The 72,089-nt window shown below is 38.9% G+C and overlaps 1 long non-coding RNA gene across 1 annotated transcript; it reads right to left on the reverse strand.

Moving 5' to 3' along the window:
• Positions 1–33,941: 33,941 nt before the first annotated feature.
• On the reverse strand, positions 33,942–36,646 carry LOC137149356 (uncharacterized). The gene is made up of 3 exons (XR_010918757.1): positions 36,448–36,646; positions 34,572–34,653; positions 33,942–34,069 (listed from the first exon to the last, which is right to left on the reverse strand). It is a non-coding gene; the product is annotated as an uncharacterized lncRNA (long non-coding RNA).
• Between the last annotated feature and the right edge of the window lie 35,443 nt (positions 36,647–72,089).

A 72,089-nucleotide genomic window follows, 5' to 3' on the forward strand; every position in this document is an offset into this window, starting at 1 on the left:
TGAGCTTTGCATCTGAAGCAATACCAGACTTAGTGAAAGGCAACCCAAGAGAAGAGAATTCCACCCCTCATCCAGCCCTGCCTACAACCTTGTGAAGGTCCTCTCACCCAAGCCCATGCAAGCAGATTCTGTATGATCCCAACCGGACTCTTCAAAACGAGCACATCAACAGCTAGAAAACTTGAGCTTTTACTGTAATGGCATCAGCCACATGGTGTCCATCTGTTCTATCAAGTGGCTGAGTCACACGTCTCCAGGAAAATGACTGTGCCCAGCCTTGTTAAGGGGGTCAAGAATGAGCAACTCCAGTACATTACAGTGAGTGATCCAGGTAAGTATCCTCCCTCCACCCCATGGTGCACCTATAAGTGACACAGGCTTCCAGAGAGGTATTCTGAGAATGGTATATTGTCAATGCTCTGTAAAGTCACTGTTAGGAGTTAGTGAATCCACATGTTATAAATGTTTCAGAAGTTTTCCACAAAAGAGAAAAAGCTGTATATACATAAATAGTGTGACGGGGCCAGCCCTGACAGCTACAGGAGGGTGCTGGAAGGCATATATATCAGCCCTAGGCTTAGCAAATCTTTGTTCCCTGGGTGATCCAGCTGCGGCCACTCCAGGGCAATTAGGCCAATCAGGCCAGCTGGGGCCACTCCAGGACAATTAGGCCAATTAGGCCAATCAGGCCAGCTGGGGCCAATCAAGGAACTTGCCCCAGCAGTTAAAAGCCTCCCAGCCAGGCAGATGGGGGTAGTTGAGAGGGAGTTGAGTAGAGCTGTTACAAGGTGTGGAGTCAGTAGAGGAGCGCAGCGCAACAGAGAGGAGCAGAGCTGCTGCAAGGTGTGGAGACCAGAGGAGAGCCTGAAGGAGAGCCACAAACCGGGGGGGGGCTACAGAAGAGCGACCCAGGGAAGGTAGTAGCCCCTTCGACTAAGCTGTTTGAGGCTACTCCTCGCAGGGTCCCTGGGTCGGGGCCCGGGGTAAAGGCCGGGACTGGGCCCCCCCCCTCCTGCTCCCACCCAGCTGCACCACCGGCATAGCCGTAAGGAGCGCAGACCCACGGGGCAAAACAGGCCCACCTTGCCACAACAGTTAAGAGATATGCTGCCAGTAAATGGTGCTCAAGAATATGTTGTATTACTGGGTTTGTAGGACAAATAGAACTATCTATTGTTGTGCACAAAGCCCCTTCCAGCAACCCATGCAAGGGGGCCTGGCCCAACACCTTGAAGTTCTTCCTGCACCTACAACTCCAGTTTCAGGAGTTGGGACAGATACTTCCCTTCCAGAATGCCCTGATTGATTCTCAGGCAGTCAATAAATTCATGGATGGTACTGTGGCTCAAGTACTTGGCCTACCCAAGTAACCCAAGGCAGCCCTGATTTAGTCAAGACAGCTGATAAATAGCTACTTGCCTCTGGTCCTGTCAATCAACAAACTATAGTTTGGGAGGAGATGGCTGGGGACCATGATGAGCTCCTCCAATTCAGTCTGATCCGATCCTCCTATTTAACTTTGATATTTGGAATTGCCTGATTGGTATGAAAGAGGTAAGGTAACAGCTAAGGTAATAGAGGAGGCTTCTCTGCTGCTAGGGTCAGCCATCACTCTCCCTCTGAGCTACCAAGAATTTTCAAAGGCATTCAGAAAAGAAAATGCAGACACTTCCCACTCACCGGGAATATAATTGCCCAATCGACTTACAACCTAGAGTTCAGATTCCATTCAGGCAAATATATATTCTATGTCAGAGCCCAAATTATCTGCTCTTAAGGATTACATCCATGAGAATTCTGGAAAAAGGTTTTATCCGGAATTCTGGGGCCTTCATCCTTTTTGTGAAAAAGAAAGATGGCTCCCTAAGGCTATGTGTGGACTACCATGAACTAAATAAAATCTGTGTGGAATCAATACCTGATGCCCCTGATCCCAGAGCTCCTGGATTGGAGAAGAATAGCCTGGATATTCACTGAGTTAGATCGCAGAGGGGCATACAGCATAGTCAAAATCTGGTCAGGGGATTCTGACCTTTCAAACTCTGTATGGGTATCTAGTGATGCCTTTTAAGACATACTAATATGCCCACAATCTTTAAGCATCTAATAAGTGATGCCTTACAGGATATGATGCACCACTAAGTGGTCGCCTAATAGATGACATCTAATTTATTCTGAAGACCAGACTATGGACGACCAGCATATGCACAACATTCTAGAAAGACTCTGACAACACTGGCTCTATACTAAGCTGGAGAAAAGTATCTTTGATCACCCACCATGGAACTGTTAGACTACATGCTGTTTCCCAATGGAATCTACAAGGATCCCCAGAAGGTGGAAGCAGTTGGGCAACATCATGAAGCATCTGAAAAATTCAGTGCTTCATTGTGTTTGCAAATTTCTATAGACACTTTATATGGGACTACTTCTAGATCCTGACCCCTAGAACATATGTACTGTGGAAACCTGCCAAGTTCGCTTGGATGCCAGAAGCTCAAGAAATTTTGGCTATCTCAAGACAGCATTCACCACCATTGCCTCCTTGCACACACTAAACCAAGCTATCTGTTCATCCAGGAAACTGATGCCTCCAGTGTTGGGGAAGTGCTGTCCCAGAAATAGGGCCTTGAGCAACAAGTTCAACCTGGTGCATTAGATACCTGCAAACTCTCTCCCACCGAGTGCAATTATGAGATTTTAGACGAGGAGCTACTTGCCATCAAAGCAGGCTTCGAGATCTGAAGGCATTATCTAAAAGAAGCCAGACATCCAATTCTGGTGTTCACTGATACAAAAATCTAGAGTACCTATGTGCTGCTAAATCCCTAACCCAATGACAGCTATGCTAATTTCCAATGCCAAACCTCAGGGTAAGCATAAAAAAAAAAATGGATTCCTCCGTGTTCATGGGCATGTCTACATCTTTGAGGGATACTTCCATTTAGAGGCCCTATGCATTTGTCAAGACATCCTTTGGGTCAGACACTTTGGCCAGGCAAAGATCACTATCATGGCACCGCAGTCGTTCTAGTGAGCAAAACTGTGATCCAATGTTCAGGTCTTGCAACACCTGCTGCCATACCAGAAAGCCCTGAACTAAACCATTTGGGATGTTAATACCTGCTAAGAACCACTCAAGGTCTTGGACCAATATTACAATGAACTTCATCATTGAGGTACCAGAATCTGAGGGATGCCATACCATACTGAAAGTAGTGGATCAGATGATGAAGATTGAGCATTTCACTCCCAACATTCATCTTCTCACCGCTGAGGATACAGTTTATCCTCTCATCACATCTGTTCCACCATCACAGCCTCCCAGACCGCATCATCACAGTCCAAGGTTCCCAGTTCATATCTCAGTTTTGGCAGGAGGTGTTCCACCTACTAGAGGTGTGTCTCCACACATCAACCACCTACAATCCACAAACTGATGGTCAATCAGGTATTGGAAAAGTATGTAATTTTTCACAAGCTACCATTAAAATGACTGGGACTTACTGCTTCCATACGTGGAATTTGAATACAAAAATACAGATTATTCCTCAACCAAGATGAGTCTGTTTTTTGTCATTTATGACTTCCACCCCATTTCCACACAAAACAAAAGAGAATACCTTTTCCTACCCCCTTCTCTGGGGGTGTGTGGGGCCTTGATCCTGGGATGCCAGTCCTCCTAAACAGGCAGTCAGCTAGGTAGCTTCTCTTGTAGGAAGGAGAGCAGCCATCTACACTGAAGGAGCCTTTCACTTTGCTTCCACTAGCCCTGCAACAGCTTGTCTCTCCTGCCACTGTCTCAGTAGAGGAGGGGGATTTAAAGGCCACAGGCAGCCCTAAATTGAACTCATGTGTAACCTGAGGTAACCACTTTTCAGCTTATAGAGAAAAGGGCCTTTATCATTCTAGGACTAATATACTTGCCATACACCACTCTCTTACAACTGTCCAGCCTGACTTTGTCACATGACCTTCAAAGCCCTTCACAACTTATTTCTCTTCTATCTATAAGTCCTATTATGTTATCACAAAGTTAACTCACATCTTCACTCTGACAATTGTCACCTCAGTAGCTTGCTAGTCCTCTTGGCTCACAAGCACCTTTCCACTTTCTCCCTTGCTACCCACATGTTGAAAAAGTTCCCAGTCAAAATCTGTAACTCACACCAGTTTATCCTTCAATTTCTTCCTTAAAACTCACCTTTGCCCAGGGCTGGATTTACACCTTACATGCCCTTAGGCACAGAATCTTCAGCGCACCCCCTGCCTTCCTACAGCTGACCTCTGTGTTTTCTGTGCGGGGGGGGGGGGGGGGACAGTAATGGGGGAGAGGGGCTGGCTGAGCCAGCTCCACATGGGTTGGACTGGTGGGGTGGGGGGTGCTGTGGCAACTGGGTTGGCCAGCTCCAGGTTGTGGGAAGAAGTTCACACCTGGGCTTCAGCTTCTGGCCTGGCTAGGAGATGGGGCCTCAGGAGGAGCTGGGTGGTGGGGTTCCATAAGGAGGAGGAGGAGCAGGGGTAGGGCCAGAGTTCTGACACTCATGCGGGGCCCCCAGGCATGGACCCGTTGGCCCGTGAAGTAATCTACCACTATTTAGATGCCCTTAGAACACCGGTTCCCCTAGGCACATGTCTACTGTGCCTAATTGGAAATCCAGCTCTGCCTCTGCCCTAATGAATACAGTAAACTAACATCTGATAATTATTAGGCAGGTGTCGAATTGTGATTACTGCTACCAATCATACACAAAGCTAATCTGTTAAAACATCTTTTTCTTTTTTGCCCTCTTTACTTCTAACCCTGCCCACTCGTTTATTCCATTCACCTGTTATTTATTGTCTTTTTAATTGTAATTCTTTTCAGAAGAACTGCAACTTACTATATGTAGGTACAATAGCACAACAGGGCTCAATCTGTTTGAGACCTCTACATATTAATGGAATATAAATGTTAATCCACAATATAATAATATTAAAATGGGGCATGCAATATTTCTAGTGTAATGCAGAATTTAATAATTTCCCTTTTGCTGAATTCTATAGAAGAAAAAACAACAGTCTCAGTACCCGGAGTTTTATAAATAAAATGATGCAATAAAATGAAAAAACAAAAAAAAAGGCTATTGCCTTTAAAATATTGCCAGCAAAATCATGTAGTGTGGGAGTTAAGTAAGCTGAACAAATAACATACAATTATTCTGTCTTTCCAATATTCCTGAGTTATCAAATTGCCAAACTCAGAATCTTGAAATTCTAGAGGAACATGTTGGGTAATAACTCTTTAAAATGATAGCTTTTAATGGTGTATTAAAAAAAAAAAATTCACATGTATAAAACTGGAGGATTTCCACTGAAATCAATTGCTCTGTGCCTTTAAGGAGATAATGTTAATTTTCTATTATACTCTGCGCTGAGGTACAGCATTTATTACCTCTGAAAAATTAACTTAAAAGACAGACCACAGTCTGTACAGAAGAAATCTCATATACCAACAATTAATCAAATGTAATGCTCAGTCAAAGTTCTACACTGTCAATGGAATGAGAATTTTATATTGAAAAGTACATAGTAATAGTAGAGAAGTGTTTCTGAAACAAAGAAAATAAAGTGACTTTATTTTACTTATTAGAGGCTTTAGCTATTGTTTTTTAGATAATTTCAAAGTCTAAAATTTATCATTACATTTATAACCTAATTTGACTATCTTAAAATGAATTATATACAGACACTGGTGAGGCAATTACACTTGTCACTCTCTAAACCTTGTCAATTTTGCCTTAGATAAATACATACAACTACATCAATATCACCTGAGTGTTCTAGGCAATACCTAGAATATTGCACATGAGGTAAGAAAGGCATTTAGCTAGATAAAAGACCATTTTTAAAGGTTGTAGACATAGGGCAAGATTGTATTCCTACCTTTTCTGGAAATTGATTAAATGGATCCCATTTCCTATTTGTTACAATCTCAGTCACAAGAACAGATTCAGGCTGTGCAATTTTCTTGTACCTTTCTGTGAAGAGAATGATAGATCAGAACAGTAGTCTTTCATACAGAGCAGCAAGCTGTGTTACTTTAGGGACACAATCGTCGTACCTGGCCCATAGCCTGGTGAGGAAGGGGTTGCCAGGAAGTAAGGACCCTTTCTTCCTGATGACCCCTGTCCAAGTTACCATCATCTGATGAAGGACCAGGCATAATTCTAAGCCTTTTGTTCACTCGCTATTCTGTGGGTGTACAATGTCCAGGACAAAAGGAGGAATTTGACCCAAGGCTTGATTTTTCCTCTTCACTGGCCTGCAGACCAGGGCCGAGAGAGCAAGCAAGTAGAGTAAATTATATTCCCTGAAGGCCTGTATCACCATGCACAGTGAGCTCACAGAGACATTCTGCCTAGAACTGCAATCTCTCAGAATTGGCTGAATTGAAAAATTAAGGGGGAGAAATGGGTTTGGGTCAGTTTTCATTTTTGGAGTTTACCTTTTTAAAGAAAAGATGAGAAAAGAGAAAATTTGAAGTAAAATTCAAAATGTAAAGCCATTTTGAATCAAAGTCAGATGGTTTCATTACAAAAATGTCAAAACAAATAGATTTTTTGGGAATATTGTTGTTGTTTATCTTCCCCACCAAAACAATTTGGTAAATTCCTCCTGAATCCATGTTTCAGTTGACCCAATTTGTATTTTTTTCAGTGGAAAAAAAACGTGAAAAATTTAACACTGCTTTAATTATTCCTCCTTAGGGCAGGACTTCAGTTTCACTGAATTCGCCTAAGGCCAGTGAAACTGCCCTGCCTCTCATGCTGAGCTGTGCTTAAATGGCTCTAGGAAGCCCTTCTTTAATTTAATTTATTTATTTATTTCAAATATTGTCTATTTCTGGCCATTCCTACCTCTTTCTCGGATGTGTCACCAGTGGCTAAAGTTGTAAAATGGAAAAACTAGCTAAACAAATTACAGAACCTTGAAAAAGTCAAATAGGACAATTTACTCATGTTAAATAGGGCAAATGAGTTATTTACATTCGAATATCTCCATGCTTGACAAAGGCCCCAGTCCTGCAAGCTTATATGGGCAGGTAGAACCTTGCAACTGCACAGAGACAGAAATTAATGGGGCTCCATTCAGGTGCAGGTATCTGCCCAGGCATTCAATGTTGCAGGACTGAGGACAAAGACTGTAAAATGAACAAAAATGTCACATCATAAGCATCCATCCATTCTTCTCGACATTTATTTTGTACAAAAGAGGACTGTGGACGTGCCCCTGTGAGTGAGGGCAGCGTCCAGGGTTCTCCCTCTGGGTCCTTCTCCGAGAGAGACCACCCCTCCCAGCTATCTCCTGCCGGGAAGCAGTCTCAAGCCCTTTAACCAGGCGAGCAAGTAGTCTTTCGTCCCGGCCCTTAGGTAGGGCAGGCGAGCAAGCAGGTCTGCTCCCTGGAGCGGTAAGGCTCTCTCTCTCTCTCTCTCTCAGGGTGGCTAGGGAAAGGGGGAGGGGGACACAGGCCCACCCATCTCCACTGCATCCCAGCCCAGGGCCCTATCAGTGGCAAAGGAGTTGGCCACTGAGTCAGCGGGGCCCCCGCCACAACACACTGACAGGGTTGCCCCAGACTCAGCCACTGTCTATGGCTGTCCCTGGGCTACTTCCTCCCCATATCCCAAGGTATCTGACTCCTCTGGGTCACTGGGGTGTAGTAGTCCCACGAGACCCTCTTCATCAACCAGTGGCAGCTCTGGCAACTCCATGGGTTCCTCCACAGAGGGCAGTTCCTCCAGGTCCTCCGGCCCCCAGGCCACAGGTAGGGCCAGTAGGTTCTCCAGGTCCCAGGCTCAGTACTGCACAGATCAGTCTTCCTCCGGCTCCCAGGCAGCGGGCAGCTAGGATAGGCTCCCCTCCAGCTCCCAGGCAGCAGGTAACTCGGGTGGGCCCTCCTTTGGCTCCCAGGCCAGGGGTAAGACTGACCACTCCCCATAAGCACGGGCCTCTGGACTGATTCCAGCCAGACACCTCAGGGAAGCAGCATCCTTCTCCCTCAGCCATCCCCACCTGACTGAGCTCACAGGCCGAGGGTTTTAAAAGCCTGGCTCCGCCCCTCCCCGCTTCCAGTCAGGTGGTGTCCATGGGGTTTCTGATGGCCTGAGCCCGCCCACCTGCTTCCGGTCAGGTGGTGTTCCTTGGGCTTCTAAAGGCCTGGGCCCGCCCTCCTGCTTCTGGTTAGGGGTTTTCCAGCCAAGGTGGGTTTGGCTCCCCTCCTGGGTCTTTCTCCGAGGGGGGACCACACCTCCCAGATACAAGGACACTTGAGAATCCTGAATCCAGTCAAAGCTTTTGTCATCCAGCTGTGGCCTTTGTGTGTGAAGCAAATATTTGAAGATGAATGTTCTGCATGTTTAATATCTTTCATGTATAAATTCTAAAATAGAAAAGAATATAAACAAAGAACGTGTCATCCCCACTGGAAAATATTTTAAAGAGTCAAAATATAAAACTCTTTGAAACTTGAATGGATTTCATCAGACTTCTCATAATACCCCTTATTATACAACAGGTATTGAAAACATTGGTCTGCAATTTTGTAAGCTCTCCTTACTGAAGCAAAACTCCCCTTGAAACTCCTGAGAAAAGACTCTAGGCTGAGGCTCCATTTTTATATAATAGGTTAGTGTGTTTCAAGCTGGAGTGGGAGAAACACTGCAGAATGTTCAGATGGTTCATGAGGAGTTCTAAAAAGACATAACTTACTGTGTTCAATAATATAGTAATAGCCTTAATTCAGTAAAGCATTCCTCTTCAGGAAAGCAATTAAGTATATGCATAACTTTAATCATGTGCTTAAATCCCATTGAAGTCAATGGGATCAGTTGTGCCCTTCAGGTTAGGCAGGTCCTTAAGTGCCTTGCTAAACTAAAGCCACAGTGTTTTTATTTAAACCAACCATACAGTAGAAGTTTGCATCTAGAACTGGTATTGGGTACAGCTAAATAATAATTTCACATGTGGCATCCTGTAGACTACGGGGTTTGCTTGGCAGACATGTATTGAAGCTGAGCTTAACAAGAATGAAATGTGTCCTTTCTCCTGGCATTTTTTGTTTTAATAAAAGGAAGATGGAAGAGCAGAGTGAAGAAAGTGGAGCTCACTAGGTTCATCGAGGGCCGGGTTCTGTACTCAAATCAAGTAGGAGTAACTCCAATGAAGTCCTGGGACTCGTAAGGTTGCCAACAGTCCCATATTATAAGGTTTGTTCCCTATTGAAATAAAAAACTGCCTGCTCTTTACTGAAGAGTTAAATTAATTCCTGCATAATAAAGGATATGCTAAATTGACTTCTTTAACTCCAGTATGCTACAGATAACAGAGTCTTTCATATTTTGACTGACCTCAATTTCAGTCACAAAATGAAAAAAAAATATATTTATATTTCATTGTTTCTGCTTCTAACTCTGTGGGAGTGAAAGTATTTAAAGAAAAAGAAAAATAAATTTGAGATTCAAATCAATGTTTGTGTTTATGCTGGGATGTAAGTAACAGTGTTCAGTACATTATACTCCTGTCTAATGAGGAATTGCAAAGCCCGTAAGAGCATAGGTAACTAGATCTATTGTGATATAATGATCAAGGCAAAATTTAGTATTCATTAGCAAAATACTATACATTATAGCATTGTCATTTCATGCTAATTGATTATGAATTTACTGTTTATATTATAGCAAAAGCAAGAGGCCCCCAATAAAACCAGGCCCCATTGTGCTAAGTGCTGTATAAACACACAGAAAATACTAGTCTCTGCCCTGAAGAGCTTACATTTGAAATGGACAAGTCAGACAAAGGATTCTATTTTATAGCTGGGGAACTAGTGCACAGAGAGATTAAGTGACTTGCCCAAAGTCACAGAGGAACTCATGTCCCCGGCATCCCAGTGAGGAGCCTTAACCAGAAGACCAACCTTCCTCATTCTGTTCACTGTTTCAAAAATATCTTAATCTCTGTCTCAGTTTTAACAACAGTGGTGTCTTTATTAACAATGAATAATTTTAAAGTAGTTTGTTCACGATGAAGTTTTTAATAAGCTCATGGATGCTAAAATAGATGTTATAGTATAGGTTTCTTCTCTCGGTCTCTTGAAAGTGCTTGCAATTAAAAGTACTTTTGCAATCTCAGTTTAATACTTGTTTTTAACGGAAGAGAATTTACTTGTTAATTTGTTTCTAGTATCACGAACTATTAAAGCATTTACTGTACTTTTATGCAAAGATAAAACAAAGTTGCCAAAGATTCAAATATTTAAATAATGTGCTCTTAGAATTAGAGAGGAGCTGAAAATATAAAAACAACAAGTCAGTCTTCAATACATTATGCCAAGACCAGTTGAAAACAATCTGCCTTTATAAAAACAAGAGGTTTGCGACTATCATTTTTAGGAATAAAAAACAATTACTTTTTAACAGGCCAGAGAGATTTGGGTTGGATGTTTACTGTTCAATCTCTGGCTGCTAATGAGCGGTTTGGTTCAGTCACACTGTGTAGACTGACACAACACTATATGACACATTCCACTGCACAAAGTTATCCAGAAAATGTTTATAAATGTATTTTATGGAAGACGAGCTTTTTATTATAAACAACAGAAGCTGGGTGAGAAATGTAGAGGCCTCCTCTGCAGAGTGAAGTAACAGTGTTTTCTTTCTGCTGAGAACATGAAAGCCTCTCTGCTGAACACGACTCTCTGCTGAACACAATGTAGTTGGAATCTGGATTTGGGAGGGGGCAAGCTATTCAACGGCCTCTAAACATGGCTTGCCCCTCTGAAAGAGGCAGAAATACCACCCAAATAAATAAATAATAGAGATCAATGTTACCAAAAGCTAAAATCAGCATTCATTACCACATTGTGTATGCTCTCCTTTTTTAACTCCCACCCCATAGAAGAAATATTAAGACACAGGCATAGACCATGCATATCAATGCCCTCACCCAATTTTGAGGCTTTAGGTTAAAAAGTGTACTGTAGCTTGGATTCCTAGGAGCAGCAGTCACTGGAGACATGACGTTCCCAAGTGTGGAGCTCCATGGATCCCTTTTACAGGAAACCAAGGTAGTAGTGGGCCTGCCAGGATTCCAGCATGGAAATATTGTGCTTCTATTCAAGTCCTAGGTTTTAGATTGGGGTAAGTCAAGAGCACTTTCACTTGCATCAGAACGTGACTCCACAGCTTTGTGCTGAATGTGGAGGTACACATACTGTAGTTATTGAAGATTTCTAAATGCAAATGGCCTCAGGCACTTTGCTTGCACTTCTCTATACTAAACTGGGCCCTTACTTTATTTTTCCATGGTGTCATACATAGCATTTTGGCTTTTCTCAGATGCCACACACATTTATTTATTTAGTCCACTCCCATCCCCCATTTTTGGATTCTACCTATATTTTGTGGTTTTTCTGAGAGGAACTGTTTTTGTAGTTGTTTGTTTGGTAAGTCATTATGACAGCATATCAAGTAGGAAGTTCAAGCATAAAAGTCATGAGAGCAGATGGTTCTGTATATTTAGCATATCACAAGAGATCCTCTACTATATATACAGTTCAACACAGCCAAAAATTTTTACAAAGTTATGTATTTGTTTCTTTTAAAATAATAATAAAATACATCATTAATGATACAGTGTAATTTTTAAATGTTTTACAAACAAAAATATTACCTTCAATTAGGTAAAGACTTCCAAGTATAATTAAAAGGAAAATTCACTATGGCTTTATTATTATACAGTATGGGTATTTTTATATTACCTGGATGTCTGTCTTAAAGAACACAATACCATCATGCATTTTTAACAGTTATTCTATATTTTTGCAAATGAAAGGACAGGAGCAGATACATTATTAGTTCTGATAGGTACAATAAAAGTGATACAATATTAGTGAAGTCCCAATGCTGCTTTGTGGTCCACAGCAGTCAGTCCTACAGGATGAAAATGAAAGATCGGCACCTAAGATTGTCTTTCTAATATTTATGTAACTACTAGTAGCTGAAAGCCTTTGCTCTTGCATAGATGGGACATTTGGGTGCATGCAAATTAGCTATAGAGTAACGGTGGAGATTGGTTGAGTTACCTCTGATATCACAATGGTCTAGAACTCTTGGCATGGCATAAATACATATTACTGTCATGCTGGTGTAATTTATAAAGTCAAACTGGCTGAGAACTTAAAAACTGGACAGTAACTGATCGCAAATCCCAGTAATGACTGAACCTGGTGATATTCTAAACAAAGAGTCATGCTTTTAGCTGTTTCCATCTGATTTACAGAAGAGGTTTCTCTGTCAATGTGGTTAATCCACATCTCCAAGAGGCAGTAGGTAGGTCGATGGAAGAATTCTTCTGTTGACTTAATCCCTAATGTACATGAGGTTAAGTCGACCTAATGATGATGGTCAGTGTGCAAAATTTTCAACAGCCTTGGGCAACAAAGTTAGGATTCTAATTTTTAAGTGTAAACTGGGCCTTATTATATAGATTAGAACAGTGTTTCTCAATATTTTTTATACCAGGGACTGGCTTGCTGCCTTATTTGCCTGGGACCAATGTCAGGGAGATCTCAGGGACTGGCACTGGTCCATGAACTGGTCATTGAGAAACACTGGCTTAGAGGCTTCCTGGCAACTAGTTTAAGTCTTGAGAGACAACTAAAATAATTATTCCTTTTTATATTCATTTTAATCTGAAATTTTAAATGTTAAGTAAAAGTTTCATATTAAATTTAAAACTTTCTTATGTCCTAATGCTTAAGTAAGTTAGATACATTCCCACATAGACAAAGGTTCAGAGTAAACTTTTTATAAAAACACTGCATTCATTTTTAATAGTTTTTGTTCATTTAGCAAATTTTCCACTTCTCTGATAGCAGATGATATCTTGAGCCAACAGAAAAGAATGTAAACTCTCAAGATCCAAGAATAAAAAATCTTTTGGGACAATGCATAATATAACTTTCCTCTTTCAAGTCCCACCCTCTCCTCCGTCCCTCCTCGTCTTTGACAGAAGGTGTTCAATATTTCCACAAAATCCCTTTCAGAATATTCAGTGCAGTAAGTGTGTGATATATCCATAAGGCCACATAATAGTCACTACATCACAGAATATGATCAGATGTCTAATAGCCGTAGACCTCTCAAGGAGTTAACAAAATCACTCTGACTACCAATTTGTGCATTCAGCATAGGTTTTAATAGATCTTTATGTGGAGTCTTACTTACAGGCTCCTCTCTATTTCCTGATGCTCAGCTTCTCCCTTTATATGCCAGCACAAATATACTCCCTGAAAAGAATGTCAGTCTCACCTAAATGTCATCACCCTGGCAATGGTCCCTTGGTATCAAACCACACCATTCTAACTTTCCCTTTGTATGATATGTGTTACAAATAAAACAAAAGTAAAAACGCATTTCTATTGTTTTTTTTTTTTTTTTCATCTCCTGTAACTCTCTTATCAAGGACTCTATATAGGGAATTCTGTTCTTTTATAGACAAAAAATAAATATAGGCCAGATTCCGCAACCTATTATTTGCATTGAATAGTACCTTATTTTCCAAATAGTAGTATCTAAATGAGTGAGATTATTCACTGAATATGAGTGAGTGGAAGAATCTGGCCCTAAAAATGAAAAGCCATGCTCAGAAATGACCAGTGTTATTTACACTGAATTAACCAAACATTTATATTATGCTTAATTGCTTTAATAAAAAATATGACTTAGAGCTACAGTTGCTCTCCTAAGCCTGCTGCTTTTTTGGTGCCTTTGGTAATTTTCCCCCCAAGGATATAAAGAATTTAAATAAAAGGCAAGGCGGCAATTAAAAATAAATACTTGAAAACATATTATCTACTCTGTTTTCATCCCAGAGGGCTATTAGTGCTCTTGAAATGTTAACTCCTAGAAAGTTTCATCTATCTAGCATTTGCAAACCAAGAATAAGAAAATATGACTATGAAATCTAGCAACAAAATAAAGGGCAAAGGAAACTTTTAATTACAGTTACAACTCAATAAGTATTGTAAATTATAAATGGTGGTAGACTGATTTTGTACCACTTGCATATGCATTTCTGCCTCATGAAATCCTAACAAAAGGGACGAAAAAACAAACTGAAGACATGTTTTTCAATTGTGCCACTCCTATAGCCAGCTGCACAGCTGATTGTCTGTCAAGTTAGTTCGAACTTTACAGCAATGAAACCACAATTATTGCCTTGTGCTGTCTGTGCACATTAGGAATTCTCATAGCAAGGAACAAGTCCCCAGCCCAATTTATGTGATGAACAGGGGCACACAAGTGTCTGACAGCCATATAAACAGGCTTTGCATCAGGTTGACTGATACTAGTATGGCTGGGGATGGTGTGAAAGCAGGACAAAGATCCTCAGTTGAACCAAAGGAGTGAGATGTGGATTTCCTCTGGGAGATGGGTGTTTATGTCTGGGAAAGGAGATCATACAAACCTCCTACCTTCCCAAATAGCTCTCTATGCAACCTAGTCCTCTCTCTCATCATCTCTCCTGAGCATCACACTGGGGCCACAGAGGCTACCTCAACTATTAAGCTACAGAATCCCGTAAATTCCAATGTTAAAAAGAAGAACAAAATTAATGGTCTGAGATAGGGTAGCATGGAGCAGGGCTGTGTCCCTCACTTGGTTACTATGGATGAGGACATCCTTGGTCCCTGTCATTCTAAAGGTCTAGATGGTTTGGAATCATGGATTATGCTATTGTTCAGGAAAGAGGCAAGGTGGCTATGTAGATGTTATACAACTATTCTTGCAAAGGATGTCTTCCCAAAGGGTACACATAGACCTCAGAAACTGTGGCCTTGTCTAAACACACAAGTCCCCCTAGCATGGATGTCGCTATAGCAGTCAAAGAGCTTATAATGGTGTAGCTAATTCCTGTACAGGGAGGGGAGCATGATTTACTAATATAAGAAACCTTTAGGCTGGTGTAACTGTGCTAAGGAGTATACCAGTATAACTATTCTGGAAAAAAAATCAGACCCCTACCTGAAATAGTTATACAGGCACAAAATTTGTGTGTAGACCAGATCTGCTTCTGCATCAAAAACATTTAAGAAATTCCCCGCACTTCTGTTAGCACTGGTGCCTCTTCACCTGTGGTAGAGAAAGTGGGGTAGCTAGAGTAGACAAAGCACAGGCATTTTTACTGCCTTGTCATGTAACCTTGCTCTGTTGACATAGTAGTTAACTGATTAATTGTGTAAAAACTTATTTTTAATGTTTTTCTGTGATGCTTTTGTCCTGAAAATATTGTGCTGTGGAAGCGCTTGTGTGGTAACTTGTAACTGCTAGCAATATGCTGTTCATACCCCTCAGAAAGAAAGTAACATACAAGTACTAGCCATTAGGCAGACTGGCTTGTTGCAGATATCACAGTGTTTGGCAGAAGGCCGTGCAGCCTTAAAACCCTTGGTCAGAAGGGAGTGGAACAAGAGTCCCTTCACAAAGACAGGCAATGGCTGGAATCCTGAGACTTGATGGGCACTCCTTGAGTGGACCAAGGAGGGGAAATAAAGTTGTAGTTACCCTGAAACTGCAGCAGTAGCAATGATGGGAGATATCCCACAAAAGCATGCAGCAGAGAAACAATTGGCTATAGAATCCAGCTCAATTTCACAGATCCAGCAGGCTCTATGGTCTTAAGACCAGGCACCCAGAATCAAGCCACAAGAGATTCTTCAGTCTAACTTAGCAAATGAGCTGTTCACTAGTTAGAAGAGTTCCAGAGGAGTAGCTGTATTAGTCTGTACACAGCAAAAAACGAGGGTCCTGTAGCACTTTAAAGGCTAACAAATTTAATTTCAGCAGGCATAAGCTTTCATGGGCTTCAGCCCACTTCCTCAGATGCAGTTGGTAGAAATAATACAGTGAATATTGGCAACCGTTGCCAATATATATACATATATATATGTATACATTCTGAATCTGGCCGGTCCTGAATGGAGGATTTTTTTTTTAAAATCTAGCTCTAGAATAAGATCAGTTGTGTTTGTCCACTGTGTCCCATGCCCTCCATTAGAAGCTCAAGGGGAGGCAGAAGAGGAGGAGGGAACCACCTCTCCCCATGGAGATGGGTTGCTTGACCTGAAACCAGCTATTCCATTCCTGCCTGGCTCCTTCCCTGCTTGGGGGGAGAAGAGCTGAGCTGGACTGGAACTAGACTGGGCTGAGGGGAGGGAGAACTGCACTCTGCCCACAGAGCCATCCAAGATTCTCAGTGAGACACTTGGTGCACAGCTGCACTAGACAGTTTACAGTGGTGCTCCTGCACTGATGTACCTGCGCTGCTGTAAGCACTCTAATGTTGTCACTCTAAACTGATGGGAAAGAGCTCTCCTCTCAGCTTAACTACAACCCCCATGAGTGGCTGTAGCTATGGCAATGGAAGAAGCTCTCCCACTGACAGAACTGTCCACACTGGCACTTATGTCAGTATAAATTTATGTCACTAAGCATGGTGATTTGTTCACCTGAGCAACATAAATTATGCCAGCATAAGCTGTATTATAGACATAGCCTAGGTAAGGGTAAAGCAGGAGACACAAACTTTGCCTTCTGCCTCTGGCATTTCTCTGCCTAAGTCGCTCCCTGAAGTATACTAGGGCAATACCCCTGCAAATACCTCAGAAGTGGAAGCGGAGCTGAGGGGACAATCTCCCCCAAAGGCAAATGCAAATGCAGCCATAGGCCTCGGCTGGGAATTAGACACTATTGAGACAAAATGTTCGAAATTTTAAATAAAAGGATTGAATTTCTCTCAGAAACGCTGTGCAACAGGAAGTCTTGATTGAGCTGTTGGCTTCTGGGGAGGCAGAAAAAATTGGAGGAAGTTCAGAGTGTGTGCATTGCTCTGTTGCCAGTGACGGCCAGGTCTGGTTCTGTGCCCAAACTGCAAGCAGGCTGAAGTACCTAATTGTAGAGATTTGTGGAGTTTAGCATGATGTAAAAGAATAATAATTAAGTTTACACCAAAATCTACCACCAGGCAATTTTTTTTTTCCTATTCAGACACTGACTTTCTCAGCATGTTAGAGTCTCCCTTTCTGCTTACAGTTACATCATGCAATCCAGTCCATCATTAACAGACTCTGGGAACAACAGTCTTCAAACAGTAGACTCTTCCTATTACGCTTCACAAAGTCTTCCTATTTTACCTTTTTTTTTAAATCTTATCTGCCAGATGTCCACAGTTTTGGAACATTCTGAGTCCCATTGTAACGGTAAACAATAGATTATAACAACCCAAGCAAACACTATTATTAAAGGCCAGTCCTTTTTTCTCTTTCAGATGATCACTTGTTAAATAGAGAGTCAGAATATAAGTGAGATTGAAAAAGAAAAAAGACTCAGATTCCTTATGGATATTCACAAATTTAATTGGCCAGCTCGTGAAGATAATGGAAGAAGAACTGAAGATAAATAAAACACAGTAACAAATGTCATTGTATGCTGAGAATACCTATTTAATAGGAGATGTATGCTATAAATATCACCTTTCAAGTGTGAATCAATCAGGGTTGCTTTTCTGTGTGTTTTAACTTTTGACTAAAGCTACAGATTTTCTGATATGAATTTTTCATTTCTATATTCTTACATTTTATCATATAGTCCTAGTCTGGATAGGAGAATTGAGGTGGAGTAAAATTGGGAGAATACCCATATAACAATAAAGTAATTTTGTTACAGATATCTATTTTACATTTGTTTTGTTCATATGAAATAGTCCTTATACAGTTATAATAGTTAAAGCAGTGTTAGCAAAACAAGTACCATCAAACAACTTCTGTAGCCATTGGACATTGTGCTTTTATTACTTAGTGTCAGTAAAAAAATTGAGCAAATACATCTTTTGTTCAAAATGGGTTTGGGCTTGTTCAGAGGGACATATGGAAATTTTAAAACAGACACTTCTATAGTTCAAGTTACTCACTTATTGACTTTTATTGACTGGAGAAGGGGGAGTGAATAATGACAATCATTTTCCATTTAGTTTTTAATGAATGGAAGAAAGTGCTCCTTCCTACAGTGTTGAACGCATTAGCCCCAATTCAGCAAAGCAAGTAAACATGCACTTAATTTTAAGAATGAGTAATCCCACTCATGTCAATGGGACTACTCAGGGTTAATGTTAAGCACTCGTTTAATGCTTTTTTGGATTTGAGCATGCACTGTAGTTGTACCCATGTTGGTTTCAGTATATTGCAGAGACAATTGGTGGGCTATATTATTTTATTGGACCAACTCCAACTTCTGCTGGTGACAGAGACAAGCTTCCAAGCCACTAAGACCGCTTGTTCAGGTTTGGGAAACGGAATCCCAGTCCACAGCAAAACGCAAGGGGGAACAGATTGTTTAGCGTAAGTAGTTAGCACTTATTTTAAAGGACCTTTCAAGGTAAAATGGACCCTTGACACCTTTGTAGTCATATAATAAAAAGAGGGCATTAAAGATTGTTGAAATAATCTATAAATCCAGTGTCTCTGTTCAGTCCATGATTTTTGGGGTCTAGCAAAGCAATGAATTAAAGCTCACAAGCTCATCTTTTAAAAGTGTTGTGCAGATTTCCTTTGAGGATGAGGACTGATAGGTCAGACAAAGAGTGATCATTTTGTGAAAAGTGTTCGCCACAGGTGATAGGGTGTTTTTGTCTTTTATTATGTGGAAATTACTTATATTTAACAATCTGTTCCACATTGCATTTTGCTATAATGCTGGGACTTCCTGCGGCAGACCTGAAGAAGAGCTCTATGTGGGTTGAAAGCTTGTCTCTCTCAGCAGAAGTTGGTCCAGTAAAAGATATTAACTCACCCACTGTCTCTTTCTGGATTGGGGTCAGACTTCTTAGCACTTTGCAGAATTAAGCCATATGTGTATATAGAAAACAGAATTCCAGTGGGGATATTGCTAGCAATAACGTAAAAAAGGCATTAAAATCATCTGAGGTTTAGATGCGAGATAAAGGAGTTTCAGACATGTCTAGTATAGTCATTCATGGAACATCTAACAGAAACTTATATGATATGCTAGTTTGTACAACCAGAATCATAGGGATGACAAGATCTAGAACTGTACCAAATCAGAGTTTCCTTCCCCCCCCAAAACAGGTTACATCTGCAACAGTACAATGAAGTGTGAAAAAAGTCCTTCCTGTGCTGAAAAGTTAACATAAATAATGGCTTTAAGGCAAATAGCAGAGTACATTTAAAATTGTGTTAGAACACGATAAGGATGAATCATATGCATTTTCACTAAATAGGATAAACAAACATAAGAGCTATCAATCCTTATGGTTGTTACCCACACACCTGCTGGGAATGTGTACACAGGTCAGCAGGTGTACATCTCCCTACCTCATCTCCCTCTGTGCAGTAGAAGGGTTTGAAGGATGAAGACTAAAATGCTTATCTTGTTTCATCATGTTCTAAGAATCCTAAAATATAAGTTTGAAATAATGACAGCAGCAGCTGAATCTGAAGGTGAAAACACAAAATAAGATCAAATCATTCCATCAATTTTTAAACAGAACTCCCCATTGAATTAAATGGTCAGTTTTGCTTAAAAAATTGGAATAGGATATGGCCCACAGCATACAATATTATGTCCTATATCCAATCCATTAATTTATCATAGACTGAGGATCCTGTGGATATTCAGGTTGTGAGACTGGCTTTAGCAACCTCAGACTTGCTGGTATCAGTTCAGTGATGCTTCATTTAACTGAAGAGGCTTTGCACGCGCGCACACAGGCATGCACATAAAATGAGTAATTAAAAACATTTACAGACTAGTCAAATGAACATGAGTAAAAAGAAAAAAATAGTCCTTTATGAAAAATGGAACTAAGGATCGTGTACAAACATATATGAAGTTCATTTTTCATCATTTTAAAAACTCTTTTTAAAATGTAAAATTATTAAATAAATCAATTTACTTAGGTTTGGTTTACACTACCAACTTAAGTTGGTACAACCACATCACTCAGGGGTGTGAAAAATCCACACTCCTGAGTGACAGTTATACAGACCTAACTCCCAGTGTAGACAGCGCTATGACAAATGGGGAAAGTGAAGTACCTATGCCAATGGGAGAAGTTCTTCCTTTGGCATAGGTAGGGTCTTCACTGAGTACTGGAGTTGTGCCACTGCAGAGTTGTAAGTGTAGACAAGCCCTTGGGGACAGTTTCTACTACCCTTACTCGCATAGATCAATACTCTACTTCAATACAAAAGCATTGAGCAAACACTTCGTTTTCAAGATGGGTTCATTCGATGGTCACTTAGGGCACAATGGGAGTGAGGGGGAGGATGATCCTACTGTCAGAATTCAAAACAGCTCTGAAGCTGTTCTAAACTCTGACAGCGGCCCCTAATGCAACCAAGAGCTGGGGATAGCCAGAGCATAGTCTGGTTCAGAGAAATCCTGCTGAATAGCTCTCCGTTCCTGACATGCCTCTTCTGCTGAGGGATAGTGAAATTTGAGTGCTGCAGAAGTCAGCTACTCTTGATGTATAGCCACTGAGCGGTCATCTACACTACAGATTCTACAGTGGCACCGCTATGGTGCTGAAGCTGTTGCGCTGTTATGCTGTAGTGTGAACACTTGTTATAATGATGAAAGGGGTTTTTCTCTCACTGTAGTAAATCCACTCTCTCAAAAGATGGTAGCTAAGTCAACAGAAGAATTCTTCTATTAATTTAGAAGAGTTTATACTGGAACTTAGGTTGGCTTAACTATCCCCCCCCAGGGTGTGAATTTTTTCCATATTTTAGATGTGGACTAGGCTTTAGAATCTTCCACACCAGATCCTTAAAAATTAAAGCACTAACTAACAAACAATTTATATAAATAATTCATATTCGTCACATATCTATTTCATACACTGGCCATATTAACTGCCCTACTCTGTTTCCTTTGTGCTTCCCAGATGGTTACTGAAACAACCCACACTGGTCCTCTTGGGAATTCCCTGGTGGAGAATGCCTTCACTGGATATACATATGGAGTATCTAGCTTCTATATCACTTCTCCTTTACATCAGGGACAGAGAAATGCACGTGAGGCTGTATGGCTATCCAGCTGGCGGATCTATTGTGGACCTTTATAAGTTATTAGTGTGCAGAGCAGCTGCGAAACTGCTCTAAAGTCTGCTCCAGTGGGGCTTGCGTAAAAACGGTGATAGAGTCAGGGAGCTGTAATAAATGATGGACCCAGAAAAGGATCTGAACTGCTATATTCTGCTATCCCTGCATATGACAATTTCTTATCAACACCAATGGAGTTTCTAGGGCTGAGCAGAATATCTGAATAAAGATCCAGAACACCACTCTGAGGGGTGACGTTTTAGGCAAATACCTGTTATGATTATAATAGAAAAATAGTATGTAAAATTTGATTACCTTAATTTTAAATAAGTGTTGATATAGGATTCATTTCACTTTGAAAATATTAATTTAAAATATTGTTTAGGTAACTGGGCCATTCTGACTGTCACATACAATGCACAATTAGTTATGTTTAGATGCTGATCTTCAATAACATTCAAACCAATGCTTTACTTAGTAATTCATTATGTTAATAGTATGTGAAATTTAGGCTTGTTGCATTCAGTTCACATACTTTACATGCTAACAGTTTGAAACTCAGGATAATATTGCATGCCCTATTTTTCATGCAGTGGACAGCATTTTAACATTGCTGTTTTGGTGGCTTTTTTGAATGGCAAAGATGGCACTAGTCAAAGCAATCCTAATGGATCACAATACATAAGATTTATGAGCTTGTTTGTGACCTACCAATTTTTACTCAAATACTTGATCTCCGCTAGTTACAAGATCCCTAGTCAGACTATAAAAATATTATATTCATGCAACTGAAGAGAACATCCATTGTATTCAGACCAACAGGTTTGGCTTTTAATGATGAAAGAACAAAACCTGAGTAATTTTCTGACAATCTTTAGTTAAAGTGGAGCTATACTGTCAACAGTGACTAAAAAAATGGAATGCTAACAGTTCTGCTTCTTGTATGTATTTATAATTGTATCTGCTTATTTTAATGAGAAAACTTAGGTCTTGCTAGATTTCATTGCTTTTTGTGCCTCCTCAAAAGAACTGTTTACTAATTTTCTAATTAATTTTACTAATGAGGTGCACTGTGCAAACCTACTGACACCAGTGGGACCACAAGAGTCACTGTGTAAATCATTTGCAGTCCATGATATTGCACAGGGATGAATCAGTGCAGAATTAGGCTTGTAGAAGCCTATTTTAGGATATGGCTACCCTACAAGTACTACAGCAGCAGAGCTGTAGCACTGAAGTTATGCTACTGTAGCTTTGTAGTGCAGACATTTACTGCAATGAGGGAAGAGCTTTTTCCATCACTGTAGCAATTCTGCCCCATTGAGAGGTGGTAGCCTGGTGAGCAAAAGAATTATTGAGTTTACTTAGCAGTGTCTACAGTGGGGCTTAGATTGGCTAACATGTCTGCCACAGGTATGAATTTCTACACCCCCTCAGTAACACACCTAGGTCAACCTAAGATTTAAGTGTAGACTAGTCCTTACTCTTATTACAGACAGGAAATAACTTTATTTGCATCTTCTAGGTTGAGTTAGCAGGGCTGCTGTTAAGGAAATAATTTTACTTGTAAATTGAGGACAGTCAAGCAGGAGTTACTGAGAATACATATAAAATCCTACAATGCCATTTTTATTCATTTCACAGCAAAAATTAGTTAAGAAAATTGTCAGCAGTGAAGTAGAAATCTTTGTGCATATCTCTTCCAGACCCCTGAGATTTGGGCCAAGTTGGGGGAGGGGTGTCATTTTCAGGGGATGAATTGATACTAAACTATGGTCCCTTCCTCCCCCTCATCAATAAAAACATTCAAAGGAAATTGTGTGATCTAAATTTATGGAATTTCCATTCCCTTGCATGTCAGTGAAGAAGAAAACAGGCTCAGTAGTTAGTTAAGTACAGCACTTCTAAATCCCACTGTCTGGAGACTTTCCAGTAGTCCTTAACAAATAGTGTTTTAAAGATCTCTTGTTCAGTCTCTAATACCTCTATATATATACAGGTTTATAAATTATCTTTATGTAGCTTTTAATAAACCAAATATGCCCACACAATTTCAAGAATAATTGAAGATATGGTGCTAAAGAGCTAACAAAAAACTTATCTGCTGAATATAGAACTAGCAAAATACACCTTAATATATCTTTATTCCATAATAGGTTTTGTAAGTCCAGTTCCAGTGAATTCTAAGAAAGCATCATGATGTATTACATGTAACTTTGATTAATGTATAGCAAAATGTAACAATGTATTCTAAGACGGCAAACAACAGTAGCATTTCCAATATGCTTTATAGGCTCGTGTGGCGTACCAGCAAACAAAAGGAGGAAAATATTGCTGGTTAAATAAATGGACATTTGTGCCCTATCTAAATAGGCCAAATATATCTCCCAACATTTTGATTGTTGATTGTAGTCTTAGGATTATATCCATTTTTACTGAGAACTCACAATTTATCCCTAACACATGCACAAATAATAGCTGCTACACTTCTTGGCATCCCTGCTGTGCTGTGCATATGTATCATGCATGAGTTCATATTGTTCTTTTCTTCATTTTCTGCCCTGCTAATCACTGATCGCACAACAGCTTTAGAAATCATTAGATTTACAGCCAAAGCAATGTGACTGTAGAATCTCAACAAAAACAAAAACTTTCTTCCAGGGTATGTTTAACTGTTGTAATGACAATCTCTATTTCTCACTATTTTGTTGATAGAGCCGTAATAAATGGATTAAATGGTGCCAATGAATCCCTCATTCTTAGAATTCACCTTTACATAAGTGAAGCAATTCAGAACAGAATATTTCTTACTTCTACAATCAAACATCTATTATGACTGAATGCAGTAGTAGTACATGCAATTTAAGGATTAATTGTTCCTTATTAAGCATTAACACACTAGCATTTTTTTGTCGATTTGTTTGGCATTGTGTTTTCCCCCACCAAATGAAAGACGACTCAATTTATACAGTAAGCACTAGCACATCATAACCGCAGTACAGTTATTTGGCCATGTATTTGCAGTTTCCTGACCTTCTAAGCAATGTAGTTTAGTGATGAAACAGTTTTGATAAAACCATAGCTCTAGCCAAGATCAAAATCTCTTATCTAGAGTTATGAAAAACCTCTAGTATAGGAATGTCAAAAGCTTTTTAACTGATTGGTACTACCAATGTAAATCCTCTTTGCCAGATAAAAATCTCTTTTTAATCTCTGGGGAGATCCATATATTTGAGGTGAAAAATAGTTTCTGCATTAGAAGCTGAATGCTGATCTTTCCATGAGTGAAACAGAACATGAACCAAGAGCTCACCAAAACACCACAATGAAGCAAACAATTAGTAAGCTCCTTCAGTTGGCATTACCGCTAATTGATTTCTTATTTATGTAAGTTACAGATACATAATAAAAATGGCAGGGTGTACATGTCTGAAGTGTTGTGTATGTATATGAGCCTGAGTTTTTCATCTTTTAGTAGATAACAATATTTTACTGAGACCTTTGAAAAAACTTCAAAATTTTGCAGTTAGTTTAGCAATTTGCTAAACCGTGGGCTCGAACTCAGAGCAATGAAAGGTCAGATGCACTCCTTGCTTTACAATAATGAAGTAGAGCAATTAAGCCTAGAAGTAGGACAGAGAGTGGAGAAGTAATATTCAAGAACAGTTATTCTGTGGCATAGTCCTCTTTGGAAAGAAATCCATGAGAGTTAACGTTGCAAGACCATCAAGAAGAAGTGTTATCACCCATTGCACACAGTTCCTCCTATGTGGCAGGAGAGGATGGCACAAATGTATCTGGGAGGTCAATGACAGACTGGCTCTTCAGCAAGCAACACAGAAGGATGGATCCTCAGACTTGGCACTTGCTTTCCCTGAACTTTGAAATCCATGTCTCTAGCTTCTTCTGTTGACGCTAAAAGGAGCATCTATATGGTGAAATTTATAGGTTCCAGAGTACTTTTTCACATTCTTACCAAGTTCACCATGGGAGAGTATGATACATTCCCAAAATAGTATTAGGAGGAAGTGCTCCTATTCTGTTGTACTAGACTGAGGAAGATTTAGGTAATTCCAAGTATGGGATTTCTTAGAGTATGTTTAGGCTGCATGCATTGATGCAACAGGATAGATTGTGGAGACCCACTCAACTGATCCCAGAAGTGCTCTCTGGTTGATGCCATTAATCCACCCTCCCAAAAGGAATAAAGCTGCATCGACTGGAGAGTGTCTCCCATTGACACAGTGCAGTAGAGATGCTGGGGCATGGCCCTGTAAGTAAGTTGAAGGGAGATATGCAAGCTATATTATGCAGTGTAAACCAGGCCTTAGTCAGTCACTTACACTATAAACCCATTGGTACTACAGCCATTTGACACCGAATCACTTTTTGCTATCTATATAGTTGCTGCAAGTTTTTCAATCATTATGTTAAACTTGCAGAAAAGGTGACACTATGGCACTCAAAGTATTTCCAAAAACTGTATCACAGCACAAAATTTGGTGAACGTTCACAGAGACTTACAGGTAGAGGGTATTATAACCTAACCTTTTTCGGTGAGCATTTTACCTCTTTCTTTACTTCAGGAACTTTGGAAAACTAATCTAAGGATTACTAAATGTTCACAGATTAAAATTTGCAATAGTTTTTCCACTCCAAAAGTATTAGTCATGGATCTCATCTGAGGAAAAAATAAAGACTTCGTAGGCAAAGCAGCCACTGCAGAATGTGACTCAAGCTGCTAAAATCAAAGATGGCATACACTAGTAACAACCATGAAGAAGTTTGCGATTAAACTTCCTTCTGGTCTCTGATTCACATAACTAAATTCTTTATCTCACTGGTTTTGTACCTGGAAGGTAATGTAGAAATAAATGCATATAAATTCAGAACAGAGAAATGTAGAGCTAGGCTGAAGTTCTCTTTTAAAGTTTGCTTTGTTCTTCTTGGGTTGGGATATATCCTAGTTTTGACAGAGTAGTTGAAGTTCAGTTCATAGATTTGATTGACATATTGAGGCTACCACTATAACATACTAAAAAAGGAACCAGATCAGATCTGGTCAAAGGTAAGTTATTAACAATTTACCGGGTTCTTGCTCCAGAGACAAACAAATGCTTATTGCACAGCATGAAACACAGGATACTGGCAAATGCCAAGAAGATGACCAACTGTAGGTGAATTTTCCAATTTTCTGTAAGTCATATTATGTAAGAAATAAGTGTTCAAGACTCAAAATAATAGTATATCCCAGTAGGGGAAAATTGAAGGACTTGAAACAAAAATTTTAAAAAATATTTAAGCAACTCAAAAAATTGTACACAGATTATATGCAGGCACAGAAACAGAGTAACAAAAACTCTCCCTCCTCCCCACGCTTTTACATAGGCTACTGGGATCTTGGGTCTGGGCATTCAGGACTAAGTGGGCTATTTTTCTGCTGATTCCTTTCCCAAAGCAAGATAAGTGGGTGGGGAATATCCAAAACATTGGCTTTGCTCCCTCTGCTTGCTACCCAGAGTTTGTGATGGTTTCCTGGTATATAAAAGCAATACATTCCCATCTCCATAGAGCAATGCAAAAATCATGGAATTATGACTAAAAGTGGTGATCTTAATAAAAATGCCTCCTGATGCAATTCACTTATGAATCATGCCTGAGTTGGGGCTGTGCCTAAAAAATTAAATCACACTGTAGCACCATATGTTTATACTTTTGTATTGGCAGTTGACTATGGTACTTTTCTGAAGAGGCTAAAAAACAAAGCAGCAGTGATTTACATTTAAGAACGATGCCCCCATGACAGTGAAAATTCCTGGTAATCAAGGTATGTGCTGGGGTGTCCCTTAGGGGCTAAAGTATGGAGTGGCATCCTTGGCCCTATGCCAATCCCCACTCCATGACGACACATGGAGTGAATGGAAAGCTGGGCTTGGTGATGTGCTGGCAATGTATGTTGGGTCTCAAAGCCTGCATCCCCCTTTTCCCATTCAACAGAAACAGTAGTTTAGGGATAGGCATAGTGCCCTCAAAAAAGTCTCTTGGGTTTTCCCCCACATGAATTAATCATGTTATGAGCCTGATCTAAAAGCCCAGTGAAGTCAATGGAAAGTCTTCCATCAATTTCAATGGGCTTTAGCTCAGACTGCATGTGAGAGAAGGGATGACTTTTAATTGAATATATGTATTAGGATAGACAGAATACAATAAATAATGGTCTTGCCTGATGCTTCTATTACACAGTATTAGCGGTTTTCTAATGTGTGGAAAAGGTGTCAGAATGGGGAATCTCTCAGTGAGTTATTAGGAATATATATTTGACTATTGGAACACCTGTTATTGGCTGACAAAAATGTGACCCAAGTTACCATTGACCTCATGCATGGTTTTTATTTGCATACCTCTACAAATCTGTGATGTGCAATTCATAAGTAGACCAGCTGACAATGGATATGGCACAGGGGAACAATGTGACAAACATATACATGACAGTACTGGAAACCAAAGAAAACCAAGGCATTAATCCACATTCAATCCACTCAGAAAAGTGTTTATTCCTCACCTGTGCAACTGGTTCATTTGGAGTAAGTGTGAATTTCAGGGTTACTGTGTCATGTAGTGTTAGGTTCATTTCAGCAGCTATGCATAATACAGTAGCTATTTGTAATGCTAAAAAAGACCCTATTTTACTCCCTGTTTAATGACTCACTGTTTTTTACAATGAACACTGCTCTGCTTGAGAGCATGTTGACCTAGAAGGTTATTAGCTATAAACTTTACAAATAATGAATTTAGTCAGGTTACAAGCCATTGCCAATTCTAAACTGTTCCTCCAGAGATGTTAAATGGTGCCACCATTTAACCTTAACCTAGTAACCTCAGAAAACAGCTACTCTACTATATTGGTCAAAGTTAGTATTAGTATTGATTGATAGCTCATCTGCAATCTTTTCATACTTTAACAAGGTAATTTGTGGCCCAAACAGAAGGACCTGTAGAATTATTGAATTTGTAAACACTACTGAGGTGTGGCACAGATTTTTTCCCCCCCTTTATGATTTACACTTCTCCAGAATCCTTTTTGAAAATGGAATTTAGACCAGTTGGCTAGATCAGACACAAGGGGGAAAAAAGTAAATGCATTTTATAACTGTTGTGAACTTGTTGTTGATGGCAGAACAAATTCAGAAAAAAAACAATTACCATCCATATATTGTATTGTAGGACTGTACTGAAGATTAGCTGCACACAGAATTGTGGATGCTTCCTTTATCAGGTCATTCTCAAAAGATGCTGCCCTTTCAGGTAATATTTCTGGGACTCATAGGGCAGTGTCAAAAGAGACAGGCTGATTGTATATTCTCAGTCCCGGCTTCCCATGTTGTGGCTTCTCATGACAATTGCTTAAAGACAGTAGTGTAATACAGTTCCAGAAGTTCACTGTCTATTATGAGTTCATTCCAACTGCTCCGTGTTCCCGCTTGCAGAAACCTCTCTTCCTTTCTTGTTATAGAGCCATATACAAACTACTGCTCCATCTCAACTTTTACGTATTACTGTTGCATAAATTAAAAGATGCAATGTTTCACCACTTTTCCGTAAAAGTTATGTAAAAAGATAAATTGACACTGTCCATAAATCAACTTTCAACATGTTTTTGTCGAAATCAGTACCCTGGCATGTAGAAAACTTACCTGATATCTTCTGTATTTTTAGCTTGCTTTTGCCAAATTGGGTTTTGAAGTATAATTCAGTGAAGCCTTTCAAAAATAAAGTGAAAGTATTAGTTACAAATTCATCTTCACTGTGTATTCAGAGTTCATTAAACAAGTCTTATCTATTTTAATGTTTGTTTTTTTAAATCAAAAGTACCATAAAACATAAAATGACACTAGATTCTTCTCTTCCAAAAACTTTCAAATTACTATTTCCCATAGCTTTAACTTGAATTTATAAATGACAGCATCTCAGAAGTAGAGGGTAATTTCCCTTAAGAGCCAGATAATCTATAGCTTTCAACACACCAATGACCCTTGCAATTTGGCAGTTGCTTCATTAATTTCTCTACACCTGCTCCATCTATCTTCGGGCAGGGGGGGATGTCGGGAGGAGGAGAAAAGATCAAAGGCACAATTCACTTATACTACATTCACTCCTAAAGCCATTGTAAAGAAAGCTGTCTTATTTACTGCAGAAAGTTTTGCCTAAGGCTGTAGAGGTGAGGGTAAAAAAAAATATTGAAAATAGAGTGGCAAATTGACACTGCTAGTCTGTCACTGGCATAGAGACGAAAGCCAAATTCATACAAGGTATAACTCTGAGGTCAAGAGTTACACCAGAGGTATGTTTGGCTTGAAGTGTTTGAAAGCCCACATATTTAAAGAGGAAGTTCTATTTCAACTTTCAGGGTTACATCTTTGCTTTATACATTCAAGACTTCAAGCTGTACCAAGTACTTCAGACAGTCCACTTAAAAAGAAAAAAAGATTTATCAACACACTTTTTAGTTTCTTTATCACCTAGTTGAAGCAGCCACATTCTAGATAAAATAGCAAATTTAGCAGTAAAAAGAGTTTGAGATATTTCTCGGGTGGGGAAATTTTTTTTTCCCCCCCAGAAGACAAAAGCTAAAGCTTCTTGAACCTGACTATTTTCAAATGATATTTAGGACATCATAACTCTCAACTTCTACTTACATTAAAATGAAATCCTAATGTATTTAACAAGTACAAATACAGATCTTCTTGAGCAAGGTGAAGTCCGATTAAATGTAATCTGGACAACGCAGCCAGATGTATCACCACACATTTATGGCTTGTATTTTTAGCGATAGCTTCTTACCATGATTTTGACATCGAGAGAGAAAAAATTCTGAATTTTCTCCAAATTTAGAACAAGAGTTATGATTTGGAAAGTCACTATTCTATTTAAAGCAGACTCAACTATAGCAGAGATGGATTAAGAAAATATCCAAACCAGTGTGTATAATGTGACAGCAAATAATCTTGGAAACAATGTTTGAGTTCAATTTAGAACACCACCGGTGCACAGAGAGCCTCTAATTACAGCAATGTGTGAACCAAAATAGTCTAACAGACATTTCAAGCAGAAGCCAGAGATAGTTGCATAACTGAAGAAGATTTAATGGGAGCTGAAGATTTTTGTAAAAAATTGGTTAAAAGAATGGTAGAGCTTGTCAAGAAATGTTGTTCCTGCCAAAAAATTTAATTAAAATTAGAATCTTTGTAAAATTTCTTCAAGTTTTCAGGTTTAGCTAAAAAAATGAAAAACATGAAAACAGTTTTCAGCAATAAAAGTCTAAATTAATTGACTGAAAACAGATTTCTCCCCCCCCCTTCAAATCCCAAAACATTTAATCAAAATCATGTGTTTGATGGACACTTCTATTTTGATGAAAAAGCCATTTTTGCTGAAAAAACATTTTGAATGAAAAAATGTGACCAGCTCTCATGTGGGACTCTGGAGACAAAATGCAAAAATGTATGCCCCAGGGAACATAAGCAATAGAACCTTTCAAAACAAAGGTTCAAGCTCAACAAGTTCTGATTTAGATGACAATTTCTATTGATGGTAGCATGGCTGTACATAATTATGGCCTCCACCCTGGGGGGAGGGAGAGATTAGGTAATGAAAGTTTTACATAGACATTTCCTAGGAAAATGTTTCTTCCCATAAGAGCTTATGTATATATGGATATGGAAAATACTCTGCTGCAGAGGATGCTGAATTCCCCTCATTTAATGTTTGTGCAGTGCTTCAAAAATGTGCAATATTTCCATTAGCTATGCTGGGCCAAATTCTCTACTGATATAGATTTGTACAGCTGCAACTCAATGGAGTGCTGCCAATTTACTATTAGAGAATTTGGCCCAGCATAGCCAATGGAAAACTGCAAATTTTTATTCCTTGAAATCAGACCCATTTGTAAAGTCACATTTAACAGAGATGATGAATGTTTGCCTTCAACATGAACAATGGTATATCCATAAAAGGTTCACAGCCTGATCCTGGAGGATACCCTCAAATTGCATTAAAACCAATGGGAACTTATCTCTAGAAGACACCCAGAACCCCATAGGATTGGGCCCAAACTAAATAAGCTACTCAATGTCACACAATAGAAAAATGGTCCTGTGTATATTTAAGCAGGAAGCCTGAAGTCTGCAGAAGCTTTTGGTGATGGAATAATAGGCTAATTCTGTATGTGTTTGAGAAGTCGTAGCAGGGTTTAATAATATTTGGAAATTTGGCTGGTTTTAACAGATTTATTTCCTAGTCACAATAACGTTCTAGAAAGTTAAGGTTCATTTTATTTGTTTATTGTGATAAAGTAATGGTGATTTAGCAGTGGACTGGGAAGCTCACTTGACTGAAAACTTAACCACCAGATGATATTTTCATCATCAATTTAATTAAATTATTTGCACTAAACCCAAATTCTGGGCAAATAAAAATGCTTATGATAGGTTTTTGGGCTGCCTTTTTGATTATTTAATGCCAGAAAACAGAGAGATTGTGAAAAAAAATACAAAATATGAAGATCTGTAACAATATTTTTTCAACTTAGTTTGTCAATCTAAATAAATCTGGGACATAAGATTGTTACATTTTTACAAATGCTAAATAGATATTTAAGAAAAATTACACATTTTAAACTAAAGTTTTTATTATAAAACAATGATAACCAAGTGCATGAACTTCAATGAATCTAAGCAGAGTAAATAAAAATGAAAAAACAGCTGTAAGAAATAAGTCAACTGCTTCTTTGCTGACCTCCACTGGAGTCTGCACTCTGGATGAACACATCTGTTGTTTAAGAGCCTGATCAAAACCCATTATAATCAATGGATAGACTGTCACAAGCTCACTGGCCCCTTTAAAAGTCAATGGATACAATCCAACCTGTACCTTGCTCAGCTCTCCTTCCCATGTAAGGAAAAGCTCTCAGCCACATGACAGGTAGGTCTTGTGGCTAAATAAAACAAGCCTAAAGCTAAGAGAATTTAAAATTCTATGGTATGTTGCTTTTAGTGAAGACAGAAAACTAGGAAAAGGAGGCTGCATTTGTACTTCCAGAAGGGAAAGATTAAACTACATAGCAGTAGAGAATGAAGTTGTGAGCTTAGAATATAATGTTCTTGAGATCCCAAGGAAAATAAATATTTAAGGATTTATGATATCAGTAACCCATGTGCGAAATTAGAAAGCTTGGAGCTTCAAAAAATCAAGAATGCTAAATCATATGCCATTTGCAGTGACTTAATGGTCATAATAAATTATGAGAAAGTAAAACTGGTAAAAATGGTGCATACTTAGAAAACTATTTTGTGAAGGAATCTAAGTTATCACATCCAGGAAAATCTGGGCCATCTAATTATTGCTAGCACTTGTCCTCCAGTCTATATCTGGGAAGTTAAAGTCTCTTATAATCACAGTTCCCAGTAATATTTACTTAATTAAAAAACATTAGATAGGTCTCTACCCATATCCAACTAGGAGCCCAGTGGTCTGTACCACACCCTCAGAACTATCCCAGGGGAAGTGAGATTAGCTCTCTTTTCCAATGTGATTTTCACCTAGACTGTCTTTTCTATTCCATCACTTCTAATTTCTTTGCAGTCTTTGATATACAATGCTACTCCACCACTTTTGCCTTTATTTTGGTCTTTCCTAAACAGCACATACCCTTCAATACCTGTACTCCATTCATGACTACCATTCTACCATGTTTCTGTTATCCCTGTACCATCTCGTTTCACTTCCTGCACCAGTAGCTCTAGTTCCAACATTGTTACCCAGGCTCCTCACATTGGTGTGCAAACATCTTGATTTTTTGCTCTTCGGCTTCACTCACATTCCTTACCTGATTTGGCAGTCATTTTACCACCAATATCACTTATTAGACTGGTATCCACACTACCCTTCCTCTTAATGTCTAGTCTCCCACCTAATACTGTATCCTTTCTTACTTCATTTTCCTCCCTCTCAAGGCTAAAAATCAGGTGTGGAGATTACCGGGGCAGCTCCCATCCATCTCCCCCAAATTCCTACTTTAAAGTTATCTTAATAAATTAGGCCAACCTACACCCTAGAAGTTTATTTCCCTTCCTACTCAGGTGAAGTCCATCCCAGGAGAACAGTCCTCTGTCCATGAATGCCTCCCACCCAGTGGCCACACATCCCAAAGCCCTCTTTATAGCACCACTACCTGAGTCATCTGTTCACCATCATAATCTTGTCACCATAATCTGCTCAAACCCCCTTCTAAGAGTTTCCACATGCATCTCCATGCCTCAGATCTATACTTCCATCAGCTCTATCAGGCAACACTTTAAACAAACAAAGCTCTTTTGAGGTACCCCCTCCAGGATCAAGACCATTCCACAGCATCCACCTACAGTCATCTTCACCGTATCTTCCACAGCTAGGGTCATTACCACTGCTGCCTCAGGATCTTTCATAGCCTTCCCACATACTTCCTGTCTGTGACAGGGAACAAAAACCCCACCAAGAATACCAGAACATGAACACCTTGCCAAAAATCCCCTTGCAAACTCCCATTGAAATGCCTCTATTTAGAGTTGTTTGCTGGCTCCTGTGCTGCTGCAGCTGTGCCACTACCTTATTGACTGGCTGCCTTTTTAGGACCCCCAATCAGGCTCAGCTGCTATCAGTACACTGCCAACCACCAGTCTCTGGAAACTGAAAAGAAAAAAATAGAAGCCAAAACACACAATTCCACAATACATACTTACTGAGCCCAAGGATTAGGGGCTTGCCTCCTCTCTTCTCCAACAACTCCAACTCCTTTGTTTACACCTCCATTTACTGGGTTCTTTGCTGCTGCCTGATTAGGGGGCATATCAGTACACTGCCAAGGGCCAGACCCTGCAAAGTAAAAGAAAAAAAATGAAACCAAGTGAAACAGAATACACAATACTCACTCGCTGTCCGTAAGAACCAGGTGCTTGTCTCCTGCGACAAATCCCACTTATAGAGGATACAAGATATTTTAAAAGCTGCGTGCGCACATGCGCACGCTCTCTCATTATATATAAATATATTATATAAATATTATAATATAATATAAATAAATATTATATAAATATATTAAATATATATTAAATATAAATATATATATAAATATATATATAAATAAATGCTCATCACTAGAGACAGCACCAGCAATACAACTGAAAATTTGCAAAGCAATTATCTGCTTTAATGAGAAGACTAATATTTGTGATGGTATTCTAATTATTAGCCATGAACAGTAATAGTTTTAAGTTTAACATTTCTGATAAGTAGAATCAATGATAGTTTAGAGTAAGTTTTAGTTAGAAATCAAAATGATGGTTGATGTCATCATTTTTTTTCTACTTCCTCTTACCTGGAGGTAGAGAAACTGACCAACAGCAGGAAGGTAAGATGGGGTGAAATAAAGTTCACTCTTGATACCTAAAGGGAGGGGTCTGTAAGTGAGAAGGTGGAGCAAACAAGTAAAGTTCATTAGCATATCAGATACCTGACTGGTTAAATATACTACCACTATGGAGGAGGAGCAGGGGGAGGTCTGAGTTTGAAACAAACAAGGTAAAAGATTAGCAAAGTGGACAATTGCTTGATCTCACGCAGGGGTGGGAAGGAGGTGTTGACTGACATTAAGAAACCAAGCAATCAACAAGGAACTGTAAAGGTCAGAAAAACTGTATATAAGGCAGAGAGCTGACAGGCTTGGGTGATGCTCTGGAAAGACGACCTGGAGAAGTAGCACTGGTTCCTGCAGGCAGCACAAACAGAGCAGAAGGACTTTAGCCAAAGCAGAGGGACTAAATCCAGGAGACGTAAGTATAATCTTTCCTTAATAATAAGGAATGTATGGAAATGACTGTAAATAAAGCTAGATATCTGTGGCTTGAATGATCACCCCACCCATTCTATGACTGCCTGATCAGTACTCCTAGAATATATGTTAGTTTATGGTAGTAGTATTGTTAAGAATATTATTGTAATGTTACTATATGCATGTGTGTTACTTGCCACATTGTAATAAGCTCTTGATATTGCAGTGTGCTAAGGATTTCACATGTGGATGCAGGATTTCCTTATGTTGTATGCTGTTACTTTGTATGTTTGTAATGCCGTGCTGCAAGTAAGCATATGCTACAATTTTATGAATACTAAGGGAATACCATGTTGTGTTGTGACTGCAGTATTGCAGCTTTAGACTTTTATACCATATACTTTATATAGTGTTCTGAACCGTCTTAAGCAGCTTATTTCTATAAATTTTTAATGGTACTGATTTTCTATTTGAAACCTAACTGTATTAAAGTTAGTATTTAATAAAGAGACATTTATTTTTGAAGAATTTACTCTGTGTCAATCCTTTGCGCAAAGGGCTGTATTCATGTCCTCTCCAGGGTAAACCGAGGCAGGCAGGTCTGGGGAGTTTCAGTGATTATAAACGGGAACCTGTGGTAAACTCTTGTAAATCCCCCAAGGTCACAGTAATTATCCACTTATAAAAGTAAGGCTGGGAATGGTATGGTGAGTATATCCAAGCCAGCATAAGGCCTTGTGGATCCCAGAGTTTTAGGGTAACAGACCCTTCTTTTTACAGCTTTGTTTGATGGCTCTTGCTGCTGCCTGATTAGTGGCCTATAAAGGCAGCTACTCAGTCAGGCTCAGCTGCTCTCAGTACACCTCCAAGGACCAGTCCCTGCAAACTGAAAAGAAAAACACAAAAAACAGAACACACACCGCCAGAATACTCACTCACTGACCCTAATGATGAGGGGCTTGCCTCCTCCCTTTTCCTCCAACACAGCTCCCACTGAAACTCCCATTTACAGCTGCAGTGGCTGTCCTCTGTGCCATGGCAGCTGTGCTGAGGCCTCATTAAGTGGTTGCCTTTAGAGACCACCTACTCAGGCGCAGCTGCTCTCTGTACACCACCGTGTACCACTCCCTGGAAATTGGGGGGTTGTGGGGAGAAGGAAGCCAAACACACAACTTCACCATACTTACTGCCCCTAAAAACCCAGGGCTTGCCTCCTCCCTTCTCCTCCAAGGGAACTCCCACTCAAATGCCACTGTTTACAGGCTCCTGTGCCTATGCAGCTGTACCAATTCCTGATGTAGGGGACTGTGAAGACAGTTGCACATCAGGGAAACCCTGCAATCTAATCAGGCTCAGATGCTCTCAGTACACAGCCCAGTACCAGTCCCTGCAAGCCGAAAAGAAAAAGCTCCACGATACTTACTATCTGCTTTGTTCTGTTTGTCTCTAAGGACGAGGGGCTTCCTTCCTCCCTTCTCCTCCAACACAGCTCCGAATCAAACTCTTGATTACTGCTCTGTTGCTGACCGCTGTGCCATTGCCTGATTGGGGGGTGGGGGGCGGGTCATAAAGGCAGCCACTCAATCAGACTCAGCTGCTCTCAAAATACATCTTCCAGCACCAGTCCCTGCAAACTGAAAAGAAAAGACAAAACACAACACATCTACAAGACTCACTCAGTGCCATGAGGACTAAGGGCTTCCCTCCTCCCCCAACAGCACTCCCTCTCAAACTCTGTTTGCTTGCTACTGTACTGCTGCAGCTGTGTTGATACCTACTATCTATTGACCTTTCAGGCCCCACCACCTGTCACCTTATGACCTACTTCCTGTGGTATTTCTTCTGGGTGAAGATAGTGTCACAAAACCCACGTCTGGTGAGGTGTCTGAGGACTTCCCCCTCCTACCAGTCGGAGGGGATTTCACCCTCTTAGGCCATCCCAGAAGGGAAAACATGCTCTTTACTAGACAGATACAGAACATACATGCAGAGACACTAATTACATCAAAGCATCTATGACTACATTTAGGCAGGGGTCGGGGTTGGGTGGAGGAGAAGGGTCCTTACAAATATAGAGGGTATGTGCTGGAGGGCTTGTAAGAAATATGCTGTTCTCATTGTGAGACAGAATCAATCACTGAGTGGACATCTGGCCTTTTGAGTTATCAGGTATTTACATTTGCCATTGTCCTTTAGGCTTTGGTATGCCTGCCTGTTAGTTAGGTGAGTTTTGGCCTGCAGTTTGCTAGCTGAAAATTGCATCAGGCCTAACATCACATTTTTTTAAAAAAAATAATTTGTTTGATTGTTCTTACAGCACTTAAAATCTATGGGTATTTGTAAGCTGTTCAGTGTGCCACATCCATTTTATTTCAAAGCTTTAAGCATGAAAAATGTTTAAAATGAAAAAAACAAACCATAAGACACATCCTAAGATATTCACTGATATCTGCAAAGTCCTGCAGTCAGGAAAGGGTACAGTAATGTTAAGGATTTATATGTATGGTGGCCTACTGTTTAATACTGTAAGAAGGTCCTATAGTGCTCTATTTTTTCATTGAAACAGAAAACTGTATTTTAACTTGAAAGAAGCCAAAAGCATCCCAGTTGTGCGGATCACACAAGGCAATGTTTGGGGACAGGTATCTAAATTCCTTAAGTATCCATTAAAGAATTGTAGTGATCAAGTCAGCCTACTATCTAGACTGAAGTTTGTTTGAAATAGAGTTAGAATGGTATAAAAACCTCAGCTTTTTTAGAGACTGTTCTCTCATAACAGAACAGCTGCTGGACTGCAAGATAAGGTATATTGCTTGTTCTTATCTCTGAAAATTATATAATGTTATAATTAGTAAGGACATCATGGACAATGAATGATGCATGTTTTTTTGCAGCATCATCTATTTAGCATGCAAACAGTAACTTGCCTGGGCAAGGTAATACTATTTAACTATAGTTGTGCTTAATACAATTTAGTTTTTTTTTTTTTTTATTAAAAAACTAAACATTCGGGAATACTAACTAAAATGATGCTTGTTCTTTAATCAAAAGGCCCAGATACACAAGGAGAAAAACAGAATAACCATGTTCTAGTATCCCTTTAACCTGTGGTGGAAGGTAGAAATATGTAATTAGTTTTTGAATGTTTGTTTTAAAAAGTTGGTGTTAATGTTTGAATTGTTATTGGTGAAATAGGGTCTTGAGCTAGCAATAAGTGTGGGTTTATGGAAAAGTATTTTTTTGCAAATTGTTTTCTGGGTGCATGCTGGAAACATGTGCCTGTACTAAAAGTGACTAGGAAAGTAGTGGTAGAAATAAATCAAAACCTGTGGTTTTTGCACAGCCTGAATTAGATTTTTTTTTTTTTTTTTTAAATATGACTTTTTAAATAGGGAGGAAAGAAACCCAATGAGGGTTGTGTTTTTAAAAAAAGTTTACAAGATCGTTTCATGCATTTTATAATGTTGACTGTTCCACAATTTGGTCAAAACATGAGGCCTTAAGACCAGAGGGTAATCAGACTGAAAAGGAAAATTCACCAGCATCAACAACTGATGGAGGGACAAAGTCCAATAAATGTATGTGGTTTATTTGTCTGGTTGTTTGTGATTTTGTATTTTAAGCAAATACATTGGTCTGGGGGAGACTGTGAAGTTAAGTTGTGGTTTTGGTGAATTTGGCAAAAAAATTATGCTAAATTGAAACATCTGCTTTCTTTATCAGGCACTGTCAGCTCTCCTGACAGTGCTGTTGTCAGAACTCCAGGGACACCTCCAGCGGAACTGCCAGAGAACCAGAAATCTGCTTTGAAACCTTTACCACGTCCACCACAAAACAGCAGAAGAGCCCAAACAAACCATCAGGACAGTCCAAAGCTCAGATACATAAAACCCAAGGACAAAACAAAAGACTCTGGTAAAAAGCAACAATGCAAACAACTCCAGTTTCTCAGAGGTTGACACCACACTAAGTCCTGAGAGAACTGTGAATGAAAACACACATTTACAAACCTGAAGCAAGCTCCTGCAATGCTGGGGTATCTAATCCTTATGAAGTATCTGAAAATTATTGCAAACTATTCCTCCACCTGAATAAGCTCAGCACAGCTCTTTGGTATTCTAAAAAGATTTGGGAAAAAATATGAAGCTTAGTTCAGAAAACTGATGGGTACACTCTCTGTAGGGAGGCCAAGGCCCTCAGAGTTAAAACAAATTCCAAAGTTCTCATGGGGGTAGTGAAGGAGTCCATGTTCCTTTTCTGAGTTCCATGGTTTCTGAAACACATGTTCTTGAAATGAGATGGTTCTTCCGTGCAGCACTGCGACTAGTGGGATGGTGCTGCCAGCCGGCCCACGGACAAACTCAAGAGATCGGGTGGGGTTTCTGGCCTAGACCCCCATGCTACACTCTTTCTATTGGTAAACACTTCCCTTCCGGGACAGCCAAAGGGAGTGAAACCCCTCTGATTAGTAGAGGATCGTGCGGCGAGTTCTCAGAGGGATCACACAATCCACTCTCGGACAGCTCACCCCACCATGGAACCTGCCCCCTAACTGGTTAATTCTGCTCTCTGGGTAGTCCTACCATTGTGAAAGCCACTCCAATTGGTAGAAGGTGGTGAGAGGAGTCCTCAGAAGGGTCATATGACCCTTCTCCAACAGGACTGAAACACCCCTTTACAACTCCGTTTACTGGCTCCTCTACCACTGCAACTGTGCCATTGCCTCATTGAGAGGCTGCCTGTATAGGAACCCTAATAAGAGAAATCCTGCCCCTCCAATCAGGCTCAGCTGTTCTCTGTATGTCACCAAGTTCAAGTACCTGCAAACCGGAAAGAAAATACTAAGAAAGAACCAGAGCAAAATAAAACCACCTCCACAATACTCACTGACCTAAAGAGGAGAGGTTTTCCCCCTCCATTCTCCAACAGCACTCCTACTCAGACTTCTGTTTGTTGGCTCCTAGGATACTGGAGCTGTGCCTCTGCCTGACTGAGCAGCTGCCTCTATAGGGCCGCAAATCAGAGAAAACCTTCCCCATAATCCATCTGGGAAGCTCTCCGTATACCAGCCCAGCACCTGTCCTGGCAAACTGAAAAGAAAAAAAAAAAACAAAATGAAACAAAACACACAATTGCACAAAACTCACTCACTCTCGCTAAGGACCGAGGACTTGGATCTTCCCTTCTCCTCCATCATCAATCCCACTGAAATTCACCTGTTTGCTGGCTCATGCTCCACTGCAGCTGTACTGGTGCCTGATTGACTGGCTGCCTATATAGGCACTTAATTAGGGAAGCTCCACGCCCTAATGGGGCTCAACTGCTCTCAGTGCATGGCTCAGATCAGTCCCTGCAAAGTGAAAAGAAAAAAAAAAAAAGGAACAAAACACATTCCACAAAACTCACTCACTGCCCCTAATGACCCAGGGCTCGCTTCTTCACATCTTCTCCAACAGCACTCCCACTCAAACTCCCCAGTTTACAACTCTATTTGCTGGCTCCTGTGCCACTGTCTGATTGAGTGACTGAGTGGCCTTATATAGGAGCCACTTCTATAGGAGTAGAAGATGCATCATTGATCACATTATTAAATTAGAAACTGAAATACAAAAAAGTATGAGGTACAAAGATTTCATGACAGCTGTTGCTTTAGATATCGAAAACTTGTACGACAAGCTATGGAGGGAAGGTGTATTGTACCAAGTAAGTGTACTAGGGATAAGAGGAGGAATGTATTGGTCAGTCAGAGAATTTTTGAGTGAAAGGACCATACTGCTCAGAGCTGGGAAAGTTATGTCAAAATAACATAACGGAAGCGGCGACTGCTGTAACATCGGACCTAATGAGGGATGCACCACTTTGTATGGACTTATTTACTCTCTTTGTTAAAAACCCCCAAAAGTAACCCACAGACATACTTAGTAACGTTCCCCCATTCCCATATATTCCCTTGTATCTCTTAGCGCCCACACCATCACCCCCCCATCCAGGACCCCGCAGCTTATCCCTTGTTATTCTTCCCCAGACTTTCAACCACTCCCCATACCTCCCGATAACCTGCATATTGTCCCTGGATGTTGTATAACTTTGCCCCTTTAAACTCTATGGGTTACCTGTTTGTTATTTTTTGAAACATTTACTCAATTAAACATTCTACAGAACAGTGAAGTTTTATCAGTCCAACCTCACTGAATATTATGATAAACAATTTCCCAAAACAAGTTGCTGGTAGGTATCCCTCTGTTAGAAGGTGGTTGTGCTCCATGGGCTAGAGATAGGAATATTGAGGTGGCAGAGAAAAGACTCAGCAAAGCATTACAAGAGACTTCTGCCTGTGGAAATGCATGGGGTTTCAAAATCTCCATTGCTAAAATCAAAGAATGTATCTTTACAAAAAGAAAAGTTACAAAGGGATGTAACCTGTATCTTATGATAACAAACATATATAGTTAAAAAGTTTAGATTTTTAGATTTGATACATTTTGGAAAGATTATATAAACTATGTTAAAGATAAATGTACAGGAAGGATCAACCTGTTTCGAAGTCTTGCTGGGACACTGCTGATAGTATACAGAATCTTAATGAGACCAGTTATCAACTCTGGCTGCCCAGCTTTGGAGTCAGCATCAAAATCAGAAATTTAAAAAATTGATTTAGTACAAGCTGAGGCACTATGAATTGCATGTGGTGCATTTATTACAACATCTATATGCACACCAGAGATCGTTTCTAGTGAAATGCCAGTTACACTATGAATGAAACTACTGGACCTCGCTTTCTGGGCCAAAATTAACGTGAACTGCAATGAGGAAAATGCTAAACAAATATATGAGGACTGTTGGGAATTCGATTGGTAAACTAGAACACAACATTAGTGCTTCACATGCTGCTTGAGTTCATGTCTAGATGCAGGAATTGAAAGACAAGGAAGAGCTGAATAAAGTCCCAACTTTCAGTAATGGGAAAATTAGTTATGGATGGAAAGTCACATGTCCAAATATAGATTTTATAAGCCTACAGGTAAAAAAAAGAGACAGTAATTATTAAAAAAAGAAGTGTACTGGTATAAAGATGAAAAGTGGAGTCAGTTTTGTCCAATATATACAGAAGAGTGTAAGGATGGAATATTGTATACCAAAATTGAGATTTAGTACATCTAAAAGAATATACGATTAAATAGCTGTCAGGACAGCTAAACTTGTAACACTAATGCTAGAATGTTTAATTGAATCTGGGAGATAGGCCCAGCAGTGGTGAAAATTTTCAATTTCTGGCCTTATAGCAATAAAAAGGGTGGCAGTATTGAGAAGTGATTTAATCAATGAAATTATGTCTCTAACAACAATTAGTACAGATGGGGAATATATGTAGCATTAACTTGGATCTCAGCACATATTGTGCTAACACGGAAAGAAATGGCAGACAAAGCAGCTAAAAACACTAAGAAATGGAAGGATTGACATAGAAATACTGCTAAGTAAATAGGAATTCAAAAGCCTAGTACATAAAATTTTAAAAGAGGAATGGCAAAACATTTGGATTAATGAAAAAAGAAGATTTTTTGAATTGTGCCCTTGAGTTGATGATTATGACATAGTTCGGGATCTGGATAGGACTAATGTATTGCTTTTGTTTAATGCACTAACTAGCCATTGTGGTTTAAGCAAATCTCTTTTTCAAATAAATATACAAAAAGATGGACTATTTGCATTCCACAAATAGGAAAAAACAAATGATCACCTTATCTGGTATGTAAGGATTTTGATAAAGAAACGGAAAAACTTTCAGAGGAATTTAAACACTTTAAGATAACAAAATTACATTATGTTATTTAGTAAAAATACTGGGGAAATAGGGCATTATTTAAAAGGTGACATTACATTACCTGAAAGACACAATTATAGAGGAATTATAGCTGGTGGCAGCCACAGACTATTTTGTCAACTCTGCTTCACCATAAAAAAAAGAAAAAGGAAAAAAAAAGGAAAAAGTAAATGAATAAAAGAAAAGCCTCCAGAAAGCAAGCAGACAGCTTGAGAAAGGAGTGCCTAAAGAGAGGATGAGGACTGTTTGCTGGTCTAGTGACCACTCCTGTTCCTGGGAAAAGGACAGGATTACAGGGGGCTAGCTCAGAGAAGCTGAACTGAGGGCTCCAGCCAGCCACAGTTATCAGCAGAGACCCCAGAAGGAGGGCTGTGGGAACCATGAATCAAGATGAACAAAGGCTGAATTTGAGAGCTAAGGGTTAATTTGACATACAGAAAGAAACTTAATATATTTTCCCCTCACACAAGAAAAATCTCAGTTGAAAGCATTCTGGCTTGAGAATGGCTTCTTACAAGAGGCAGGCAGGGAGAATAGAGGGAAGTGCACCTGCAGGACAATTCCATGCCACAAGGAGATGTCCTGAGGAATGATTGTCAGTCACATTCAAGCCTTGTCTATACTTGTGGTGGCATCTAGTGTATGTGTAGCTACATGCCACAGTGAAAGGCAGGCTGCATCCACACCAAGGTGAGTAGCTGCATGTGGCAGTGAAATGCTCTGGCAAGAGGGGGAAGAGAGTGAGGAAAGGCTCAGATGGGGGTGGGGGAACTGCCAGAACATTTCCCCACTTCCTCTCTGCTGCCAGAGTCTTTTCCTCCTGCTGGCATTTTTCACTGTGGCAGGGGAAAGCTCTAGCAGCTCACTGCACCTGGAGTCTTTCACTATTGTGGGAAAGGCTCTGGCAATGGGGAGGCAGCAGGAGGCAATACTGTTAAAAATAGCAGTGTAGATAAGGGAAGTACTGCTTGGGAGTGTAGAGAGCCATGTAGTGTACATACTCTAGGATTTTGGCATGTCTTTACTCTATTCACCTAAGCAGTGCCTCACCATCTACAATGCCATTTATATCAGTGCTAGCTGGGCATGTAGTGTCCATACTCTACATGCCACCGTAAGTGTAGACCTACTCTCATTTACGTTAATAAGCTTTGGATCAGATCCTAAATGCTAAGATTCCAATTTGATATTTCAAATATGGCGATACAAGGCAGTACTAGTTATTAGGTTTGCCCCAGATACCTGGTAAGTGCTGTATCATTGAACCATCTTATGAAAAAAAAATGTGGGCCTGATTTTTCATTTCCTTCCAACTTAAGTATTCATGCCAGTGGGTGTAAAATATTACTTTCCTCATTTGGCAACAGTCACTTGCAACAAATGTAAACGAGTATGTGAGGTGAAAGGTAGTGGAGAATCAAGTGCAACACACAGGGCAACATCTTATTGGGCAGTGATGCAATTTACAAGTCACTTCCAGCTTTTCGCTGAAGAATGAAAACCTTCTGTGATGGATAGAAAATATCTTTCAAGAAATAAAATGAGGTAATAGAGTGGAGGTTCCAATATGCTAACTATAGAAACAAATAAAAGTAGAGTCGGTCAAATACTGCAAACAATTGTCCAGAATATTTGCTCTATGTCATTCAGCCATTCTTTTTTTTTTAATTACCATCCAAAAATATTTGTGCAGTCGAAGATTTACTGTCAGAAAGTTTTCAGAATGTTCATTTAAATGTGACAAGAATAATTTTTCATAGAAATCAGATTTTGATTTCCCAAGCAAACATTCATGCTCCAAGTGCTTCAGCACATTCCCACTTATGTGAGAACAGGAACATCATGTAACTTTTCTGATTTTAAAAAGTAGAATAGCAGACATCTAATGCTTACAGAGAAATGTGATCAATTCAAATTATTTTTAATAGACTGAGAAACAAATTAATCCTTTCAAAGAAAAAATACATTCCAGGGAAATTATCATCTTGAAGATAAGATGGCAGAACTAAGAATTAGGATCATGCCACACAGCTATGGTTACTTCTTCCCCATTGGTGGAGGTAAGCCCTGCCCCTGCTGACTCCTGGGGCTCTGGGAAAAGGATGTTGGCCAGAACCTGATTGTTTGGGAGCTGAGAGCCAATCAGCCAAGGGAGAGGCTGTATATGGAGCTGGGGCAGACTAGGTGCTTAAGTAGATGAAGAAGTGGCGAAGTATGGGGCACCAGCGGAGAAAACTCACACTTTACAGCTTTGCCAGTTTGAGATCTCTGCATATGACTGGGCTTTATGAAGAAACTTACCCTAAGATAAATTATTCCACAATTGTCTATTATGGGATTTTTCTGAACCTTCCACTGAAGCATCTGTACTGGCCCCTGTCAGCTCTTGTCACCTTTAATTCTGTCATTTAGGAATTTTTAAATCTTTTCCTTGCCTCTTTTCTGCAAGAGAAACTTCATATCTTTATCCCAGGTTTTAAAATAACAGACTACTGTTCCAATCTGGCATTGCAGGTTTTGTGTCTTAAGCGATTAGTTATTTTTGCAATTTTTTTTCTTGCTTCTGGGTATGCTTTTCCCCCCCCTCCCAGATTTCAGCTGTTAGGGGTGAGCAGATGTAAGTGAACTCTTTGTAGCAAAAATGTGTCAAATTTAGCTCTTACTCTTAATGGAATAGACACTATTTATAAATTGGTTTGTTATTTAAATTTATATGATGAAGTCTTTATGAGGGGAAAACAGTTCCAGAAAGGGCAGAAAAAGAGGCAATCACCATGAAAGGAACTGAGTTCAGGGAGAGTTGGGCACAGGCTGGAGTCTGCCTCCCTACGATACTTTGGACAGGTTAATAGAATGTGGATATGGGGATATGGGATTAAAGATTTTGGGGGTAGATAATAAACGATGCCTCTTGTTAAGAAATAAACAGGTCAAGGTAATTTCAAAATCTTTTCTTTGCTTTTCTTCCATAAGACAGAGCATTATATTCTAGACTAGATTTTCAAATACCTGAAATCTTTACCATAGATGTCATGGTAAGTCTAGAGGAGAGATTTCGTGAGGTTTTACCACTTATCAGTTTTACAGTGTATAAATCATCAGGATTCTTGAGATGGCATATCCTTCATTCATATAGATTGGGTAAGCTGGTTTTCTCCATCAATCATTTTAGAGTTTCAAAATAATTGACATTGGCTCTTTTGTCAATAATAATAAAACTGGATCAAAAGGAGGAAGAGGTAAACCTTGTACTGATTTGGCCTTGAAGCTTTTCTAGCATGTTGACAACTGTCTTTTGCTGTATCAGGATATATGAAATGCAGCCTGTTTTCAGAAGTCCTGCCAGACAGAAATTAGTCAGTGTACATTCAGCAAGAAGTGACAATAGCATAGTTGAAGGCTCTCTGTTCATTCACATGATAGATATTGTATCTGAGTCACTTTCTCTGCTCCCTGCGCTACCAGAATCATTGGTTCCCCAGCGGGCATTCTCCCTTGGGGAAGGGTACATGCTGTATGCACTGCAACCCTTCCCAGGGGTTCCTATATAGAAGGGAAGTTTTAAAGTGTAATAGTGCTCCATAGGAGACCTGCTATTGGACACTGTCCAAGAGATGCACTTTCCTAGCTTGATGCTTTCTTGGTTAATGCCACTTCCTCATGAGTAGCACTGGCCTGCAGTCCCTGTGGTGAAGTTGATTTACTCTCTTTGATCAATATGAACTCCCTTTCAGCTGGACTTTACACCAATACAATCCCTCTACCAGGTCTATGACAGTGGAACTTGGCACAAACTTTTGCATAAATCAAGCTCACTATTTTTGAAATATTATTGCTCACTCAAATTGTGTTTAATTGTCTTTGCTTTAAAAAATTAAGCTTTTATTCTGTTCTCAGCAGGGCTGTGCATACATAAACTACCCAAATTCAATTTTTGCATAGGTTGTTTTTCTCTTCATTAAAAATTAGTCTTTTATTACCACAAACCCCAACAACACTATTTCCTAATTCTGTTCATTCTGTTTCATTCTAAATATAGAACAATTAGTCTTTACTTAGTATATTGCTAACATTTCTCAGTAATATTAAAATTAGAATTAGGTTCAGAATGTCATTTTGTTGAAACCTAGATGCTGATTGAAGATCTGGCTCTGGTGAGCCTGTTTTCATGGTTGCTGCTTGAATTCAGCAAGACAGGAGGGGAAGCAATTCTGGTTTTCTGTGAACAAAGGCTGTTGTGGTGGTGATTTTTAAAAAAAAACTTTAATAGGTTTTCAAACAGAACTTGGTTGTATTAAACAGGTTAGATTATTAAATAGGTTGCCTATGATAGTCCTGCAATTCATGGGCTGCATAGGCATTTGAGTATCTAAAGTACACAATTTTATACCCGTTTAACTATTTTGGTTAAGGATGTGATTTTTCTACCAAAAGAGTTAAATCAATGTAACCCTCAGTATAGACCTCTATATTGGTATAGGGGAAGCTTTTACAAGTATAGCTGCTTTCACTTCAATACAGGTACAGCTAGATTGGTTGTACCACTTTAACTATACTGGCTTAGTTAAAGGATACAAACTTTTATATACACAAAGACTAAGTCACTTTTTGAAAATGGGCCTTAATTTCCTAAGTCATTTAGACATTTTTGAAAATATTACCTCTTATAAAAACGAAGCATTTTATTGAGAAAATAACTTTAAAATGTTATGTTTGAACTAACATTAGATATACTGTTTTCTGGTCTGGTCCTTGGGAAAGCCGGAGTCAGAAACTTTGAACTTGAGAATTGTGTAGAGCTATTGTTCCTTCTAAGATTTTGCTAAAATATTTGTGGTTAGAGGAAGAGTTCTAAAGGTGTTCCAAGAGAGAATGTACTGCCACATTTCTGACCTCAGGTGGAACAGTGATGATAAAAAACTCTACTGACAACAGACTTTTCTCAGTAAAAAACTGATGACTTCTGATTATTAAGTTATTCTAAACATAATATATGAAAGAATAACTCATAATTTCACGAAGTGAAAGACTCTTCAAAACAAAAATGATCAGCTTATTGTGGTAGGCTGAGGATGAGTTGTCAGAAATCCTGAATGCTTCAAATTGTACAAAAAGCTGATTACTTTCAGAAAGATGTCCCAAAATCTGATTTTCATTATGTACTCCTTTCCTATCCATGAAAATGCTTAAATCCAATACCCAGAGGCCTGTCACCAAAACAGTAGGGACTGTCTAGGACAGGATTAACTTCCAAAGACATTTTTGTTTCAGAAAAAGAATGTGAAAAGAAAAACAAGTGTCTAGCCATACCTTGCTCACATAACCAATCTTCTAAAAATAGAAGGGAAGCAAAGACAGAGAAGTAAAAGGACTCTGATTAGCTGTATATCACTTGTCATGTTAAAAAGAAAGACAACAGATCACAAGATAGGCCATTGCAATTTTATAATATAATGTACAAAAAAACCTCTATTTACAGAAGCAAACTTCATTTTTAGAGGGATTCCACTTAAAGTTTTGGTTTTGTTTTGTTTTCTGTTTCAAGAGATATTACCCATTCCATAGATAGGGACTATTTTACATTTTAGGAATCTTTCTCTGCTAGCAGGATCATCCAGAATAGGAGAAAATTGGTCTCATTTTAAAAAAAAAGTTATTTATTATTTTAGTGTTATTTATTTTGTGCTCACTTACTGTTTGTGATTTTTATCTTAAGCAATTTATCCTTTAGAAGCAAAATATGCTCGTTAATATAACTAATACAGGGCATTGAATGCCAAGTTCAGAATAATTTTCAAAGTTCACAAAAATATGGATGTAAAAGATCTGAGGAAAATTAAAGGTTTATGCGTATCCTAAATCCTCAACAGTTCACTTTGCAAGACAGAATGGTAGATTCCCCCACTCAGAGCCTCTCTGCCATCTGTTGTCTTTTAGGCAAAATTTTAATATTCTTGTAACTGTAAAAAAATAATTCATAGTGTAAAACTCATTAAACCTTTTTAAGAATGTAATTGTTACTAAGCTCAAGTCTGTCTGATAATATCTCTATTTAGAGGACAAAGCACTCAAAAACAACAACAAAAATGATAGACAAGCAGGAATATGCTTAAGGAAAGCAAATATATATAGTAATCCATAAACTTAATGGACCCTTTCAATAGAGCATACAAAATACAGACTCTTTTGAATCACATGCAGCCAGCAACATATGAATCACCATGTTCTTAAGTGGTTCTAACCAATTAAGTGGAATAAGTTTAGGAAATCAGAAAATGTGTAAAGTTAATCAACTTTTCAGACAGTATAAATTAATATTCACAGGTCTATACACTGAATTTTTACCCAAGAAAATATAAATAGATTAATATAATGCAGAGATGAAAAAACAATAACTATTATATTATCTTGTTCATCTCCTTTAATGTAGAATTATTCCCTGAAGTATCTTTTCAGTCTCTTTTTTAAATGTCTCTAGTAATGGGACTTCTACCAAAACTTTTGCTACAGTCTCAAATATCTCACAATTAGGAACATTATCCTCATTCAGCCTGAATGTTTATTTCCTTAATTTTACTGTATTATTCCCAATAATAGTTTGGTGAACTATTCCTATTGTTCCTTGATTAATGTTTTTTTGGCTTAATTTATATGGATCATGAATATAATAGGATTATACTTCAGTAAGAACACTCTCAAGAGGAGCAGGATTGAGCTTGTGTTTTATGAATCTCTCTCTGTGTGTAAGGAAATTCATATGGCTCTCTAAAGTGTGAGCGAAATAAAAAAAACAATTTTTATAGTGTTCAATATTTTAATCAAGACTGTAAAATATAAATCAAATAAAATCTGATGCTTATGGGGCTTGCAACTCTTGCAACCTCTCTCCTCAGCTTCCCAAAAAAACTGGTCATAAATGTCTTGATATCCAATTAAGCTTTAAAACATCAAAATTAATTTGTTTTTTCTCGTTTCAAAAGTGCATAGAACTATACCAAAACCAAATAAAACCAAACCAAACCAAACCAAACAACCCACACAACACAACTGGCATATAGGAAAGGGAACATTTTGTAAATTAAACAACATAGGCTCAAATTCTGTTCAGTTACCTCTATGCTACTTCCACTGAAGTTGGTTCATGGATGTAAGTGAAAGCAGAATTTGGACCCTATGTTTGTGATATTTTTCTTTACCTACCTAAACAAGAAAACAATAGCTATAGCAATGCACACAATTTAGGGATCTGATGACATCTCAAACCACTTGAATGTTTCTTAGTATTACCCTGATATCAACAGATCTCTTAATACATGTGCACAGCTTTGCAACACATACCAACTTCTGTTCTGTGTTTATTTACCAGAGTTTGGAAATGATGGAACGTCAGCCCATCATGTGTATGAGTGTGATTACTTTAAACCCATGTCTTTAAAACTTCCTTCCTCTCAGTAACCAGAGCTCTTTTCCAATGCCAATTAAACTCTCATTCCATATCCATCATAACCAAAAGTCTCTCTACTCTGTGGCATATCCACTTGCTTTACTCATTTGAACATTTCCATTGAAGCCCATTCTTATATGAATAATGGCATAGACACATAAATTTAGCCTTGTACTATAGTACAGCCTATAGTATGATGATATGCAAATAATTAGCCATATTGTACCTTTCATTTCTGACTGGATATCCACATAGAAATCTATAAGAAGTTCTGCTTAAAAACTGATGGCATAGCATGCCTGATAGTGAAGTATGGGATTATATCTCTCATACTGTACTTTTGGTATGTCTACACTGCAACTGAACACAAGTGGCTGGCCGATGTCAGTTGACTCAGGCTTGTGGGGCTATAAAATTACATTTTAGACCTCCAGTCTTGGGCTGGGGCCTGGGCTTTGGGACCTGATAAGAGGGGAAAGGTCCCAAAACCCAGGCTCCAGCCCGAACCTGGATGTCTACACTGCAATTTTATAGCCCCACAGACTGAGCCCTATAAGCCTGAGTCAATTGATCTGGGCCAGGTCTAGGTGTTTAACTGAAATGTAGACATACCCCTGGAGTTTAACCATGTGTTTTCTTAGGGCATGTTGACCTGCAAAGTATCTTAGATTTAGATCTTTTTCCTGTTTGTCTCACATTGTTTCAAAGTTATCTAGTATTTTAATATGAGAAATTTAACTGAGATATAATTCAATTTAAAGCAAAGGAAATAGAATGTATGACCTGTCAGTTTACATGCAAACATATTGAATCTGATAGCTTGCTTCCTCAGGAAATTCACTAGAGGTAGATGTGATAGTTAAAGTCAGTTAGTACTATTAGTGGTAAAATATTATTATCCTGCCACTTGCTAGAGAAAATTAAACTATCTGGGATTGGAATATCCTCTAGGCAAAATTACTGGCATGAAGGAGTAGTGGCCTAAATTTTAAAAAGTGACTGGTGATTTGAAGAAGACTTATTTTCAGAGGGGCTGAGCACCTACCATATGATCTGTAAGGTGTCTCAAATTGGTCTACTTAAAATTGAGGCACCCAGTACCAGTAGTCACTCTTAAAAAATTATGCCAGTATATATAAAATTAAGGTAGTGTATGTTAAAATGTGTAAATGGAGTGAAGCATCTATATGATCCTGTGTGTCACTTACTACCTCTGTATTCACACCCAAAACACTGTTAGAGTAATCTTTGCACAAAATATGCCTTGTGAGATTTCATACAAATTGATAACTTGCTGATCATTAATATTCGTATGTGATGTTTGTACATAGTGTGTATTAAGAGTTATGGATATATTTTGAAATTATGACTAAAGCGTGTTTGAACTAGGCATATCACAGGGAGTTGGGAAACAGGTCTGCCTTAGACAAAGGAGAAAATGTCACAGCTACCTGCCTGTCTCCAAAGAAATTAAGCAAGGTGTGACCAAAAACAATGGAAGTCCCATTTATCTAGAAATCAGCGGGGGGATAGGAGGACCATAGGAAAGGAAAAACAGCATGAGGTCATCCTGCCTTTTGAAGCAAGCTCACAGAACTTTGGAATATATTAAGAGGGATAGAAGCCATCTTTGGCATCCATCATTAGATGGACACAAGACAACAGAGCTCTTGCAAGCTGAGAAAGATACAATCTTCAAGCAAGGGATGGTTGAAGTCTCTGGGAACTGAACATAGATGAGAAGCCTGTTTAGGTAAAGGTCTTTCCCTAGGAAGACAAGAGAAAACAGGGCCTAAATACCCTGACTGAGGGAAGTGCAGAAATGGTTGATAAGAAGAATTGGTGAGAGCAACCATCTTGAACAAATCCTGTACAAATTCTGCTAGATTAAGTTTTAGAGTTTTAGATGTGGGTTTTTACTGTAATTTGCTTATAACCCTTTCTAACTTTATTCATTTTTCTCTGCATCACTTAACCTATTAACCTCTGTTAATAAATTTGTTTATTTTTACTATAAACCAACTCAGTGCTGTGTTTAAATGGAAGAGTGCATTTACCCCAGGTAAGTTAAGAAGCTGTGAAGTGCTTTTGTGTCTTTACAGGAATAAACAAACCTTACTATTTCTCTGAACTGTCCAGTCTAGGACTGGACATTACAGACCAGACAGTTTGAGGAAAATTTGGGCTTGGGAATGTGTGGGGTCCCCTTTCAAGGGGCAATAAAGGCTGGTAGAAGCCAAAGTGGGGCTGTGGGGCTAGAGACAGGTTGCTGGGGTCAGAACTGATGAGCCAGAACTGTCTATCACACAGACACTCCATGTGTGACCTGCATGCTTGTAGGCTGGTTGAGAGTGTCCCAAGCTGGGAGATTAAAGCAGCAAAGCATTGTGAAGCACCCAGAGTTCCAGGGCAAGTGGTGACAACTCTTTATTGGTCTGGATTGCACACCAAGACCCATAATATTCTGTCATGTGGTGTTGAATTTATTTACCACGAGACAGTTATAAGGATCAGAAAGCAGGTGAGTAACAAAATGTCCAGGGACTCCATTTTTCAGTGCCCAATGTGAGACACTTTGCTTCTGACTTTCAGTGGTGCTCACCACTCAAAACTCTTAAATGGGAGCTGTGCATGGACAGAACGTCAGTGTATCAAATTCCAAGAGTTGAAAGTTTAGCAGCCAAAACTAATGGCTACTTTTGAAAATGTAGACCTACACCTTTAACACACCCAGAAAGGGTTAGGCTTATTCATTTCAGCAGTGCAAAAGGTAAACTAAAGTGTTTTCCATGATACAAAGCACCTATAAATAAAATGGTTTAATTTTAAGCAGATATATAGCATTTATGGTTAGTTTAGATATAATAAATAAATGATGACTGAGTCAAATCTAGTTACAAGTGATTATATATTTAGGTTTGTTTAAAGATACTGTATTCTTAATTATTTTGAAACTATTTAGGAAGGAGGTGGATTTATTAATGCTGGAAATCAGATGTTCCTCATGACTCAATGTGGGCTAAAGATCAACAGCTTATGTAAAATAACAAACCTCTCAGTAATAGGGATATTTTATTGTAATTCTAAGTAATATTGAAAGGCTTGTCATGGACTTTACAAAGCTTATTGAAATTAAAGTTTTATTTTATTGGTGAAAGGGAAAAAAACAGTTATTGATGTATTTATAGTTAGAATATCAGACATAGCACAGGTAGAATGGAATATTGGCTGCATGAAGTGTTTAGGTTTAATATTGGCACTCCTAAGGGTAGTATGGCTGATCCTCTTATTTTCAGTATTATGATAGTTGGTTTTGGTAAGACACAGCATGGCTCAATCTAAGGCAGGAACATATTATTATGAATAAAAAGGGAGAAATATTGATTGTGTAGATGTAATCTCCAAGATCAGAATCCCCTGTTGCCTACTGGACTCCATGATTATTTTTCTATGGCAGGAAGATAGTTAGGATTGAGTATTCATCTCAGTCTCTTCTATATAAAAAACATTTTATTGAACTCTACTTTCATGATACTAGCTGGATTTGAGGGCTGATATTTTCTGTTTATCCACAGAACAGGTATCACACAAGCAGCAGCGCATGCTTCCTTATAAAGCTGCACTTTTGTGCAAATTCTTACTCATTAACCATTACCTCTGAGGGTAAGTGGATCATTCATCTGACAATTTTATTTAGTATTTTGCCTCTCTACTGAGACAACCAGTGAAAAGTACATTTTTGTGTCATATGTAATGTAGCAAACTGCTAAAAAGCTAACAGTGGAGTTTATATGGGAATTTGTAGATGGAAGTTTGAGGGGGATATTTTCTCTAGGAGTAGGGACGAGTAAAGTGAAGGCAGTTATGACTACTGAGGCAGCACTAGAAGAAACTTGAGGAGGAGAGGAGACAAAAGATGATTGGATTTAGATCATCCTTGAGTGGATATCTGATGGAAGCTACTTATGCATGAAACGGCACCCGATAGAGCCCATAGCCAAGAAGATCCCAGGATTAGAGATGCTACTGAAGAACATTATGGAATTCAGATTGGGATTTGAAGGTGTAATATAGGAGGCAAGAGAAAGTGGTACAGACAACTCAAGCTTTGCAGATACCAGATGAAGAGTGGGACCATTAGGGAAGACTGCCAGAAAAGGTGGGTGATCCATGGAAGAATGTGGCCATGACAACAAGGCAGAGGAAAAGACCAGCTAGGGGAGATAAAAGAGTTGTGTAACAGGTTTGCTTTGCTGCACTGGGAAACAAGGAGGAGAATCAGGAAGAAGATGGGTGGCAAAGAGAAAAGCAGGGAGACATCCCTGAAGAAGAAAGGAAGAGGCAATTAAGATAGCCAAGAATCAAGGAAAAATTAGGGTGATTTACAGGGGACTACAAAAAAGAACATAAGACATATTTATAACACCACCAGGAAGAAACAGGTCTATGTGATTGAGGACTCCATGCTAAGAACCAACAGGCCTGTCACCAGACCAGAGCAAAAGAAGGAGAAGAGTGTGCTGTCTGCCAGGCACAAGGATATGAGATGTAGATGTGAGTTTGAAAAGGATCCTGGTAGGAGCAGGGAAAAGTCCACTGATTGTCCTGTATGTCAGGATGAATGACCCTACTGTATTCCCACTGTGATGGATCAAGGATGACTAGACTAGCCTGGGTAATATGCTTAAAGTAGTAGAAGCTCACTTGATTTTCTGCTAAATACTTCCAGTCCTTGGAGAAGGAGGACAAATACATGGTAAGAAAATGAAGATCAACAGAAGGCCCAAGAACTAGTGCTATTAGAAAGGTTTTGGGATGATTGACTATTGGGAGGTATTCACAGAAAGAAGACTCTTCTCAACTGATGGAGTCCGTTTGAGAAGAGGAGGACATGAGGGAAGAAGATTGAGAGACTTGTGAGAGACCTGGCTTCAATACCCAGGAGGCGGAAAATCAGTGAAATGAAGAAATAGTAAGGGATAATGGAACATCAGAAGGTAAGAATATGGATAGTAAAATGATAGAAAAAAAGTACAAGTATTGATTAGAGTAGTAGTCAGATATGCCTTTCACTAACTGTAACATCTATGTCTAATCTGGCTAGAAAACTGATAGAGATCCAAGGGGAAAAAAAAAACAACTGAAATGCTTGCACATGAAAACAAGGAGTCTGGGCAATAAAATGGAGAAACTAACTACTGGGGGAAGAGGCTCAACTGGATATTATAGGAATTATGGAAACATGGTGAAATAGCACTCATGACTGGAATACAGGTATTTGAAGGATATGTGCTGTTTAAGAGAGAAATAAAGGTAAATGTGGTGGGGTAGTGTTGTCCAACAATGATGTGGTAAACAGTACAGTATGGACAGAACAGAACCTAGTTAGATTAAAAAATGTTACTGGGATAATATTAGGAGTCTGCTATAAACCCCATGGGTAAGACTTGGATTTGGATAGAGATTTCTTTAATATTATTAGAGAGATTACTATTACTGGGAACTGTGTCTTAATGGGAAACTAACTTCCCAGATACAGATTGCAGAAAAAGAATGATTCTAATACTGATAGGACTCAGTTATTCTTCGATGTGATAGATCAGTGGCTCTCAACCTTTCCAGAATACTGTACCCCTTCCAGGAGTGTGATTTATGTTGTGTACCCCAAAGTTTCCTCTTACTTAAAAAACTTCTTGCTTACAAAAATTAGACATAAAAATACCCCCCAAAAAGTCACAGCACACTATTACTGAAAAATTTTTTACTTTCTCATTCCTACCATATAATTATAAAATTGATAGGAATATAAATATTGTACTTATATTTCAGTGTATAGTATATAGAGCAATATAATCTGAATGAAATTTGAGTTTGTTCTGACTTCGCTAGTGCCTATTTTAAAACTAGGCTAGTATCTAGAGGAGTTTATGTACCCCATGGAATACCTCTACATATCCAAATGGGGTACACATACCTCGAGTTGAGAACCATTGTCATAAACAGCTTTTTTTTCAATCAAATCATCACTGAACAAGAGAAGATGCCATTTTAGACTTGGTTCTGAAAAGTAATGAGGACATTATAGAAGAGCTGGTCATAGGAAATAACCTTGGATCAAGTGACCATGAGTTAATTCAGTTCAAACTTTTAGTGGAAGGATAAATAAAGCCAGATCAACTGTGTTTTTTATTTAAAAAAGGACAGGCTTTGGGAAATTAACGAAAGTAAGGAAATCAACTGGACTGAAGAGCTGAAGGACTTGAATGTGAAAGAGGCTTGGAATTTCTTTAAATCAACTATACAAAATCTATCTGAAATTTGCATCCCAAGCAACGGGGAAAAAAACTTGCAGGAAAAGACTCCAGACCCAGCTGGATGAATAACCACCTCAAAAATGTTGTTATGAGTAAGCAGAGACCCTACACAGAATGGAAAAAGGGACTGATCAGAAAAGAAAGTTACATCTTAGAGGTTACAAAATGGGAATAAAGTGAGAATTGCTAAAATCAAGATGCATTAGCTCTTGCCAAGGATATTAAAATAAATAAGTGTATTAGTTATATAAATAAAGAGAGAATAAGTAGGGATGAGGTTGAGCCTCTATGCAGTGTGTATGGAGAGGAAGTTAAGGAATCTAGGTATGGTCTGACAACTAAATGAATACTTTTACTTGGTTTTCAATAAGGATGATAGTATAAAACATCAGTATGAAGTCTGGATGGCTGATAGAAATGAGTGTATAGAAATGGAAATGGTCAAATCTGATGGGTAAGAAAAACCTCAAAGAGCTTAATATGCTCAAATCAATCATTTCTATCCCAGAATATTGAAAGAACTGGCATATGAGATTGTGAGTCCAGTAGAAAGATTTATTAAAAATCCTATCTATTTGGGGTTAAAACTGCATGACTAGAGAATAGATAACATTGTTCTTATGTTTAACATGGGAGCAAAAAAGTGTTCTGGGCATTCACAGACCTGTTAGCTTAATTGTAGTTGAAAGGCTTTGGAACAAATTATGAAGAATAATTAAATTAATGGAGGTAAATGGAAAGGGGGATGTAATGCAACCTGTGTTTACCAAAAGATAGACCATACCAGACTCATCTGATTTCCATCTTTGAAAAAATAACTGATTTTTTAGACAAGGGAAATGTGGAAGATCTAATATACTTGAATTATTCTTTTTTTTCCTGTTTGACAAGTAGAGGTGGGGCCAGAAATAGATGTGATTAATTGTCTCACTCTAAATTTGCAAGAGGTATCTTTGGTGTTCTTATAGAATGGAGTTCAGAGAATTCAGTCAAATATGAAAAAGTAACTGATTCAAGTAAGCAAAAACAAGGGGAAAAAAAGGAACAAAATTGTTGCCAGGTAAAATGGTCATTTTTGTGAGTTTGAGAGATCTTCCCCACACTTTACTTATACTATAATCAAGTCCTTCATACTTTGGATGGTAAATAGGATGATTCAACTCATGAAGACTAATTTGCATGTGTTAAGACAAATTCTATACTGATTTGCATCCCATGCAATTTTATTAAGGCCTCTGAAGATCTAGAGTATTATGTATAGGTGAAGCTTATTTTCCAGCCTCATCATTATGTCAGTGATTTTACTGTTGCCTAGTAAAAGATCCAGAGAGCAGTGTGGGCATAGGCAATAGTGTCAGGTCAGCTGACTGACCTCTCAGGAAGCTGACCATTCAGAGAGTATATGACAACTTAGGGAACACCTTGAGGCATGTTCAGATAGTTCCATGACTTTTGCTTTGATCTACTTATGTGATCAGTTGCTCTCATTCTTTAATATAGCCATTTAGGATCAGATTCCGATACATTTACACATTAGCTCTTTACTTCACAAGAATTTTTGGAATAAGGTATTATTCAACTTTTATAATAAGTTGAAGATTCTGACCCTTAATATTTTAAAACTTTTTGTTAAGACCTTAATTTATTTGGGATGGAGGTTTAATCATCTTTCAAGTCTAAATTACAATTTAAAGTCAATTTCTTCTGCAATTAAAATCATTTTTTTATTCTTAAGTACTGAGTGAGTCATTTTGGTTGTAGAACATAACCCTAGAATAAATGTCTATCAATGTGTGATGGAAGCTTCAAATAAGCGTTATGTACTGTTGCAACCATGAATATTGTGGCATCCAAGAAGCAAAAAAATTGGGGGGAAAGAAGTTAAAGTTGTTTTTTAGTCTGAAGTGTAGTTTGGTGACATGTTGGGAATTGTGCTTCTTTTCGCCTATATCAAATTCAAGGAACCTGATGTGATGCAGCTCATTATATTTATTATAAAACTAATTTTATGTAAGCTGTCAGTGTATAAGTGGTTGCAATATTTATTAATAAAGAAAATTGTAGATGTTCATAGCTTATATGGTGGGGAGAGTTTGTATTGCTATTTTATTAGCTAGTTGTTTACTTGGTTATGCACATCATTTACTACAATTTTAGATAGCCCACTATGTTCCAGATCTAATGGATATTTTCTTTCTGATTTGTTGAATGATCTCAAAACCAACCAGGAATGGTATTTTGTAAACAGGAAGAGGTTTCTAGACATTTTTCTACATATTTTCTGACTCCTAAGCCTGGAAGATGAGTGAGATCTGCTTCTTAGGGTAGAGCTACACTGCAGACTCTGCAGCAGTCGATGAAGCAGGATCAATTGAGCGGGTCACCTAGACCCACTCAAATCGAGGGGAGGTGGACTTTCTGGTCAACACCATTAGTCCACCTCCCTGAAAGGATAAAGTTGGATTGATGGGAGGGCATCTCCTGTTGACGCAGTGCTGTGAAGATGCAGCAGTACATCAATGGGAGATAAGCATGCTACGTTATCTCCCGTCGACCTCCACCAGTGTAGACCAGCCCTTAGTGGACATAAACTGTAGGTCTTGGTGATGAGAAAGTTGAGAGAGGCCAAGGAAGGCTTGTGTAACTGATAATTGTACAGACATAACTAAAAAAACTTCAGAATCAATTTGTCTGGGATCTGTAGTAGAAACAAAACAGGTCATCTGCTGGTAGACACCATTCAGTCTATGTGGGGTTTATTTTAGGAACAGAAAATCAATTTAGTTGGAATATTATGGGCTAGTTACTGAAGCCCTTCCTCGTGTTCAGTACCTTACCTCGCAGAGAAATTGTGGATTTATAATTTCTCTCAGTGTTTGCATTAAAAGTTCAATTCTGAATAGTGCCAAGTTCTCTCATTCCCTCAGTTCCTATTGACTTCAGGCAGAGACAGAGACATTCAGTACCCTTTAGAACCTGACCTTAACTCTGTAGTACTGGTTAGCTTTAAAAACCATTTTGGGATACAGTGTGTTTGAAACAAACATTCCAACAAATAAGTTTTTTCTGTGTTATGCACTGTGATGGCATACTTTCAAATGTAACCATTATTGGCCTAATTCTGCTCCCCTCAAAATCAATGGGAATCTTACAGTTAGATCAATGCAAAACACTTTTTTGAAAATCCAGTGATGAACATCTATTTAAAACAATATAATAACCATCTGGACTTGGGCAGCTGCTTATTTTCTTTTGTTCCTGAAATTTTTAAGGTTACTAACAGTAACATTGTTTCTAGCTTTTTGATACTAGAAATATTTCTGTTTAAGATTTTTTCTAGCATAACAATTATTCTTTCGTTACAATCACCTACGAATTGTACACCAAAGAATGTAGTAGGAATGAAAGTTAGTCTTAATGATCCATTAGAGTTACCAGAAAGTTTTGTTTGTTAATAATTGTTTTTTGTAATAAAAAGCAACAAAAATAGTTTCTGATTAAAGTTCTTTTTTCCCCTTTAAAAAGAAGAAACTCCTTAACCAACACCAGGAGTGTGCTGAATAAATCAATCACAATGTGTTTCATACCCTCAAACATAAGCAACATGAAGAATGAGGCAGCTGATGACAGAAGTGGGAAATTATAAAATTATATCTTAAGCCATGGTAAGGTTTTTTGGTTTTTTTTACACTTTAAAATGTTTTCATTTGAACAGTTTGCATTATAGATATATTCATAGTATAAATTCTGGTTGGAATTAAATCTGTGGCTAAGCAATCTGCCATTGCACCAACTGGTGTAAATTGGAGTAGTTCTGCTGAAGTCAATGGAGCTGTCAGTTTACCCCAGCTGGGGATGTAACCCGTTCTTATTGGCATGAACTCTTTCCTTTTTTTCAGTCACTTGCATATGCCTGAGGTTAAATGGATCTCCAGATTTGGGTTTTGAAAGTACTTTACCACGAGAACATATCACAGAATTTTTGTCTTCCTCTAAATAAATGGAGAAGAATAATCTATTAAGCACAGGTAGATATAACTGACATGATCAATTTCCTCCATGGAAGGGAGATAGGCATTGATAGAGCTTGCTCTTTTGTATCATCTTTCACTATAATACATTTGTATTTTTCTAGTCAATCTCTGTCATGAAAAAGGACATGTGCAAGGTGACTGTGTTCTCAAACACTATTAAAATTACCTTTTAAAAAGGTTAAGCCAAATCCATTCCTGGAGTAACTCCATAGAAATCAATGGAGTTACATTTAACATGCATTTGACTCATTATTACCTACCTGAGAAGGAGAAGGTAGGTGAGGTAATATCTTACATTGGATCAATAAAGTAAAAAAATGTTGATCCAATTAAAAAAATATTACCTTACCTACTTTGTCTCTCTCATATCCTAGGAACAACATGGCTACAGAAACACTGCAAACAACTATTACTTATGTGGACAGTTCCCTTTATTTTAACTAATAAAATGGGTAAACAGGCAACACATGAAGTGCCTGCTTGTTATTCATAAGGAAAACAGGCATTTTTTTTCTTCCATCTGCATGGCAGATTTTGATTCCCTGATATTTCTCCCACAATGTCTGTGATGCAAATCAGGTTCTGTCAAGATAAAAAGTTGACCAAAAGTATCTGGAAAGGATATAGCATAATTCTGGCCAGCCAATTAAAATAAGATATGCTCTGAACACCTGTTAACTTTATGTACTTTCATAGCTCCTAGGGCATGATCCAAGCCCTGTTGAAGTCAATGGAAAGACTCCCATTGACTTCATTGGACTGTGAATCTGGACTTTAAATAAATTATACATATGACACAAATAGGCTACACAAAAATGGAACAAAACAAACCTAAATTGTTCTCCTGGATACCACATTAGAGTTAGAACGTCTCCCATTTGGTGTGGGAATGCCCATATATTCATCCTTACCTGACCATTTTCTTACTTTGTAAGATTGTGAACTCTTCTTGGCAGAGACTAAACTTTTGTTAGGGGGTGTACAGTGCTTAGCACAGTGGGGCCACCTGGCCATTACCCAAATACAAATAATAATCTTGGAAAATGTTCAGGTGAAGATTACTGCCAACCCTGAAGTTCCCTATGACCAATCATAGTAGGACAAAGCTTTTATTCAGTAAAATCACTATGTATGTATATGCGGACCCAGCTCATAAACTTACTCTATAGAATAAACGAAGGCTAAAGGAAAACTAATATACAACTAATTCTGAAAATAGACCAAAAGATAATTGTCCAGGTCTGGGAGGAAGAACATTGGCTCTCTCTAACTCATTCCCCATCTTCATCTATTTTACGTGTGGGGGAAAAAAACATTTACTGCCTTAACACAACTGTAACTTGCCCAGTAAGTTTCTGTTCATATTGTTCAAGGTGTTTGACTTCAACGGGAATGACACATGAGCCCTGAGAAGAGAATTTGACCGCAAGGATTTCACTGTGAAAATAATAAACTTTGTGACTGGTAGCAATGGTCAAAAGAAGGACCGTACTTGTCTAGATGAAGGAAAGAAATCCCACAGTAGCAGCACAAATAAAGACTTGATTAGATGTTGTGCCCTGGAGGAACCCATTTAGGAGAAAAGGAAAGTGTTTACAAAATTACTTGGCATTAGGAACTTCTTTTGGGGATCTCTTGAGACTAACAAATTGGCTCAATATGTGACATAAACTTGCCCCCATTAGGCCCTAACCTGTGTTGAGGGGAAAAAAAATAAAGAAAATCTACAGCTGTATGGCCTGTAAACTTTAACACTTAGCAATAAAGGAAATATAACAATTGAAGGTTAGAAACATAGGGCTATATTCTGCCATCCTTACCCAACTCTGCACAGATAGTCCTTTGTTTCAATTTCAGTGTTACAGCAGAGCTAAATTTTTCAGCCAAAACTTTTTCCACCAAGAAGTGCACATTCAGCTTGACCAAAACATTTCACAAATCCATGTTTAATGCACCAAATTGTTTCAGTTGAAAAACTAAAATATTCCAAATAAATCTAAGTAGTTTGCTTTAATTTTTCCAATTCAAAGTAACTTAATTTTACTACAATTTTCTTTTTAAAAAGATAAAAAGGCAGAGCTCAAGCAAATTACTAGTTGTGTCAAATTGAATGTTTTGTTCAGTGCCCAACATTTTTATTTTTATTTTGTTTTTTTGACAGTATGGCCAGTGAACTGAAATAAGCCTCTCTACTCGATGTGAGTCAGGGTGGCAAAATCTGACCCATATTAGTTAACTAAGACTGGTTGTAACAAGAAAGGATTCTGCATGCCTATGCAGAGTTTAAATAATACTGTGTTGGTACTTTGTTGTGAAACAGAACATACAAAATGGCCTGACACTTTTAAGGGCTGCTCATGGATTTAACAAACTTCCCTAAATTGTAATCTACAGTGAAGATGGCTAAATAATAAGTGACTTACTCCATCCTCACCTACCTAGGTGTAAATTTGCATAGTTGCATTGATTGTTTCCTGATTTATACAGTTGAGGGTCTGGCTCGAGCAGTTGAAGACAGGAGACTACTGTGATTAAAATGCCTACAGACTCTACCACCATTTATTGTTTCAGATACTGGTCAAAGAGAAACTGGAGACTACGAAGACTAGTATTTGAACTAAGAGAATAGGAAAAAAAAATCTTTGTAGGTGGACTTGAGGTTATCCCCCCAAAAGTCAATAATTAAGAGTGTCACTGTGATGACTGGGCTTGTGTGTATGGCATTGTGTTTCCTCCCAGAGTGGAAGGACCCTTACTTCAGGAAGTACCCCTCAGAGGAAGATCAGGATGGGAGTGGGCTTCTTAGTTCAAGAAGAAAGTGAAATTGCTTTAGAGTCAGCAGCAGGAGGGGAGCTGCCTCTGTCCCTTCTTCCAGTAACAAATAAAAAAACATTCTACTTACTAAATTAATTCCTGTGTCATTATTCTGGGGACTTTGCCTGTTCAGGAGAACCAGTAAAGAGACTATGAGGTCATGCACATAACAGGGGATCAGAAGAAGGGAAGGGAAGAAAATGGTAAATAAGAGGAATAATGACGATGCCATGCAGCAGCAGAGAAGACATGGAATAAAATGCCCAATTTTTATGCCAGAACTATTTACATGGGCTGAGGAAGATTTTAGTTCCTGGGTAGGACACTTTGAATGGACTACAAGGATAAATCAATGCCTGAGGCAGAAAGGTTGCATGATTTTTTAGTGCTAATGTTGTGAAAGGCAGAGCACAGTAGGTCTGCATGTGCCTGCCACATTGGGTAGAGATGTATTACAAAGCCCTGAAAGAGGCATTGGAGTAATAATTTGACCCTCCCTCAAATGAAGACTTGGCACAGGCAGCATTTGCAGACAAAAAAATACCAGTCCAGAGAAGTGCTCAGAGACAATGGGAATCCACTCAGAAAACTAGCAGTGAAAGCTTTCCCAGGATGACACACAGAAATACAGAACTGTCTAGCATGAAACCATTTCCTTATGTAGGCCAAGGAAATGTCTGGATACAATTGCAGAGTGCAAAACTGCAAATGCTTGATGAAGCCATTTGGCTAGTAAGTGAGCTGCCACACATCCATCAGCTAGAAAGATGTGGATCTGGGTCCACAGAGCGCAGAGTTACAGCAGTGAATATGATGGGATCCAATGATGTAGTTAAAAATCTGCAGAAAGCAGTAGAAATACTGTCCTGGAAAGTCAGATAGCCTCAAATGGAAAGACAGCAGGTAACTCCACAACAACTGAAAGATACTGAGACAAGCAGGTTTTTTCATTAAGAGGAACAAGGCAACACCCTAATGAGGGCTCAGTGGGAAACTGGAGTGAATTAGTGCATGTCACAGAGGACTGGGCCTGCTGGAAATGTGAGAAGTCTGGACATTTGAAACAATTACCCACTGATTAGATTAAAACTGATACTGAACGGACTAGTGCAGGGAACAGTGCCACAAGCAGTCTGTTGGCAAATTCTAGGCCATTGTGGTACACCGACAAAGGGCATTGGTTGGGACTGATTTGATGATGAGGTATGGTTGTTAATATGGGGCTAAAATGCACCTTATAATTGGAAAACACATTCTTGCAGTTTTCCAGAATGATTCCACTATTGTACGTAGGGTAAGTGTGTTAGAGGATGTAAATCTCAATGGTGGAATGGATAATTCCAGTCCAGGTAATAGGTGTAACAAATAATGACAGACTTAAGAGAATTATACAGCCATCTGGTGGGACACCGGGAAGATCACTGATGGCACACTCTCCTGGAACCACAAAAAAAGGGAGCTGAACTGGCTTGGGTAGCTAATTCACAACAGCACCTCCGATTTTAAGCCATGGCATTAAATTAGGGGACTTTTCTCCTAGCTCTGGAGAGGAAGGAATAGTAAATGAGACGCGAGAAAACAAGTAATGGCCAACCTATCAAAATGGGCCCAAGATAGGTGCCCATACACTCCCACTCAGATTTTTCTGAGAAGTTTTGTAGAAATGAAAAAGCTAATAATGATTGGATAGAATCAAAATGGATGCAGTAGCAGAGGTTACTGCATGCTTCCACTTTGCCAATGAGATTCCTAAGTAGTAAGGTAGCATGTCAGGAGACAGTGATGAAATCTGAGCAAGTCAGAAATCCTGCCTTACAGTACATCAAAGAGGGTTTATTAGCCATGTGGTCAAATAGTCAGAGTTCTAAAGAGAGACCAGGAAGACCTATCATTTTCCTTGCATTGGTAATAGGGATGTTGCAAATGCTACATATCACCAGGTGGGAGACATCTTAAGGTAGAGAGTCTGAGAGTAATATATTAGTCAGGCTCTTCTGACCATCACAGAGAGCAATATGGAGCAATAGGGCCCAATCCGCACTGACTGTGCTGCTAGAAAATTAATAAGTCCCTGTTGTCATAACCAAGGTTTATCTTGCAAGGCGACATTTCCTTTTGAATGGTAATGGTCAATATACTGGGATTCCAGTTCAACCCAAAGACTGTGTTCACATAGTCCATGGTGTTCATTTTGTTTATGCAGATGTGAGAATACATCAATCTTTCAAAAAAGGGAACTACTGTAAGAGTTATTGTGCTGGCAGGATTTCTGCGTGGTACATTTACACAGCCTCTAAAAGCTGTGGCTTCTCTCAGATGGGAAGGACCCCTGGCTTAAGAAGTGATTTTGAGAGTAAGTTTAGGCTAGAGTGTGTGCTTCCTGCCTTGGGAAGGAGGCAAGCTATTTCTGTCCCCGCTTCCAGTAACAAATATACATTCTACTTACAGAATCGGTACCTATGTACAAGTTCTATAGGGACTCTGCTTCTTTGTGAGGGTCTGCCAATAAGAAGACTGCTACTGATTGGCTGGCCTCTGTAAGTAAAGCAGCTCCAGAGCCCCTGTTTCAGAGCAGGTGTATCCATTTGGCTAATTAAGAGCAACTGGAAAGCTATAAAAGGATCTGGGAGAGGCCCACAGTGTGTGTGGTGGAGGAGGTTTTGGTCCTGGTGAAAGTCAATCAGGACCTCTAGAAGAGGTCTCTGGGAAAAGCTGTGGAGAGCAGAAAGCTTGCTGTAGGCCCTCCCTAGGAAGAGGGATGAATTGGCTGTATGATTGGGCCCTCAAGGAAGGCTGAAGGCAAGGCAGCAGCAAGAGGGGTTTGCTGGTTGACATCCCCAAACCAGACAGCCAGCACTGCAGAGGATTGAAGGCAGGGGAGAAACAGGGATGCTTACCTGCTGACATCTCTAGAGCTGGAGCAAGAACAACTTTGAGAGGACCAAGGGGAGTGAAGGATGGTCCCCTGGCAAGAATACTCCCAACAGAGAAGCTGTGGAGCTTCCCGCTGAGAACAGGGTTGCATTCCAATTGAAGGGCTGTGGTGACTGTCCTGCTACAATGACAGGTGAACACTGCTTTGGAGAGCTGGGGTGTGGAGAGAGATGCTGAGGCCATAAATTGCTCATGCTGCTTAGACCACCCTGGACTGTTTATGGGGCTTATCTTGTGATTTATGTGCTTAGAACTCTTGTAACGAATGAACCCACAAAGGGCTATATTTATACTTGGGAAGACTGTGTAGGCTATTGCCATGGACTCTGATTGAGGAAAATTGAGGCAGGTGTGCCTGTCATCTTTGGCTTGCCAATACTTTGAAAACTCATGGCATATGGCAAATTATAAAGGGAAAAAACTGCACTTCACAAGTATATGAGCAGAGCAGCCTCACATCTGCCATACTTTGATGTAGGAGTACTGTATCTGACATGGTTATTTGGATGTTTACTCTAGGAATGTTGATTTAGTTTCATAGGGGCTTGTTCAGAAACAAAACAATGACTCAGGATAAGCCACCCTAGGTAAACACTTCAAAGCTGTTAAGAGACAATGCCTGAGCTAGTGGCTGTAAAGGTTCTGCCTCCAGGGTCCAGCTGAGTTATAAAACTTCTTATTCTATGTAGGGCAAAAATGGGGAAGCTGAAGATCAAAACAACTATGTCTATATAACAAGTTTTTTTGGGGGGTGGGGAGATGTTTTTCAAACTGATAAAATCACCTACTGGAGTGTCCGAAGAAGTTAGGCCTGCCTGGGCTATCAGCAGGTAATGGTAAACCTATAGCTAAGCTAAACATGCATGTGGATTTTTGAAAAATCCTTCTCTAAATGCATTGATCTTACTTCGAGCCTAAATGGTACTTTAGTTTAAACAGGCTGTCTAGTCACTGTATTCACCATTGGTCACAGACTCCCAAAGTGCAGGTACCCAGTGCAATCAGACCTGCTGAGTAAGCACAGTTGATGCCTGGGGTACTGTAGCCAAGGGCCTGGTCTAAGTGGGTGAATCATGTGATTCTACCTCAGGTGATATAAAGGGCCAAGGTGTGACACCTGAGGGGGTGTACTTGGAGACAGCAGGAAGAGGAGAGAAGTGCAGCGAGCCTTGTAACCATGACAAAGGTCCACTTTGTCTCTCCTAAGCAGAAAGATAGTTTATCATCAGTACCCAGAAAAGTATAAGAAACACCAGATGCAGAAAACTCAGGCACACATCACATGTTCTTATCACAGAATGGAAGAGCCATTTTAAGTCAATCCCTCCAACTGTCAGTATGGCATTGTTCCCTGCCATATATTTTCTAATGTTTAATCCTGTAAGGTTTTTGTTTTATGTTCTAAGCAATAAGGCCTCCTTAGCTTCCCTTGGAAGACTTTCATAGTCTGATGTAGTTCACCCAACTTTAAGCAGCTAGACTCAGTTTCTGAACGGGCTTGGTAAGAGCTACAAAAACACCACTGCAGCACCCTGAATAAAGTGAGTGAACATGCTAAAAATACACTTCTGGGAGGCTTCATTTGTATTTTTGAATAAATTGGTTCTCTAACTGTTTGTTCTCCTTCTATTTGCTTTCCATTGGTATTTTAACATTCTGTTTACATCCCTGCCAGTAAATTCATTTGCTAAGTGATGATTAAAACTTTAAGCAAATATTCCTGGAAAACAAGTTTTGAAATTTAGAGTAATTGGAATCTACACTGGAAACCTCAGTTTAAGAGGTATACTCATTCACTTTTGGAAGAGGAACATACCTCTTGTCTTTCTGACCAGTCATAACTGCAAGAAATTTGAATCCCAAATACTCTAAAAGGACTTCTTACAAACAAGCTGCAAGTCAAGAATCACTGTCAGAAATTTGGTGAATAATTTTAAATACAAATCTCTGAGGAAAAATCAAATTGAAAAATAAGGAAAAAAGTGTCAAAATTACCTGTTATGAATTATTCACCCTACTCAATCCTAACTTTGTGTTGTGATGGTTCCATTATGTTATTTTATGAGGAGTCAATATCCCTTGAGGGAGACATTTATGCAGACATCATAATGAAATAGCAGGATGTCACAGTGTTGTGTTTTGTTTTTATTTCCATTCAAAATAATAAAATAGAAAATCATGTAATCTTCCTCCATCACCATATGGGACCAGTTTCAGGATTAAAGCCTTATATTTCAAGCTATGTGGGAAATGGACCATATTTTTATCTGTGCTAGCACCCAACTCTTGTAGGCATCTCCTATCTTATTATTTCTAACAAAGGCATGGGCTTGGAATGGTGATCCCTTTGGGAGTGACAGACTTGGGATTTTAATTAGTTATACATGCAATTGTGAAAAATGTGTACATCTTTCTTGAGAGAATCATAGTAGAAGTGGCCCTAAAAGGAGGATTTGGATGAATTGGGTGGTCTGGGAGAGATGGCCTTTAGGGTCTTCAAGGACCATGCATAGGGAATAGTGAGATTAAAATCATGGAGACTGTACAAGGAGAAGCAGACATCAAGGCCAAACCTCCTGGGAGAGTGAAGGGAGACTACATAATAAGAAACACATTTGACAATATAGCTCTCCTCTTTTTAACTCAAGGGAAGATGATGATCCTCTTCTCCATCCCATCCTGCCTTCTGATTGTCAAATACCATGGTGCCTCTGAGACAATGCTACTCTATTGCTTGGCATTTCAGTCAGACCCAGAGACTGACCAAGACTGATTATCACAAATGCCTTTCTTTGTCAGGATATAATTTTTTCTCAATTATATGCTATTAATATACTATACTACATTCATTATCCAGAATTCCACTACATCCATAGTATTTACCAGAGTTAACATATTTTACTGTTGATGTGTCCCTGGAGGAAATATTAACCCTTACTTGTTACTTAGTCAAGCTATGAAGAGCTCGTTTGATCATTCCTTATAAGTTAGTCTCTCCTGCCCTCTAATGCCTTATTGCTGCTCTCGTTGCATCCTTTATTTTGTCAGTATATTTGTCGCACATCCTGGAAGCAGTCATACTACTGTGTATGTCACTATGGTCACTTAAGCTGTAACAATCTACTTTCTGCAGACCATATGTAGTGGCACTGCCCTTGTAAATAAAAAGTGAATTGCAGCCCTAAGAGAGGTAACGGCCCTCATAAGCTAAAAGGGGAACGGGTGTCGCAGAACATCAATATAGAGGCTCCCAGGAAAGCAGATCTGTTGGTAATGGAGACCATTACAATTACCCATCCAACCCACCCAGGAAGACATGGCAGGAAATCAGAAGAAAAAAGGATGATCATGGAGACAAGCTAGATCAAAGCTGAGAGGAATACTGGGGTTCAATGATCCATAGAGTGGAAGCAGACACTGACTCCAAAGATGAGGGGAGTGAATGCCAATAACCCCCATTCAGCTTGTTGGGATTCAGAAGTTAGATTAAAAGCCACATGCTTTTGCTAGAAGGTTGCAATGTGTCACTAATTCATTCCTAAGAATTCTGATTGATAACACAGAAAGGAAACAAGCTTCTTGTGCCTCACTATCTTAAGGAGTCACCCTACTGTGCTTTATGTGTGATCTTTCCAGAACAAAGACAGGTGGCAGAAGCTGCAGTTGCCTTATCACATGCTTTGTTACAGGCCCCCTAGCCTGCACGCAGTAGCAATTTCCCTCTCATCCTCTCTAAGTAATGGCTTGCAATTTCACAGTCCTCCAAACACCACCGTGAACCTCAAAGAGACTGATGTATAAAGGTGATCAGCTGCAAGCAGTGAAGGGATGAGTATAGCTTGTTTATATTGTCAAGAAGTATTTAACAAATAAAATGAGTGCTTGCTGATGTCTTAACTAAAATATTGCATATCCAAAAAATCATAATTAGCCTTGTCACGGTATTCGCATCATTTTGAATTGCACATGAAAATACAAAACTATGCAGGGCCAGATCCTGCTTTCGTTGCATACCTAAGAAGAATATGGCCCTTGCAAGGTATTATGAGCAGAGGACCATATCCTGCTTGGTTTATTGTGACAGTAGTCCCTTTAATCAGTAGAACTATTAATGTGGTGAGGCAAGCAGCAATTGGTTCACAGTCAGAATTTTGACTGGCATGTCAAAGTTCATTTCACATATGAGAATGTTTTGACAAGATGACAATGCCTGCATTAGTTCTTCTGGTATCAGCAGGGTTACTGATAGCCTTCAAAATCAAAGAAGCATTTTATTTAAACTTATTTTCATATTAAATACTCTGACATCTTGAGTACTCTTAATCTCACTTCCACAGTACTGAAAATTAAGACAGGATAGTTACAAATTCCAGGAGGGTTAGTAGATGTAAAACTAAATCTTAAACAGAATAATACAGCAAGAAAAGACTTATGGAAACATTACTGGTTTCATACAATTGCATTAAAAATATGACAGTATATTTTCAAAGATAAAAATTAGTTGCCATATAAGAAGTGAAGCTTATGAAGACTTGTGGTGTGGCAGGAAACAAATGGACCAAGGGATTTCAGTTTTTAGTGATCCAAAACAAGGATTTCTGGCTGCAGGCATAGCAACCCACTGGTAATTTCAAGCCCTGATGTGTTTACACAAATTCCCAGATCTGCCTCCTTTGATTGTTTTATGAGAATTCCTCCATCCTCTGTCTCTCAAACATACGTCAGGTTGATACACAGAGGAGGCAGACTATGCAAAGTGATTCTGCTGTTACCCTTTATTACTAGAAAGGGCAGTCACAACTAGTGCAAACCAATAGAGATCCCCTGAAGCTAGTACTGCCAGCCAGATGCTTCCATTGCTATAGCTCACTACCCTGTCTTAATGTACTTATGAACTCAGAAGCTCAAAGATTTTAGTTACTTTTCAGCATGGTATGAGCATAGTGTCTTGTGGGTGCTTGACGTTTCTTTGCAGGCTCGCTGAAAAGGCCAACTCAAAATCCAAAGCAAAAAGTAAGTATCAGTTTAAACAGGAAATGGTAAGAAAAACAATCCTGAAGTTCTGTTATGCCTAATGAATAAAGCACTGCAGGTATTTCTCCTCAAAAACTGTATTACATCCTTGTAGTAAATTTGACAACATTAAACTCAACTCTATCAGCAATACAATTTTGTTGATCTTCTATGAAAAAGAAAATTAACCTATGCTTTGAAAATTGATCCTCTTCTAAACGTCTTTTTTTCTTAGAAACCTCTTTATAACCACAATATTGTCTAGCAATGAACTGTATATGACCACATTGTGTCTTTCCATTGGCCTGGCATACATTTATTTTACTATGTATTTCTTTCAAAGCAAATGAATCTTTCTGGGCTAATCTTCAACATCTTTCTTTCCACTCAATCCTTCCCCCACCATTATCCCCAAACAAAACGTAGCAATAAAATTCATACACACACATCCAGCAAGTTTAATACAGATGAACTTTGTATATATAACTGTCAGCATCCAATCTGTCCCAAATTTAATCAACAGTGCCACCAGGTGGTTAGATCAAGGCAAAAACAAAAATTCTGCAATAAAAATGATTGAATGGTTACAAAGCAGTTTGTATTTTGAAACTGATGCAACAGAGTAATGGAACTTATTGTACGTGAGTAGGTAATTTTAATGATAAGTAATGCAAATCTTTCCACAGT

Source organism: Emydura macquarii, unplaced genomic scaffold (assembly GCF_026122565.2).
Source record: "Emydura macquarii macquarii isolate MOO-44397 ecotype Brisbane River unplaced genomic scaffold, CSIRO-AGI_Emac_v2 contig_75, whole genome shotgun sequence".
NCBI lineage: Eukaryota > Metazoa > Chordata > Testudines > Chelidae > Emydura > Emydura macquarii.